The following is a 72,089-nucleotide window of genomic DNA, read 5'->3' as shown; positions in this document are numbered from 1 at the left end:
ATTATCCTTGCTGAAAATCCCAACCAGTGGTCGGCAAACTGCGGCTCGCGAGCCACATGCGGCTCTTTGGCCCCTCGAGTGTGGCTCTTCCTAAGCCTTAGGAGTACCCTAATTAAGTTAATGACAATGTACCTACCTATATAGTTTAAGTTTAAAAAATTTGGCTCTCAAAAGAAATTTCAATCGTTGTACTGTTGATATTTGGCTCTGTTGACTAATGATTTTGCCGACCACTGGCCTAGACGGACACCTATCACTTACCATCCTGATTTCCAGACTGGGTGTTCTGGTTCACTGGCCGGGCGGGGGAGACCTGTCTCAGAAATTCAGGCTCTTTTGTTTGAGACGCTGTCACTTGCTTTGCTGCTGCCAGATTTGGTGGCTACCGCCTTGCTGCCGGGAATGTCAGCCTGTCACCTAAGTCCAGACAGCCCTGACAAGTCTGCTCGCCAAGATGTCCTCACTGGCACCGATTGCCTGTGCACAGCTGAGTCCTCTGTTCCTGCATTTGGTTCAGTCTCCTGTCCTGATGAGGCTTTCTAGTTTCTTCATCCCAGCACTTTGGTTAGTTCCAGGATTCTGGTTTCTAAACCCTAAATCAGTGATGGCGAACCTATGACACGCGTGTCAGAGGTGACACACGAACTCATTTTTTTGGTTGATTTTTCTTTGTTAAATGGCATTTAAATATATAAAATAAATATCAACAATATAAGTCTTTGTTTTACTATGGTTGCAAATATAAAAAAAAATTTCTATATGTGACACGGCACCAGAGTTAAGTTAGGGTTTTTCAAAATGCTGACACGCCGAGCTCAAAAGGTTCGCCATCACTGCCCTAGATTGTATGGCGGGTGGAATTTGGCCACTGGGCCCTCGTTTAGACTTCATTCAATACCTTTCTTCTTCTTTTTTTTTTAAATATATTTTATTGATTTTTTACAGAGAGGAAGGGAGAGAGATAGAGGGTTAGAAACATCGATCAGCTGCCTCCTGCACATCTCCTACTGGGGATGTGCCCGCAACCCAGGTACATGCCCTTGACCGGAATCGAACCCGGGACCCTTCAGTCCGCAGGCCGACGCTCTATCCACTGAGCCAAACCGGTTTTGGCTCAATACCTTTCTTCTAAGTCTCCCCAAAACCCTTGTATTCAAATGAAACGTGGGTTTCTTGATATAAATCCTTTTAAAACCTTTGCCAATAAATGTAGCTTAGATCCAATTTACATTTTTAATTTTGGGAAGGGAGATAGAGAAGGAGTGGTGGCAATGTCGAATACTCTAATTAAAGCAAAATGTCACAACACAATGTAAGGAGATGCGTTATGGCCTCATGTACATCGGTTTACTTTCTAGATTACCTCCAATCTCCAGGTTCAGTGATTCTTTTCATTGGCATTTGGGTAAAAGGGACCTAATAAGGTCCAATAAGTTGCCTTTTTGTGACTAGATCTTGTCCACCAAAGGTCTTTGGTGCCAATTCAAATGCCAACAGGAATCCCCAGTGTGGGAGTGCAGCGAAGAAGGAACCTGTATTGGTGCTAACAGTGCCATGGTAGGAAGCATGGCTGTGAAAACTTCCCTGCAGCCAGGCTCTCCTTAGCAAGGCAGTTCTGCTCCACTCCATGGTTCACGCCCCTCTGCCCTGCACTGCACCCATCTGTCCCACTCTGCTTAGGCAAGAGACCATAGGTGTTTCAGTTCTGGCTGGGGAAATGCAGTCTTCAGGCTTCCCTGGTAAGTGCCCTCTGAGCTAGAGGGCAGCTGTCTTATACAGACAAAAGTCCCCACCCCCTGGTCCCTAGTTGGTCAGAATAGAGCCCCTCTATGGGTCAGAGCTGTGCAGCTCCCATTGGATTGGAAAACCTCAGTGTTATTGGTTGAAATAGGACTCCGGGAGCTTCTTTATAAAGGCTGGCTCAGAGGGCAGGAACACAAGGTAGACAGGCAGTTTAGTGCAGAGGCTTGTCCATGAAGTGTGTGCAGTTTGCCTGAGAGGCCCCTGTGCAGAAATGGCTGCTAGGTTCTGCTTTTTTTTTTGGAGGGGTGGGGATAGGTGGCCACCAGGAGTCCTCAGGGTTCACAGTTTGAAAAATCTCTACATACAAAGAAGCTACCTTTATTAACATTCTAACAAAACATTAATGTTGAGGCAGGTATGCTTGGTCCTGGGGGCCTGGATCAGCCTGTGCTTTAATTTAGTCCAAGCTATGGTAGCGTTAAAACAATGTTATATACATCAGCCCAATGGTGCTCCTTGGGTCCATTGAATCAATTGAAATATGCTTGTACCTGAAAGTTCAACAGAATGACTCATGTTCTGATACCCCGTTTATGTCTGTCCTCTTTTCAATAGTTCTTAAGCAATCTTCAATTCCAGACAGATTGTAAGCAATCGGTTTCCTGCCAATGATTTTAAAGGTTGTATGATCTGAGGACAGACTGATCACAAAGTCATTTATTTTCCTCCCTCTTTGTCCTTGAATACCTCTCCTTCTTAATCTATTGGTCATAAAGTCTTTTTTTTCCCGCCAACAAGTTCTAGATCTATCTCTCTCTCTCTTCCCAATAGAGGAATGAAAAAGTGACATTAAACAGAAGCGTATGGCATTGAGCCAAATCAGAGATGGAGTAAACTTTTTTTTTTCTGTAAAGGGTCAGATAGTATATTTTAGCCTTTGTAGGCATACGGTCTCTTATAACAGCTCAACTTTACTGTAGCATGAAAGCAGCCATGGATAATGTAAACAATGAGCATACCTGTTCCAGCATATTCATGGAACCAGGCAGCAGGCAGGATTTGACCCCCAGGCCATAATTTGCTAACCTCTGAACTAAAGGTTATGTTGTTTCTATTGAATTTATATATATATATATTTACTCTTCACCTGAGAATATGTTTTTGTTTGTTTGTTGAGGGAGGGAGAGAGAGAGAGAGGGAAACTTTAATTGGTTGTCTCATGTGTGTGCCCTGACTGGGGATCATCCCTGCCACCCTTGGTGCATGGAATGATGCTCCAACCAAATGAGCCACACCGGCCAGAGCACAGCTGTTGAATATTTTTATATTCTTTACTTTTAAAATGGAAATATGATATCCTTTGTCTTAAAACAAAACAACACATATCACATTAAGTTTTAATTATGTATGACTTGTAATGGGACAGAAACCTTTATAAATTATATATTCAATACTACATATACTATATATAACTATGGAGAGAGAGAAAGAGAGATTTTACTAAAACGAGGAAATGTCCCTTGAAGCACCCACACCTGCATCTCACATTGAGTTCACAGAGCCCGCGTGGGCAGCAGACATTTCTGTGCATGTTTGTTTGTAGAAGGGCTTGGAATAAACTCTCACTTTAACCATTTGCATGAGCAGAGACAGGATGGATCACGGTGTAACGTGACGGCTGTTTCATTTCCAATATTCACAGAAGATGTGTTTTGTTGTTTTCGTCTGGTACTGTAGCATTTAAGCCTTATCGTACGCTGGCTGACCTGGGCTGCATCGTCCCTTTTCCAGACTCTAGATTTAAGTTGATAAAGTCTGCAAATCACTGGCAGATTTACACACGCTGTTTGTCCACCTGGTGCTATTCAAAACTGCTTCTCTCAAAGTGGACACTTGACAGCAAATGTGTTTATTCATTTTATTCTAGACAGATCCCCAGATACTATCTTTCTAATGTCTGTAAATAATTCTTTGGTCTAAGAGCAGTGGGAAGCTAAGGCATTTTCGTGCAACCATTATCTCCTTTGCAGTCCAGAGAAGTCCTATGCTAGAGTCAATCATGGGGATTAAGCAAGTGCCTAGTTTGGAAACAGGTACAGATATTGGCTGAGTCTCCATTATATACCAGTTCCTATATTTAGGTTTTATATTTATTATAAATTATTTAGTCAACCTAAACAACCTTGTGAGATAGGTAATGTTAATCCTAGACTAAAACTGAGAAAATATAGTTACAGGGAATCTAATGAAGTTTCCCAAGCCTTCATGGGTAGGAAATGGGCAGCACTCTAACAGTATTGATGAGCTCAACCTCACATCAACGACAGAGCCATCAGAATTCCAGTGTTAGTTGTACTCTTACTAGTTGCTGTGACATCTGCAAGCGATTTTACCTCTCAAAGCCTAGTTCTCCATGAGAAACGTGTAGGGCTGTTGTTATTTAAACCAGATAATAAAATGTTGCATGTAAAGTGCTTAGCAAAGCATCTCTCTCTGGAGAATATGCTCAATAAATATTAGTGGCTATTGTTAAAGTAATAGATTCAATATGTAAATCCCCTTTCTTATGACTTCCTAACCTTTGATCTTTAAATATGCAAATGTTAGTATTGTTTTATTCTATTACTAGAGGTCTGGTGCATGAAATTCACTTGAGGGGGGGGTCCCCTCATCCCAGCCTACACCCTCTCCAATCTGGGATCCCTCTCACAATTTTGGACTGCTGGCTTCTAATCACTCACCTGCCTGCCTGCCTGGTTGCCCCTAACTGCACCCTCTGCTGGCCTTGTTGCCCTCAACTGCCACCGCTGCCGGCCTAGTCGCCCCTCAAGCTCCCCCCCCCACCCCGCTGGCCTGGTTGCCCCACACAGCCTGCTGTTCAGTTGTTTGTTCACACCTCACTAACCCCCCTGCAGGCCTGGTTGTAGGCAGCCATCTTGTGAGGGCGTGAGGGTTAATTTGCATATTACATCTTTATTATATACGATCTTTCTATGACTTTCATAACATCTGCTAATCAAACTGAAATAAACTAAGGTGTTCTTAAGTTCAGCATCCAACTGCAAATGCCTGTCCAGCCAGGTAGGTGACATAATAAACTCAAAGGAGGTAGGTGTAGGTACATTGCAGATATGTCGTGAGTGGTGAGCACTGGAGCACACGTGTACACTCTATCTAAAAAATGGGAGCAGCTACTTAGTTCCAATAAATTGTTGGCAAATAAGAATGTTGGTCCAAATTTGTAGAGGATTCCATTTTTCAAGACTAGGAAATCTACACTTTCACATGAACTATGCTAATTTTAAGATGTCTGTTCTCAAAAACTTAAGAACACTATGGGCAGATGGAGCGCATCTTGCAACCTGACTTGGTGCTTGGGGTATTGGTCTGAGGATTTTGCTAAACCAACCTCGATATTTGACCAATAAGAAAACTGAAATTAAGAGGGGTAGATGAGTTGGTATTTGCTCATTCCCCCTCTCCTTCATCACCTTTTCCTGCCATATCATGGGGGGGGGGATATGTAGAGTGCATACTTGATTTGGAGACCATAGAGTAGCACTAGCTCTATTCTCAGTGGCCTGTTGCTCTAGAATATTAGGGCCTATTTGGCAAAATCTCCTAACTGGAGAAAGCCATATGTACCTCTTTGTTCTCTGCATCATCATTCACAATAGCCAAGATGTGGAAGCAGCCCAAGTGCCCATCAATAGATGAGTGGATAAAATGCTGTGGTGCATATATACAGTGGAATATTACTTGGCCATAAAAAGAATGAACTTTTACCATTTGTGACAGCATAGATGGACATAGAGGGTATTATGTTCAGTGAAATAAGTCGGGCAGAGAAAGACAAATACTACATGATTTCACTTATATGTGGAATATACAGAGCAAAATAAATGAACAAACAAAATTGAAACAGTCTCAGACACACAGAGAGCGGATTGGTGGTTGCCAGAGAGGAGGGAATTGGGGCAGTGGGTGAAAGAGGTGAAGAGGCTAGGAAGCACAAATTGGTAGTTACAAAATTGCCACAGGGAATAAGTAAAGCATAAGAAATATAGTCACTAATATTATTATAACTATGTATTGTGCCAGTTGGGGTATTGGAATCAAGGGGAACACTATGTAAAATATATAATTGTCTAACCACTAAGCTGTACACCCCAAATAAATGCATAATAAATAAATTAAAATAATGATAATAAGATAAAAAACAAATAAAAATAGAAGCTCTCCTGTAAATAGATACACTTTAATTGGATCCTGAATTATAAAACATAGCAAAGCAAGCAAACCAATGAACCCAAAAAGCAATTTAAAAAGACATTTTGGAGACAAGTCAAAATATTTAATATGTATTGTATATTATATAATACCAAATTAGTTTTCTTATTGTGATAATGATATTTAGTTGTACAGGGGAATGTCTTATTTTGCGGCTATAAATGATAAATTACCCATGACTGAAGTGATACACACACACACACACTCACACAGAGCGGGGGGAGAGAGAGAACATGCAAATGAGATAAAACATTAATAATTAGTGAAAATAGTGACGTCAAATTAAAGTGTTCATTTTATAATTCTTTCAACCTCTCCATATATTAGAATATTGACAAACTAAAAATTTGTGAAGAAATGTTTTAAAACTTTTCTGCTATAAAATAAATAGTGAAATTTTTGCCTGAAGTTTACTTTTCAATTTTTATATTTATAGTATATGTTTGCTGACATAAAAATGCTTGGAAATGATTAAGAATATTTTCCTTTATTTAAAAACATTAAATTGTGTTCTTGATGTTGAAATGGCAAGGTGAAAAGCAACAACATTTGTAAAAAGCGGCCTGTGATCTCACTAACTTATCTCCATCTTAGCCCCTTTCTTTAAATTTTCTAGCTAGACTTGAATTGCTAAAAGTTCTATCATTTAGTTTAAAGGAGATGAGATTTCATCAAGCTTATGAAAAGCCTTTTCTTTTGAGTTATAACACATACATGATGAATGTCATCATCAAGGACAGTTATTTGCAAATGTTAAAATAAATCTTGTCTCCAAATTTGTCCACTTTCTGTACTCTCAAACAGTTAAATTCAATGAACTTGTAAACTGCGCTAGACAGATATTAAATAACTAAGAACAATAAATTGAAAATGCATCTCACCTTTCCTGTTTTTATGAGCATCTTTCAACAAAAAAGATAATACAATATTTGCGTCTAGGTCTTAATGTTCAAGTACATAGAAGTAATTTTAAAGATTGCTGGCTTTGTATGCAGGCAGCTAATTATTGATTAGTAAGCCTTGCTCATTATAAAAAAACTATTATCTATTATAGTGGTTTAAGGCAATATAATAAAGGAAGTGTTAATAATGTGTACTAATGCATTTCACACAAAAAAAGCTACAATCAGAACCGTGAAAAAGTGAATACTGTTATTTTACACCAGCCAGTCATTTTTAACAAAACAAAACAAAACAAAAAAACAACAACAATGCAGAGTCAAATAATAATTACAAAAAGCTGAAGTGGGGGCAAAATCCTCATTTCCAGATTTGACGCCTGATAATACCACCATAAGGTAACATATTTCAGGTTATGGGTTGTTATAGTGATCAATAATGGCGGAAAAATAAAGGAAGCTTTGGGGAAATGTTGCAATGAAGGAACTATAGCTTGTATAATGCATCATCAAGATGTACTCCTTCATTGCACCTGGCTCCTCTTCTTTTATATATATGTGCATATATATGTGCACTGGCTATGTAGTTCATACTTAGAGAAATCTAAGATCTCATTTAAAACTGCTTCTTACAGAATCCCAGGCACACAAAACACCTTAATAGTAAAATGAAGATCAGAAATGGTCCTGGGTACTCCTGTCTATCCCTTTGTTCTTCACAACTCTGCTGTATAATGAAGTGGATTATTACTAAGCTGATAACTCCCATATTAGCTAATAAGTTTAGGTAATTGTGACAATATTGATTCTGTAAGAATATGTAACATTGCTGGTCACAAAAAGAGGCCTGGTCATGTCTACAAGCATGACATATATTTATATTTATGGTCCTTTGGAGAATCTTGCCATTCTCCCCTTTTTATTTTACTCTATCCGTAGGATCATACTTTCAGAAGAAGAGCATAAACTAGACCCCATTGCCTGACACAAAACCATATTTTTATTGACTCTTTCAAGGGACTCTAAGCATCACTCTAAGAAAACTCTGAGTGTACGTTTCATGCATGCTGCCAAAATCACTCTGTCTCATACACATACACTGAATTCTTTTTGTTGCTCCTTTTATAAAATCCCGATTTTTCTAAATTCTTTATACCAAAAGAACCTAGTCAATGCAATTTCTGTGACTTTGCTAGATAAAGTCAACGGGGCATCCAACCCAAAAGAGTAAAAATCATATTTAACTAGATGGGCATAAGCAACATTTCCTAGCTTTAAGTTCTGGTTGTGATGCCACCAACATTAACTCCTCTGTGTCTAAATTTTCTCACCCATGCAACGGGGCTAATGGTAATGCTTACCTTTTGGGGTCACAATAAGAATTCAATAAGTTAGTTTATCAGTGATCAGGCAGTGCCTGGCATCTGGTATTTGCTCTGGGAGTGATGACTTTTATTGCTATTGGGTAGATATTAATCCACAGGACATTTAGATCTAGGAGGAAATGAAAATCTGCCGGGCTCTTGCCAGTGTCTTCTCACAAGGAGCTGGTCCTCTGTCTTTCTAATAACTCATTTGTTTGCTAGGCTATGAACCGGAGGAGAGCTGGAGGAGCCAACAGAACCACAGCGTTGCCATTGTTCTTATTTCAAGTGCCATTCCCCTGGAAGATAAAACTTATTCCTGCCCACAAAATTAAATGCCAGTCCTGGCTAAGGATGAACTTGTCTGCCCTCTAGACAGTTTGATTTGTGCGATTACATTTTCCCTTCAGGAGCAAGAATTATGGCCAATTTTTTGTTCTGACTCCTTTCTTCTTCCTTACTAGCCTACTCCAGGAAGAGTCTGGCACTCCTATTGGTTTAACTAGTCTAAAATGAAAGAGCCTCGCCCTGGCCAGCTTGATTCAGTGGATAGAGCAGTGGATAGAGCGTCGGCCCATAGATTGAAGGGACCCGGGTTTGGTTCCAGTCAAGGGCACCTACCTAGGTTGCAAGCTTGATCCCTAGCCCTGGTCCGGGTGCATGTGGGAGGCAAGCAATCAATGTCTCTCTCTCACATTGATGTTTCTCTCTCTGTCTCTCTCCCTCCTTTCCACTCTCTCTAAAAAGTCAATGGGAAAAAATAAAATAAAATAATAAATAAAATAAAATGAGAGAGCCTAAATGTTTACCTTAAAACCTTCTGAACATTAACATAGCTTTATGGCAATACCACAGAGTGCTGTACAGCCCCAAATCTGCCATTTGCCACACCAGAAGTCTAGTGAAATTTGTTTAGGCCCGTGGTCGGCAAACTGCGGCTCGCGAGCCACATGCGGCTCTTTGGCCCATTGAGTGTGGCTCTTCCTAAGCCTTAGGAGTACCCTAATTAAGTTAATAACAATGTATCTACCTATATGGTTTAAGTTTAAACAATTTGACCCTCAAAAGAAATTTCAATCGTTGTACTGTTGATATTTGGCTCTGTTGACTAATGAGTTTGCCGACCACTGGTTTAGGCCAAAAGGTAGGCTCTCACTACCCAGAGCACCAGCCTACCCCCAGCTTCTTCAAAGTGCAAGTGCGCAAAGTAATTTTAATGTTACCCTTTTTATATGTGCCAAGTTGGAACCGCAAAGACTGGACTAGGGAGAGAAAATGGCTGTAATGACACAGATCATGACAAGCTAATGTGGCATAAGTAGAAAGATTAATAATGTGCTAGATATGGATGTCTTAGCTATATTCACACAGCCAAGCTGGGGTTGTTTTGATCTGTCACTGCTAAGGCTCTGAATTGGGTTCTTTATAGCTTATGTTTTTACTCAACATTTCAAAACTTGCATTGGATCTGTTCATGGGCTCTGTCTCTTTCCTCTTAACATAAAAATAAAGATATCCAGGAAACCGAAACAAATTCAAAAGGATTACCTCCCCTCCCCCCGCCTAAATTGGGCAAAGGATAGTTATGTTTTTCTAAGGAATACTCAGACTTTATTATTTTTATTTTTCAATTACAGTTTACCTTGAAATTGTTCTGTATTAGTTTCGGGTGTACCGCATAGTGGTTAGATAATTACATACTTTACAAAATGTTCCCCCGTGTTATTTCCAGTACTCGCCTGGCACCATACGTAGTTACTACGATATTATGGACTATAGCCCCTGTGCTGTACTTTGCATCCCGTGACTATTCCATAACTGCCCATTTGTGCTTCTCAATCCCTTCACCTTTTCACCCAGCCCCCCAGCCCCTCCCCCTGGCAACCATCAGTCTAAGGAACCCTCAGACTTTCAAGAGACTCACTCCTCTGTGGTACTAAGTACACTGGCAGATTATACCTTTTCAGCTAATAAAACCAACTTACCCCATTTCTCGCTAGGAAACTCTAATCAATCTCCCTCTACCACCACTGTCATTAAAAAAAAAAGATTCATTATCAGGGCAGTACTGGTGTTCACTTTTGTCATTCCTCTTTTGAGTTATTTGCCCAAATAAAATTTGGATTTCAGAACATTGATTCCTAGGCTTCTCATAAAAGATCTGTGTTTTGTTTGAGGTGGGGAGGAGACAGCCACACTGACCTCCGCTCATGTCAGGGAAGTATGATGTTTCCTGAGTCAGCTGGGAAGAATTTCTCCCTCATTTAGCATTCACTTCTTCGTAAAAATCTGTGACTTGACAATTCTGGGAAAACAGGTTTGTAATTGTGGTTCTTGGAGCAAATTTATTATCAAAATACCATAGATATAGAGTAAACAGAAGCTCAGAGAAGCTTGAACCTAGTTCTGGTAAAATCCCTATGGGTATCGGGGCATTAACCTCAGTGCCTTCACAGTGAACACTCAGGAATGTACCTATTGTCAGACAGGCAAGGGGCCACGGTTACCAAGTACAGCCGGACAGGGCTAAAGGGCTAGAGCAGCTCATTGAGAGTGGCAAAGGGAGGAAGTCAACTCTGGCTTATGACACTGATGAAGGCCTTAGTCAGTGGTTCTCAACCTTCTGGCCCTTTAAATACAATTCCTCATGTTGTGACCCAACCATAAAATTATTTTCGTTGCTACTTCATAACTGTAATGTTGCTACTGTTATGAATCGTAATGTAAATATCTGATATGCAGGATGGTCTTAGGCAACCCCTGTGAAAGGGTTGTTCGACCGCCAAAGGGGTCGCGACCCACAGGTTGAGAACCGCTGCCTTAGGTGATCAGGAAACTAAAATGACTCCTGAGAGTTTGAGTCTTCTAAGATGACTATCTCAGTATAAAACAAAGGCAGAGAGGCCAATAATACCAATAGCGATGACAAAAACTCACATCTTTCGATGTAATGGTTACATTTTTCTAATAATTATAGCCATTTTCTGAGCCCAGACACACTTGTAATCATCCCATCAAGATGTACACACAGATTCTAGGGCTAATATGCATTTGAAAAATATTTCTAACTCTACATTCCAGACGTATCAAATGCAACCCAATTATTACAGAATATCTAACTGTCAGATTTCTAGATTTTAACATTGATATTCCCATTAACCTGGTTCCTTTTGGGTCAGGTCAGGGTTGGGCAATAGATGGTGGTGAGTGAGTAGAAATGAGGACTTGTTTCTTCTCAAGTTCTTGGCTGCAATATAACGTTATTGCTGAAATGCTTGACATTTCATAAGCTACCTATTAGAGTCCAATACCTTTCACACAAAGTATTTTTTCTTCCTTTGAAACTGTTACCTTTACTAAGGTTATGTCAATGCTTTCTGTACCGACTTATTGCAGAAATGCTTTTCCTTCTGCTCATTCGACTTCCCAGAGCCTGCAAAGCATCTGAGCTGTGATCTCTGAGCCGCTCCATGACCTAAAGAAAAGGGGCTTGGCTAAGTGGCCTTTGAATTCCCATCCAGTCCTGGAATTCTCTCACTCGCCTAGCATAATTGGAAACTCGTAAGCATTCCTCACATAAAAATTCCACAAAGCAGAGGTGGTTTTTCTTAGATTATTATAACATTTCTATCATCTTGGCTCATCTTTACCATATATAGCCCTTTTTGTCATTCAAAGTTTCTTTTACAGTAGACAAAAAAAAGAAAAAAAAGAAATATTAAATGACTTTTCAAAAGCTATCATGAGCCCAGCTGGCATGGCTCAGTGGTTGAGCATCAACCTATGAACCAGGAGATCACGGTTCGATTCCAGGTCAGGGCCTATGCCCAGGGTTGTGGGCTTGATCCCTAGTAGGGGCATGCAGGAGGCAGCCAATCAATGATTCTCATCATTGATGCTTCTCTCTCTCTCTCCCTCCCTCCCTTACTCTCTGAAATCAATAAAAAATATATTTTAAAAAAATGAAGCTACGACAATAAGCCCCAAACAGAGTTTGCATCTCACAGGAGTTTAGTTCTTTTTTCCTTGGTTGGCCTTGGACATAGTAGATGGGGTTTCACCCAAAAGCATGTGGTAAGTGCCTGGGCAGGGGGAGAGCATTCACAGGAGGTACTGGGGCTGGGTTTCATATAATGTATTAGAACTTGATAACATCTCTTTCACTAACTGTAACATATTTTCCATAAAAGATGCTTCTGAAAACATCTTAAGTATCCAGGCTCATGTGTACAAAGTTTTTATTTATGATGGAAAGCAATATCAACATAGCAGGTTGTAGCCACTGATGCTCCTAACCAAATTTTTACAATAGTCCAGAGTTTTTAATTAACCAGTAGTAGAGCAGTGTAGAATAATTTTGCTCCTAAATAAGTATTCTTAGAAATGAGGCAGAAGTAATTCATGTTATTAAAGTTACATTAAGTGACAAAGTGCAAGACATTCGCAGTTAGAACCTTTAGTTTATTGTATTAAAGTTAAATTGGTTGCACATGGAGTAAATTCTATTCAAAGTTGCTCAATTCTCCACTGGAATCTACTTTGACTATAAAAGGCCAAGGGAAAGGGTGCTCCATAATATTGACCCTTCCCCTCACAGACACACATATGGGATGTTTGTAAGCTGTATTTGATTATGTTCATATATTATATGCTCTACTGAATTTATGGTATATAAATAATTTATATGTGCATATTATGAAATGCAAATATCCGTGAAAAACAAACACCAATTAAAATATCTACAACACAGCAAAAAATTAAAATAAATTCATTATAGTCCATGTTATACTTCTAAAACCAAAACTAACCTTTGCTCCAGAAAATGTTACCTTGATAAAATTCTAAAAATGTTTATTAATAAAAATCCGCTTACCTTTCTATGTATTTCCAAAGAAATGTTTCAAGGCTTAGTGACACCTTTCCTCCAGTAGCCTCTGTAATCAAGTCATAATAGCTTACTTATTCCAGCAAATGAATGTCACAATACAGAATGTCACAATCACAAACAAACAAACAAACAAACTACTTGATGAATCATTTTATTTATTGCAGTTGTCTATATTGGTCTTAACTCTGATTCCCCAGTCACAGATGCTGAGGTGAAGATTCACAAACAAGTGCTTAATACAGAAACACTTCCACGAAAAACTAAAAGGTAAATGGAGAAAACGGGGCAAGAAGGGAAAGAAGCCAAATCAGTGCGACATTTCCAAGTCCCCATCTCAAACCATTCCCAAGGGGTGCTCTGGAGTGCAAACGGTACCTCAGAGAATGGTCCTACTAGAAGCCAGGGGGCTGGGTTTTTCTTCTTTTGCACCTGCTTGCAAGGACGCAGTTAACTACCAGGTGCTTTGTGGAAAAAGTAGCCCCAGTGGCCAAAGGGCAGTATTGTAAAAAAAGGATTTACATGAAAGCTAGAGGTGGGACCCAAAGAAATAGCAAAAGGGATGTAAGAGCCACTAGATGGAGGACCAGCAGTAACTGCTACACATTTTATACAGGTGGTCCTATTTTGATCAAAGTTATACTCTTTTCAAAATGATAAATTCATCCATATTAAGATAACATGTAATCAATTGTTCCCAGCATTTCCAAGAAAATATAAAAAAGAAAACTAGACAATATTCCAATAAAACTAGTAGAACAATTAATTAAACAAGACCTCCTTAACAGAGTTGTCTACACCAAGGGCCACAGGAAAGAGAGAAAAACCCCTGGGGTTTTCAGCAAGGACAGAGGGAAAGGAACCATTTTGAAAAACGCCAGAACAGCTCTAAACAAGGTCTGACCTCTGAGGAAACTTGTTTAATTAGGCTATCACTGCCATTATATTCATCTGGTGGAACATTATCAGAGCCTCCTGGACACGAGGGAAGACAAATACTCTCCAGCTGGATCTGGTCCTTCCAGTGGGAGAAGAGAAATTTTCCACTCCAGCCCAGTCTAGCCACCCTGTCCCACCTAAGCAGGAGGGTGAGAAACATTCGTGAATGTCACAGTCTGGAGACAGACTCACTACACCGGCGACCTGTGCCCACACCAGTCCCTGGCCTGTGAGTGCCATTCTGTGCAGAGATAAAGAGCAGTGGAAGACAAGCACTTAGAAACAAGTACAGCAACTATTTGTAGAATAATTTTATATATTAGTAGAATCAAATCACAATAAAATAGGGCCTATATTTTGTGTTTTCAGACCTTTATTATATTTTTTGCTGTAACTTATTTTATTTTATTGGGCTGTAATAGATCAGAAAATAAAAAACTATCCTTCAGCACAGATAGTTTATAAGGCAATTTGAGACATACTCTATGTACCATCTACCTCTAATCTCTCTCCTCTTTTATTAAAGTATATATATATATATATATATACACACACACAATTGAAAAAGTCATAATAATAATCAATAAATCTGCATAAAAGAAATATACCTGGATACCAGCACCCGTATGAAAACAGAATATCATTGCCAATATCCCATAAGTTCCTGTTCAGGTCCCCTTCCAATCACTAGCCTCACCTTATGTCCCAAGAGAAAAACAATTGTGATTTCTAACATCATAGATACATCGATAAATACAAACAAAGATATGTGTGTATATATATATATATATATATATATATATATAATCATATAGAGACTATAGATAAATAAATTCATATGGTCTATACTTTTGGGGGGGTCTGGCTTTTTTGGCTCAATGTAGCCATGCTTCATGGAACTTAAGAAGACCTCTCAGTAAAACTAGTAGAGCAGTTAATTAAACAAGAAAAAACTCGCAAGGGAGGATGGAAATATTCTATATCCTGATTGCGGTCGTGGTGAAGTGAAAGCACCTATCTGTCAACATTCATTGACCTGTACACCTAAGGGCATGAATTTTACCACATGTAAACTATACCTCAACAAACCTAACTGGGAAACATTACACATTAGGACTGCTAGGTCTTAAGCTTTAGAAATCCAGTAACAAGATTGGTTTTTACATTTCTGTTCTATTATTAATGGGGATCACCCATTTTCCTTTGGTCAAACATCTTCTATGTCTTGAAGCTTATTACAGGTTAATGCTCACTGCTTCTCATTTTAGACTCCTATTGGTTCAGTTAATAAATATTTATTTTCTACTTATTTAGAGTATTTTGCTCCATGATAGTGTATAGATCAGCCGTGGGCAAACTACGGCCCGCGGGCCGGATCCGGCCCGTTTGAAATGAATAAAACTAAAAAAAAAAAAAAAAGACCGTACCCTTTTATGTAATGATGTTTACTTTGAATTTATATTAGTTCACACAAACACTCCATCCATGCTTTTGTTCCGGCCCTCCGGTCCAGTTTAAGAACCCATTGTGGCCCTCGAGTCAAAAAGTTTGCCCACCCCTGGTATAGATAGGTAACCTTAGTCCAACCAGCTTCGCCTTAATGGGGTTACAAGCACACAGCAGGATGGTCCAACTCTGCTTCCTCATGAGGACTGTGAGCAAAACTGTTTTACCTAGAAACAGTATGGTCATGGTAGGCCCTGAAATTAACATGTTCAACACACTAACGATTTTCAAATTGCATGATTTCCTTTAATAAAACATAAATTAAGCTGAAGACTTCATTAACCCTTTGCCATTTTGTAAAACCATCAGGCTTTTAAAAATATATATATTGATTTCAGAAAGGAAGGAAGAGAGAGAGAGAGAAACATCAATGATGAGAGACAATCATTGATTGGCTGCCTCCTGCACGTCCCCCACTGGGGATCGAATCTGCAACCTGGGCATGTGCCCTTGACTGGAATCGATCCCAGGACCCTTTAGTCTGCAGGCCCATGCTCTATCCACTGAGCTAAAATGGCTAGGGCTCATCAGGCTTTTTGCGTTGTCATTCTTTCTCACAACTTGCAGTTTCTTACCATTGATTTTTGATGACAGAAGTTTGATTGACAAAGCTTTTGGGTTTCTTAAAAAAAAAAAATAGAATATGAGTCATCAGTTAAGATGCTGAAAATTTGAGCCTGGGTGGCAGAAGTATTACAGAGAAATAAAAACCATCTCAGTTATAGACATGATCTATTAATAGATAAATATAATTCAAGTTCATTAAAAAAGCGCTACACTTATAATCAAAATTGTAATTTTGATTAATGGATCATTAAGACAGAGTGATTTTCAGAAACAGTATGGTCATGGTAGGTCATTGTCATTGATTTTTAGAGAGAGTGGAAGAGATAGGGAAAGACAGAGAAAAATATCAATGTGAGAGAAACACATGGATTGGTTGCCTCCTGCATGAGCCCCGCCCAGGGTCCAGGCCCTGGAGGAGTCTGCAACTGAAGTACATGCCCTTGACTTGAATCGAACCCGGGACCCTTTGGTTCGCAGGTCGGCGCTCTATCCACTGAGCCAAACCAGCTAGGGTAAGTGTATTTTTGAGACCTTTGTTCTTCACTTTAATTTGTGCTGGGAACATACAGGCACATTTTTCCTGATCTCTAAGCCTGTATAGCAATGGGTTAAAAAGTGAAGAAAAAAAACAACAACCCTATAATTGCCAACTGCTGTCTTATCTGCAAGGCAAGAAAAATAAGTTTAAATTACATTTTGCATTCATTTAACAAGCATGATTTAAAGCTGTGCTCTGCCCAAGATGCTGTGCTGGCAGCAGTGGGCACAGCTCTGCCCTCCCACGGGAGGCATCTAGTGGGAGTGACTGATATGTAAGTCACTTACAAATTACAAGTCAACCCCTACGCAGGCGGTTTGATTCAGTGGATAGGGCTTCGGCCTGCAGGCTGAAGGGTACAGGGCTTGATTCCTGTCAAGGACACGTACCTAGGTTGCAGGCTCCTCCCTGTCCTGGGCTCCTGCCAGAGGCAACCAAAAGATGTGTCTCTCTCCCCTGGATATTTCTCTGTCTTTCCCTCTCTCTTCTACTCTCTCTAAAAATCAATGGAAAAGTATCCTCTGGTGAGGATTAAAAAAAATTTGCAAGTCAATATGTTGTGGGAGTGCAGAAGATGGAGCAATCAATTCAGACCTGGGGGATAAAGGGAGGTTCTTTTCTCTCTTTCTCCTTCTGGTATTCCCGTGACCTGGTATTCAGGTTTATTTCCCTGTCTGTTTTTCAGTTAACTTTGTTTTTAACGAGCTTTACTGAGTGATGTTTGACACACAGCCAGCCATACATATTTTTTAACATACAATTTGAGCAGTGTGTGTGTGTGTGTGTGTGTGTGTGTGTGTGTGTAGCGGGGGGGAGTGGGGACGGTGAGTGTTCTATAGGCCTATGATTAAGTCTCACTCTTTTAGTGAGTCTGACTCCGGACTGTGACATTCACGAATGTTTCTCACCCTCCTGCTTAGGTGGGACAGGGTGGCTAGACTGGGCTGGAGTGGTGAATTTCTCTTCTTCCACTGGAAAGACCAGATCCAGCTGGAGAGTATTTGTCTTCCCCCGTGTCCCCGAGGCTTGGATAATACTCCACCAGGTGAATATAATGGCAGTGATAGCCCAATCTATTAAACAAGTTTCCTCGGAGGTCAGACCTTGTTTAGAGCTGTTCTGGCGTTTTTCAAAATGGTTCCTTTCCCTCTGTCCTTGCTGAAAACCCCAGGGGTTTTTCTCTCTTTCCTGTGGCCCTTGGTCAAGGTTTCAGAGGTAAAGTTCACCATCTTGTGGGGACCCCTGCCATGACCAGGTTCCCCACGGAATAATCCATGCCGAGCCTCCAGCCACGTGTCAGTCACAGTGACTGTTTTCCTGGCCCTGCTCTGCGGTCCTGAGGCAGTTTTGCTCACAGTCCTCGGCTTCGGTAAGTTGTAACCCCATTTCTACTCTCAGTCTAACTAAAAGTTTGTCAATTTTGTTCACATCATTTATTTTTAGATTTATACCTAAGTGTTCCATTTTTGTTACTATTCTAAATGGTATATTGTAACGTCAAATTTCATAGTTTATTTCTGGGTTATAAGATAGCAATTGACTTGTATATTGAACTCGTATCCTTTGAGTTTGTTATATGTGCACATTCTAGGAGTGTTTTTTTTAATTACAAATTTGTTAGTTTTCTGTATAAACAACTCATCTGCAAATAACAAAAGTTTTGCTTCTTAAAAAAAAGCTATCTACTTTTATTTCTTTTTCCTGGCCTATAATAATTAGGATTTCCAGTATGAAGTTGAATAGCAATGAGGAATCATATCCTTTCATTACTCTCACTCTTAGAAGGAAAGTGTCCAGTTTTTCATCATTAAGTATAATGTTAGCTGTTGTGTTTTTGTGTATGTTCTTGAATAAATTGAGAAGTTCCCCCTACTCCTACTTTGCTAAGAATCATTATCAGGAATAGGCCTGGCTTTTGTCAAATGCGTATCCTACATCAACTGAATGGTCATATGACTTCTAAAAAATAAATAATAACCTGTATGGATCCTGTAATAGTGAATTACTTGTTTCCTATGTCAAACAAGTCTTGCATATGACAGTAAATCTCACTTGTTCAAGGTAAGTAATTCTCTTCATCAATTATTGGATTGGCTTTGTGAATAGTTTGCTGAGGATTCATCTGTAGATTCATGAAGATGTTGCTCTGTAGTTTTCCTTCCTTGTTCTGCATCTGTGGTCGGTGACCATCTGTGAGGCCGCACAATCAAGCGAAGTGGAAAAAAACGATGCCTGCCTGTAGAGCAGCAGTTTTCAACCTGTGGGCCGTGACCCCTTTGGCGGTCAAAGGACCCTTTCACAGGGGTCGCCTAAGACCATCCTGCATATCAGATATTTACATTACGATTCATAACAGTAGCAACATTACAGTTATGAAGTAGCAACGAAAATAATTTTATGGTTGGGTCACAACATGAGGAACTGTATTTAAAGGGCCAGAAGGTTGAGAACCACTGCCTGTAGAGTTTTCCACCAGCTCCCCATTTACTTCCCTAGTCCCGGCATCCCCTAGCAAACACTTTGAAGCTTTGATCTGTTTACTATGTGGTTTGTTTGTTTTCTATGAGACGGAAAATCTGGAGGAGCCTGAAGGGAGGAGAATTCCCTCCTCTTAGCTGGGATAAGGTTCTGGCAAAGTCTTTCTTCCCCCTGGAGAGTAGCCCTTACTTGTGGGAAAGGCTCTGGGTGTATTTCAAAAAGATTGCTCATCCCTCTTTCTGCCAGAGCAATTAGGGAATCTGAGAACCTGGTGTGGTTGGAGCTGAAACTGCAGCTTCCAGGCAGTTTGATCCTGCTAATCCATGCATTTCATTAAATCACCACTGAAGCCTTCCTACCAGTTATGACTCCGGGTCTTCGGTTCCGGTTAACAGTATTCAGCTGTGTCTGTGGCTATACCTGTCTCCATATTTGGGTGTGGCTATTTGCTCTGCATCCTCAGGTCTCTGATAGATCCAATAAAAGCCAGTGATTTTCACTGCGCCTGGCTTTTTTCTTGCTATAAAGAAAGAAATGACACCTGCCCAACTCTGTGTCAGAGCTGACACTGGAATTCTCTCTCCAGTGTATTTTTCATGCCAAATGCAGTTTTTATCTTTCAGAGTTCAATTTCAGTGTCTTCTATATATGTCTCTAGCTTTTTTAAAATAGACTTCAATGTTGAACATACTGAACATGTAGAATACAGCTATAACATTTAATGCCATTGTCTACCTACTTAAGAGCTGTGACATTTCTGGGTTGGTCTTGATGGATTGGATTTTCTTTTCATTATAAGCCACAATTTCCTGCCTCGTTATTCTGTTTGATTATTTTTGATCGGATGGGAGATATTATGAATTTGACTTTGTTACATAATGGGCATTTTTGTATTCTATACATATTCTTGAGCATTTTTTCTAGATGCATTTAAGTTACTTGGAAACAGTAGAATACATTTGGGTCTTGTTTTTAAGGTTTGCCAGGTGAGAGCAGAGCAGTGCATAGTATGGAGATAATTATTTCAATCTTGTATGAGTACAGGGCACTGTTACAGCTAAAACAAACTCGGGTAGTTTCTGCATGCATGTCTTGACCAATGCCCAGCTGTATAGACAGCAGGACCCTGTGCAGATCTCTGGAGTTCTCTCTCTGTGCAGCACTCTCTTCTCTAACACTTGACCTGATTCCTTAATATCAGATGGAGATTATTTTTAAGAGAATAGCTGTTTTTCATTTAAAGGTAAATACAAAGCAAATTTTGACCAAAATACTGTGAGACATTTGGGTAAGAAACTCGGCATTGTATCCTTTCTCAAATATTAGTCACTTAGCTCCATTTGACTCATAAGAGAGGAGTTGCAAATGGATGGAAATCTTACGTTGGCCACAGAAAGGATGACTAAAAACTAGGCTAGTGGGTGTCCTGGGAGCCAAAGGAAGGCAATATTTCAAGGGAGGAAGAGCGATGAACTGTGTCAGGTGCCTTGACAGGTCCATAGCAGTCAGGTGGGAAGAGAGTACTAGTAAAGGCAGCTTAAGGCCATTAGATCCTGGAAGCTTGTGGACAAGACAGAAGGGACAATGACAAAGGAAATTGGAAACTTCATCTATTGCACAATGTTCCCTAGGATTGCTTAGGGAAGCCTAGAATTTATCATTGATTTCTAGCTTCATTTTCATTCCCAAATGATTTCCATGTCCTGTTAATTCCCCTTGAACATCAGATTTTAACTCTTCCCTTCGCCCCATTTACTTTAATTAATCTTTTGTCCCCATTCTGGACCATTCCTTTCTCCTCTAACTACACAGTCCCCTGTGGTTTGTCTTGTGGACCAGACAGGGCTAATTCTTCTGTTAAGCAGGTAAGCACAGTCTTTAGGGTTCATGATAGTTTTGGGGTCCTATTCACATGTTAAAATTTATTTTCAAATCAGAAGGGAAAAAAATGAGCTATTAGGTCTAAGGAAATGTTTTTATATGTAAATGAAGGGACTTCAGGAAGAAAAAAGTGCCTGGGGCCCTTGAAAGTATTGATGTCCCCTGGAGCCATACATATTTTGCCCTGCAGCAAGGCGATGCAGGATTCAAAGCATTTCCCTCCTTCAAATCCTTCCATGGAAATAAGCCTCAGACTGAGTCAACTTAAATGCTTTAGCCTCCAAATGACCTTCCTGAAACTGTCAACACACTGACATTCAGAATTTGCTAACATTACAGTCTACTCGTTCTTTCACGGCCTCTGTGCCTTAATTACACCAGTGGGTTTTCTCAGTGCCTGCCCTGCACATTCCTCCTCTCTGTTTCTAGCCCCCAGCCTGAAATGGTCTTCTCACCGCCCCCTGTACATCAATGTACAATAATGTGATGATAGTTAACAATAACATCATGTAAGTTTGAAATGTACTAAGGTGGATCTTAAGGCCTTTCGACACAAAAATGTTTTTGTAAAAAGGAAAATGGTAACTATTCAAGGTCATACATATGTTACTTAGCTTGATTGTAGTGAATATTTCACATTGTATACATATATCAAATCATCAAGTGGACAACCTTAAATATCTATAATTTTTAATAGTCAGACCTCAGTTAAGCTGGAAAAAAATTGATATTTGACATTTTTAAAACCAATGTATATTAAGTATCCTTTCAACCCCCCCCCCTTTTTTTAGTGAAGGCATGTGAAATGTACTTCCTATGAATAAATCATATATTTCTTTGTGTTCAATATAAGAATTTACTATCTACTAAAAAAAAGATAGTAGTAACCTTTCCCACCACTATATATATATATATATATATATATATATATATATATATATATATAGTGGTTTCTGCATAAACAGGAAAATGACTACACTGTTCTTCCCACTTAATATAACCTGGAGGCATGTGGTCAAGCAAGTGTTCCAAGCACACCTGCCTCTGGGCGTCTGGGTGCTGGTCTGATAAGAAACCATCTTTCATTACAACATTGTGAAGAAAAGATCATTGTGCAAACGACTTACTTACCATTTGTGTTTTCTGTGCACTTGCTGATTTATTCTTAAATCAATTAAATTACTCCCCCATCCCTTCCATTTATACAATGAGCGGTGAAATGGTGAGATTTATCAGAGGTTAACAAACAAAAAAGAGACCATGAATTTTAGGAAATGGTCCCACTTGATACATTCTACTAAAATATTTGAAGGCTGGTTTAAATAAATAGTCACTGGAGTTGAATATCACTTCAGCTCACTGCATTATTCCTATCTCAATAATCTTTATAGTTCCCACACCAGGACTGCATAGATTTCATATGCAAAATAATTCATTAATGAGTAAGTGTTGGTAGTGTTGTGTGTTTTTTTTTCTCCCCATTTATGAAAAGAGACTGTGTCAAACTACTTCCTCAGAAGGAGGTTTTAAAAACCACCTTGGCAGCATTCAATGTCATTGCATCTATTACTGGAATTCTAACAAAATAAATATGAACTTATGGCTTCAACTTGCTACGTTTAAATTGAGAAGAGATAACATCCAAAGTAGGAGAAACACACAATAAAACGGAAGAACATAGCAATAATAAACTATAATAATTTACAATTCTGCTTGCTTAAAACTGGAAATATGTATAGTGCGGGATGGCACTTGCTTTTAGAAAACCAAGTGGATTATAGACAAACAGAATTAAACGACAGCTACATAGCTGGATTTACTTATTCTCCTTGCCCCTTCAGTTTGATGGATGGTGAAGAATGTCAAGATTATTGTCTTATCTGTCAGGACCTTTGAATAACAAAATTTCCCTTTTCTTTTTGCAATAGTTTGTTTTCAAGCTAGTTAAGCAAAATAACTTATTTTAAAAATACATGATTATCTCTTGAAATCCAAAGAAGTTTGTATATGTGTGTGTGGTGGGGTGGTGGTTAGCCACTCGAAAGTCTTTAGGATCCCCAACTTTGTTTTCCTACAAGAACCTGTTTGTCGCTATCATGACCAGCTGTACTTCTTTGAAGACTGTCTCTCTTGCTATTTGAGCTATAGCGTTAAATATGGCTGCCTCACAGAAATTGAGTTTATCATTCTTGTCACGTGAAGACATTTGAGAGCTTTAAAATTCATGTCCAAATGCATGGGAGAGAGAATCTTGTTGGCCTAGCTTGGGTCTGCATCTGTTTCCCTGTGTTCAGTGGGAACTGGATGACATAGGACTTTTGCTAACAGGGGTCTAACCTTGTGGATTGGGGATTCATTAAAAGGATTTAACAAAACTCGTCAAACTCTTCCCTCCTTCCCCTCAAGAACAGCATCTTTAGAAGAAACCTGGTCTATTCAGTAACTATCTAACACCCACACCCCAGGCACAGAGAATAACACACTGCTCCTTCTCCAACAAAGAGAATTTATTTTCCCATCCTAAAAGCTATATGCTTTTCTAGCAAAGTTCTTTCAAGCCTATGTGTTCAAGGTCAGAAACATCACATAGTTGAAAACCTACTAGTTGAAGAATGCCTGCTGTAAATTTAATGCGAGTTGAGAAAAGAGGGGAGATGGGGCAAGCATGAGAGCCCACAGGGTTCTGCCAGGAGATGTTCTGTACTGAGCTTCAGCCAATCATTGCCTCCCGGGAATGCAGACTGTTACCAGATCTTGGATTTTTCTGGAGGGGGTCTTTGAAATCCACATCATTAAATGACATTTTTTCTATTTGAAGATTTTGGATACTCCTTTCGTTAAAAATGAATAGGTGCATAATAATGTAATAGCGTAGATGCTTTGTTTTCAAGTGATGGAGATTAAGCTAGGTAAGCAAAATAACTAAATGCAAGTCATTGGCCACGAGTTTGTGAACTCCATCAGACATGTTTATTGAATGAATGAGTGGATACATAGATGAATGCCATTACTTTGGTCACCCTGATTGCTGAAATGTTGACCAAGTCCTCCTGAAATATTCGTGCCTTAAAGAAGGCAAACTTTCAAGATGTGATTCAAGTCTCAGCAGTTTGTAAAGAAAGTAAGTTTATTTGCCAGGGTAAGCTTATCTCTTGCGTCTACATATTTTTCTAAGACTTACCTGGCCATTTTTAACCATTCACCATAGGTTAACCTATTAGGACAACCCATGCAAATCCATTGATCATCCTCATGCTTAGAGAGACAGTGCTGTGGTAGAAGAAAACAAGACTTGCTAAGGAATATAAATGGAACAGAATTGGTGCAAAATGCTTAGCAAATTGCCACTTAGGCCATCGGAGCATGAATAGCTTTTGTGACTGTTCCAATAGGTGTCAGCCAAGTGCCACCTGAGCCATTCTGACAACACTAAAATAGCATGTCACAGCTTCCTGTGTCACATACAAACCAGAGCAGTGCTATTTCAGACCGAGAAAGCCTCCACCTATTACATAACAGCTAGGCAACATATCTGCTTGGAGGAGTGAAGGACAGTTGATATTTTAAAGGGTGGCGAATTTAGGATCCGGCCGAATAAAATAGCGTAGGTGACTTCCTTGGAAGAGTTCTGCACTTGCATAATAACCAAGAGGTTGACATATTGTACAGAGCTTCCATTTTAAATGATCGGACAGATCTCTGAGCACGTGAGCATTTAAACCATGAACAGCATACCTCTTGAAAAACGTTTCCTGTGGGATGACATCTTGCAATTCCCAGATGACATCTTCCCTATTCTCTATCGTAAGGGGGATGACATTTCTAATGAGCGTACTTGTATCATACCTTGTAGGGTCTGACGCCCAACTCTCTGACACCTCACACAGGCCTCAGAACAAGAATTCACATGTGTTAGGTGGCTCTGGGGAGATGTGCTATTTGGGGAATCATTAATTTTTTGGAGTGTCATTTTTCTGGCTTTGAGATTAAGAAATATCCATAACAGAGAAATCATACTGAGACCAGTAGATGCCAACAAGGTCTCTGTCTCCTTAGGATGAGTTACCTCAACTCCATTTTGACCTGGCTGTCAAATTTTCTGTACTCTTGCCCATCCTTATCTTCTGACTCAGTTTCTCAGTCCTCCCACCTCAACGTCTCTGGGCGATTGTTCCTCACATGTTTATGCTTGCAGTATCTTCTTTCCTCAGCCCAATTCACTTTCAATGTGACAAATATTTGAATGCACATTCAGTAAAATTTGAATATGTCTTATCCTCTGTGAATCAATTGCATGTCTTTCACTCAGAGTCCCACTCAAGTGTCATTTCTTTTATGAGATTTCCTTACTTGGAGTTTAGCTATTTCAAAAGTATTGCCTCTGTAATTTTCTCCCCAGTGATTCAGACACCAATTGACCTTTCTTCCTTTTTTAAATCTTATTCTTTTTAGGCTATCTGGCCTGAACTAATGTCTCTTTCCTCTATTTAACATTCTCTGTTTCTGCTTGCACTTGGTTTCTTTTCTCAGATCTCCTTTTAAGACTTGTATGAAGAATTAAGATACCTATTAACTCATCAACTAGATCTGCATCTTGGTATTTCCTTGAGAATAGGTATATCTCATAGCCCTTGAGTCTATAAGAGACAAGAAAAGGAAGACACACAAGACATACCAACTGATCTTCTGAAGAAGAGTAAAAGGAAAGAGAGAGAGAGAAGAAAAAGAGTAAAGAGGCCCAATGTGTGGAGACCGCAAAAATAAAAACAATCATATCAGATACAAACCTTCAATTCTCAATATTTGTTCTGTCACTTTAAACTTATATATAAGAGGAAATGAAGGTAGTGTCACAAGATGAGTGGTTAAAGCCTAAGTTAGGTGTGCATTAAGAACATGTTCAGAGTCACTACGATCTTAAATTTCCAAATCAATTTGACATATTGCATGTTACCAATATGCATGTCATTCCGCGGATGAATTCTTGCTCTCCAGTGCAGGTGGGCTGGTTCTCAGGCATCACTTACAATACTTGGATGGGATATGAAATAGGATTTATGATCCCGTTTTCTGGGTTGAGAGCATTAATATTTTTATTTAATTTTGCTCCTGTCACCAAGGAGCTCTCAGAAAATGAAACACTTTGTAAAATTTAAGTTTATTGCACCTACATTCATCTCATTTCACGGTAAGGTTACAGGTCAACAAATTACATTTTAGTTGCACTCTCCTTGTGTCATTATGCTATCTATACAATAAAAGCCTGGTCGCTATGATGTGCACTGACCACCAGGGTGCAGATGCTCAATGCAGGAACTGACTGGTGGTCAGTGCAATGCAGGAACTGACTGGTGGTCAGTGCGCTCCCACGGGGGGTGCCGCTCAGCCAGAAGCTGGGCTCACGGCTGCCTCTGTAGTAGCGCTAAGGAAGGAGCAGTGAGCCAAGTGGTAAGGAGCAGCAAGCAGGCGGGCGGTAAGGAGTGAGGGATTCCAGACTGCAAGAGGGAAGTCTGACTGCAAGAGGATGCAGGCTGGGCTGAGGGACACCTCCCCCCCACCACCCCCAGTTTACGAATTTCATGCACTGGGCCTCTAGTAGTCAGTAATCAACCATTATATGTACAAATGGATGTGTGACTATTTTTTTTATTGAGGAGGTAAAGAAATATTTCAAATGTATAGGATAAAAACTTAATTAGTTAAACTGACATTTATTAAGTTCTCAGCCTGTTCAAACATAGTAGTTGTCAGTTTTATAAAAAAAGAAATGAAAATAGAGTATGTTTGAGATTGCTCAGAGTGGCATTATTAATAATCTTTTCTCTTTGTTTGCTTTTAAACATTATTTTGCTCAAAAAGCTGGAAACGGCAAATGTTCTGATGATAGCTTTTGGAGGGTTGATAATGTAATTTTCTCTAATATCGAATTGTATTATTCTATATTGTAATATAGAATTTTCTGTAATATAGGCTTATGTCATTATATATTAAGAGGTAATATTTGAGCTATTATCTAAAGAATACTTTGAAGTTAATTGGGAGCTGGAAGTAGGTTATCTCAAAGAGTAAAAATAACATGTATAAAGAACCTGATGTCAGGAGGATGCTGTATTCAATGGCCTAAAAGTTCTATGGCTTGTGGCTAGAAGGAAGGAGGGGTGAATGAAGTAATAGGGGCAGGGATGTTCTGGTACTGAATTTGGTAAGCAATATTTTAATCTGGATACCATTCTTGAGAATTTTAATGCAAGTGAAATTTCGTTATATAACACTATCATCTATAATACTGCTTATAAATTATAATATACTAGATTCAGTAGAATGGGTAGCATTATAAGCTAAAAATAATTAAGAACATAGGTCATAAAAGTGTCTTTATTGTTGTTGAAACAATATTATTTTTAATTAAAAATAATATCTACAATTGAAATAAATTCAAATAAGGCAAAGGAGTATATAATGAAAGCAAAGAATATTTTCTACCCCAGGGTCTTCTCTCCAAAAACACTGATTACTTTCTCTTGTGGCTCTTCAAGAAATTTGCTATGCATCTAAAATATAGGTGATATATAGATAGTTTTTTTTTCTTTACCAAAAATGGAAGCATACTGTAGGCTCCCTTTCACAATTTTATTTTTTATTTTAAATATACTTGCTGATGATAGTTTTATATCAGCAAGTGTATATTTAAATGATATTTATATGTTTTACATTTTACTATCCTATATAATAAAAGGCTAATATGCAAATCGACTGAACAGCAGAATGACCGGTCGCTATGACATGCACTGACCACCAGGGGGCAGACACTCAACACAGGAGCTGCCCACTGTTGGTCAATGTGCTCCCATAAGGGCAGTGCCACTCAACCAGAAGCTGGGCTCACGGCTGGTGAGCGAAACAGACTGCAAGAGGGCTCCCAGACTGCAAGAAGGTGCAAGCCAGGCTGAGCTCCCCACCACCCCAGTGCATAAATTTCGTGCACTGGGGCTCTAGTAAAATTATATAATACTTCCCTAATGACAGTCATATGGAATTTAACTATTTTTTTACTGTTTTCCTCATTTCTTTCCTATTATAAAACAATGCTATATTTAACGTCATTGCACACATTTCTTTGCATACTTTTAAGTTGTTTAATTGATTTTAAAGAGAGAAAGGAAAAGAGAGAGAGGGAAACATTGATTTGTTGTTCCATTTATTTATGCAGTCATTGGTTGATTCTTATATGTATGTGCTCTGACTAGGGATCAAACCAGAAACCTTGGCATATTGGGAGGATTCTTTAATCAACTGAGCTACTGAGCCAGGGCTTCTTTGCATACTTTTAATAACAATAAGCATGCATGCAACACATACTCCATACTGGGCACTCTTCTGAGATATATATTATACAAATAAATTATTGTTAAATTCCATGAAGGACATACTCTTTATTTCCTTTGCATATGGGGAAAATGAAGAAGAGAAAACTTCAATAGTTTTGCGAAGTTTACATATCTGGTATTTGGCAGAGCTGGAATTGGCAGCAATTAGATGCAGAAGTGTTTTTCTAACACCTACACTACTCCTCTCACATATTCATTTAATCAATTTGTTATTCCATTGATACTATATTTCCTACATCTATGTGTATACTCCCAACTATTTTTATAGTTGTCTGTGTGATAAAAAATGTTTTTGGTTATTTGTATTTTTTTCTAATTATGATACCTGTGAGTCCATAAATTTATAAGCCAATCTCTTTGTATTGGAATCTTTTTAACCCTTTATCTAGCTTCATGGAAGTCCTTGTTTATTTTTGTGCCATTCCCAACAATTGTAGTCTATAATTTGTCAATTAGTTAAGATTTTTTTTCTCATTGCAATGCATGCTTGTTTTTTGTTTGTTTGTTTTGTTTGTTTTTTGTGTGTGTTTTTTACAGTAACTTGATTTTCAGGTCTTGTATCGTCTGGGTAATTTGTACCTGTTTTATTCTTTATTAATGAAACATATTGGTATCAATGGCAGTTGTTTCCTCCCAGAGTGAAACCATAGCGCCAGCCTGGGATTTGGGGAGAGAGAGAAAACCCCTGTTTCCTTGGCTGTACTTGCCCAGAGTGAAACATGCAGATTAGAGCTCTCAGAACACACACCTGTGGCTCAGGGAGAGTGAATGAGTCATGGTTCAAATGCCACAGATTCTCACTCTTATTACTGAGACTCAATAGATTTTCTTGAGTGAATGTTTCTCCATTTGTTGTATGATCTTAGGAGAATGTCCAGAGATTGTAAATGAACATGTTTTGAAGTTAGAAAGTTTTTTTTAATTTTTTTTTCTGAGAAAAGGTTCCAACCTTTTGCATGTAGATTTCTGATTTAATTTTCTCACCAACTTTTGCCCTCTTCACACTCATGAATTTTCATGCCTTATCCCAGCTTCATTACTTGACACCTGTTTTTTTTCTGCTTTAATGGTTTTGATTTTTTAAAAATTATGCTTTAAAGTTTTCATAGTATTAAATTATGTATTGATTACATACATATTTTATTTAGGGTCCTTCAGCAAAGAACAAAGTTATGTTCAGATTAGCTCAGGTGTGGGGATATTGTTGCTTTGGATCAGAATTTCCATTATTGTTAGTAGAAATTTTATGCATGACATCATTATTAAATATGGTTTTACCAAGAAAGAAAGATATCCATATTCATTTTCATTCTATCAATTGATACGCAAAACTTGGAAAGCACAAGCAATGCAATAATGTAAGACTGCTTGCTCTCTGCCAAAGCTCTAGGGATTGAGTTTCATTTTTCATTTGAAGAGGAAAATTCTTAGCTACCTTTCAGAAATTGTTTACATCAAATAAATTGTATACTTGTCTGGTTATGGCAATTTGAATAATGGATGTCCTCTCTGTTGTTCAGATTTCAAATTGGTTTCTCATACAGTCCTTAGATTTTACAGCTGTTGGCTCATTATGTTTTCTGAAAAGAGGAGCAGTTTGATATCATTTTTCACACTATTTTCCAACACAGAGAGCAGTGTTTCACTATTGTAGGAAGTTGAGCTTCCAAATTTGGTAAACTGCATTCCGTTCCCACTTCTCAAAACAAGCAAGCAAATGAACACACAAAACAAAACACTCAAGGCATTATTCTCTAATGACAAAAATGTGTCATTTATTCATAAGGCTGCTTAGTGCATGATCTTTATGGCAACGTGTCCATGTAAAAATGGAATAGCTAATACCTAGAAACATAAGTGTCCATAAGTTTAGCTAGTTTACAGAAAATTATTTTAATTCCACCGGTGGCTGCAAAGTTACATCATAACAAAATCTTGTGGAAGTGATTGAGCTTAGGTTTATATGAACCTGTAAACCAGGGTAAGGCAGCCATATTTCTGTGTATATGTGACTACAAGGCTGCCCTAATATAGTGGCTTCCAATTTATAAGATAACATAATATCACATAAAAATAATCCAGGGAACTGAATTAATACTGTTGCCTATATTTAAGACAAATTAAATAATCACCAAGAGAGATGGAACAAAAATTTAACATTACTTGTAATGATTCAGTGTTTTAATTTTATTAAAAAATGTCTTTATCCTTGAAGTAATGCTAGAAACATTGATTTCAGGAGCTGCCTATGATGCAAAGCAGTTTTTTGTTTGTTTGTTTTACCAAAAGTCTACAAACGTGCCATGATATTGCATAAACACATCTTTAAATGGTTTGATAACTAGAGAGAGAATTCTGCTACCTGGGGAGCTTTTACTTCAAGGACATGGTCTCTATAGATGGGGTTATATTGAAGATTCCAAGATACAGATTCCTAAGGGATGTCAACATCAACATCTGCCCACTTCTCTTTATCTGCCTGTTTGCTGACACAGTGTCAGGATATTTGGGTCAGATTGTTGTGTGTTTTATTTTTTTTGGGGGGTGGGGTGGAGTGGGATATGTGTTGACAGTTATTGATTTATCAGTCAATATGATTACGGCTTTTCAGAACATTACGATTTTATGCAAGGCACTATGCCAGGGTTGCAGTTTAAAAAATACCTTAGAGCCCAGCCAATGTGGCTCAGTGGTTGAGTGTCAAACCATGAACCAAGCGATCACCAGTTTGATCCCAAATCAGGACACATGCCCAGGTTGCAGGCTTGATCCTCAATAGGGGGAGTGCAGGAGGCAGCCCATAGATGTTCATCCCTTACATGTATGAGCCTCCCATGCTAATAACATTAGTGCCTTAAATATTTCCTCTATATACACTTAGATCCAGTTCTTTCACTGCTTTCTTCAAGCTCAAACAATTCACGAGGAGAAGGAAAGTTTGCTGTACTGACCCATATTTTTGTTTGCTTTTTTTTTTCTTTCTTCCCGATGTTTTCAATGTTGATGTTGAGCATATTCACCTAGCTGAATATACAAGGACATTAAAAAAGAGGCAGGCATTCTTATATGAACAAGTAACTATTCCAGGAAGAACCTAAATAAAAGCATAATTCTAATTTACCAATTGGTTTTATATATAGAAATAGTAGTTAGGATTCTGAATTGAGGTTCAACAATTAAACACTCAATGAAGTTTATATTAGGAATTAAGTTCACGGGTTTATTTAATTTACATCATTCTATCATTGATGTAGCGGTCTCTCAATAAATTAAAATTCCAGTGTAACTCATGTTTCAAGGGGGGGAAGAAGTCTTTTAAAGTTATGTTTAGTGAAGTGGATTAATTCAAAGTTACAGCATTTCCTTTTCCATGCATAATACTCCCGAGAGAACTTGTTAAACTTACTTCCAGAATGTAAAGTATGCATTTTAAAATATGCCATTTTAATATATAGTGAGGGATCCCATATTCCTATCTCTGTAAAATCTTAAATTGTTGACTTACTTAGGAATTTAGAGACATTTTTCTTTTTAATTCAGGATGCTTACTTAATTGGATGTCAATCTCTCAAATTTGTTGAATCTTTAGTTTCTTAATCAAGACAGATACAATATAATTTGGTAAAAATATGTGAAAACCACCCTACTTATTAACAACAGTGTGAATATCAAGGAAATTAATTTATAGTAATTTATGCATGATGATTACAATATTTATATTCTCAGTAAATGTCTACTATAAAGCCGGTTTTTAAATTATTGGGATATGAACATCCAATAATGTCATTTATTAACATGCTATTTATTGGTAGAAAATTTTGCTCTTTAAACCATAAATATAAATGATCTGTAATTAGAAGCATATATATTTTACCTATAATTTTGTATTGTATTATTTCAAACTTATGGAAAAATATTAGAAACAGTACAAGGAATCCTCATATATAGTCTTTACCTAGCTTCACTAGTAGTTTGCACTTTTTCTCATTTGCCTTATCATCCTATTTTTATATATAAAGAGGTAATATGCTAATTGGTCCTAACGGTGTCACAGTCTCGACTGCTAAGGAGGAGGCTGCTTGTGCATGTGCGGGGCGGGGGGTGGGGGGGGGCTTTGCTCCTGGAGACAGGTTGGAAGCAGGGAGGCACCTGGAGGAGGTCCGTGCCCAGGAGGGCGGGGGTGAGAGCCCGTAGTGCCCCCTCACGAGTCCTTCACCACCCACCACTCACACTCAGAGCGTCCCGCTGCTCACCTGCCTGGGGAAGGAGCACAGCGCAGCAGGCGGGAGGTTTCCATGCTCTCCTCAGGTGCCATGACGGGGTGGAGCCCCCGTGTTGCTCTGGAGATGGCACGGAAGCGGGGAGGCGCCTGGAGAAGGCGGGACCAGCCTGAGGCGACTCAAGGGACTGAGGGTGGGGCTTGAAGCAGCCAGAGAGGTTGGGGGCTGGGCCAGTGCGCTGTAGCTCTGTGTGGAGAGGTTCAGGTGTCAAGGCAGGGTGGCGGGTAGGCGGGCTGCATGATTTCGCGTGCTGGGCTCCTAGTATATAATAAAAGCTTAATATGCAAATAGACCAAACAGGGGAATGACCCATCGCTATGATGTGCATTGACTACCAGGAGGCAGATGCGCAACGCAGGAGCTGCCCCCTGGTGGTCAGTGCGCTCCCCACTCAGCCAGAAGCTGGGCTCATGGTTGGTACTAGGAGCAGTGAGACAAGCGGTAAAGAGCAGTGAGCAGATGGCAATAAGGAATGAGGGCTCCCAGATTGTGAGAGGGCACAGGCTGGGCTGAGGGACCCCCCTCCTCCAGTGCATGGATTTCGTGCACCGGTCTAGTTTTTTTATAAATATGTATATGCAATATTTTATGAGCCATTTGAGAGTAGGTTGGAGATATAGTGCCCCTTTACTCCAAAGAGCTTCAGTGAATATTTCCTGTACAATTAATAAAATGTGGAAATTTTAACTGGCTATAATAATATTTAAGCTATATCCCGTATTCAAAGTTTTTTAGTTGTACCAATAATATTTTTATCGCTATTTTCCCCATGTGAGCCAGAATCTAATATCGCTTCATGCATTTTGTCTTTTTGGTCTTCTTTAAATTTAAACACTTCCTTAGCTTCTGTCCCTTTTTCACTTAGACATGTTCAGTGGGTATGAACCAAGTATTTCATAGAATGTCTCTAATTTGAATTTGTGTAAAGTTTCCTCATGATTACATTTAGGTAATTCATTATTATCAAGGATACTAACTAACATAAGTGATGGTATATATTTTGAAATGCTTCATATAGGGAGACAATTGATACTGGTTTATCAAAATTGGTGATGTCAGGCCCAGTTGGCGTGGCTCAGTGGTCTATGAACAAGGAGGTCACATTCGATTCTCTAGTTTCTTCATAAACTTTGTTCAGTTTTATAGTTTTAAGTAGGAGGCCAGCAGTAGTACCAGTGATTCTGCTTCGATCAACATTTGAGGTCAGCAGCATCTATTTTCATATAGAAATCATTACAAGTATATTACTTTATAAAACTCTTTTTCTTCACAGTATAATTGAGATATAATTAACATGTCAGTTAAAAGTATATAGCATACTGGTTTGACTTACTTTTGCAAAATAGTTACTACAATAAGTTTAGCTATCATTATTTCATATGGATACAAAAAAAGGGGGGGTGGGTTTAAGAAAAAGAGTTACTGCCTGGCCAGCATGATTCAGTGTTTGAGCAACAACCTCCAGAACCAGGAGGTCACGGTTCTATTTCTGGTCAGGGCACATGCCTGCCTTGTGAGTTGGATCGCTAGTGGAAGGGGAGCGGGTGTGTGCAAGAGGCAGCCAATCAATGATTCTTTCTCATCATGGATGTTTCTATATCTTTCTCCCTCTTCCTTCCTCTCTGAAATCAATAAAAATAAATTTAAAGAAAAGAAAAAGAGTTACTTTTTTTTAGTAGATTCAAGCAACCTTGGGCTGTATGAGTGAATTTTTGCCTTGTGTGTGTGCATGTATTATTTAGATTGCCTAGATATCATGTCTAATAATCTCAACTCCATCTTCTCGTGTAGTCTTTTATTTTCCATTTTGTATAAATGGTATAATTACCAGCAACTTTCTAAAGCTGTTGAAGAAATAAAGGAGATAATCTTCATGAAAGTTCTTTGTAAGCGATAAAGTGCTGGAAAATGAAAGGTATTATTATGGGGCAGAAGTAAAGTACTTTTCAGGCTTTGATCACAAATTCCAACAGAGAGAAGTGGAAATTAATAGTTCTTAATGGTATTTATCCCCTTAAAGTTTTTATGATAGCATAAAACTGTGGAAATTGAAATTCTATTTTATTTTTACTGAGTAAGTAAAGATGATCTAACTATTCTATATTTTAAAGATTAGATAATTGACCAGAATTTTCCTGAAGTGTATCCTAATTTCATAAATAGATATAACTATAAAATTTGTAAGTAGTCCCTTAGACTAAAGTTGAATAATTTATTTTAGAAAATAATACAGATCACTTATTTTATTCAATATTATTAGAATACCTTCAAATATAGGCCTTTGCCTTGATGGTGACTTCCTCAGTTACTTGCTGTGTGAACAAATTTATCTCAGAGAAGCTAATGATGACGGTCACCAGGAGACTTTTGATAATGGAACTAATATTTTCCCATTAGGTAAGCCCCTTCCTAATTTAAATTAAATGCTTCCTTTTTTGTCATTCATAGGTTATTTTTTTTTCAATGAGAATTCAAGAAATAAATTATTTTATTCACCAGAATAATTTCCCAAGGTTCTCCCTTGTGAGAAAATTAGTTTCTTGAGAATACAAGCCAAATATGTTAGTCATAATTTTATGGTTTTATAAGAAGTAACAGCAACATAGGAATGTTTGGCATGAAATACAAAATTCTATTAGCAGCAAACATCTGTGACAGTCTAAGAGTGGCACGCACCAGGGGAATCTATTACAGGGCTGATGATTCTCCAGAGTTATTTCTGGGGATCTAGAGGAGAAATTCTGTTGTCTCAGTTAGGGACATCTACTTCTTCCTAATTTAGCAAAATTAATTTAAATTGGCTGGCAGCTTATCATACCATCTGCAGGGGGTATTCCAAAGGAGAAAGAAGACACAGACAAAAAGCATCCAGGCACCATTTACCAAAGGTAGCAGGGGATTAAAGGCTGATGTAGAAGAAAGGGGAAGGCAAGGTAGTCACTAAGAAATGGAAGATTATTCTTTTACTAGTGGCTCAGTGCTCGGATGCGTGCACATTGAAATGAATTAATTAGAAGAAATATTTTAATATCGCTATTTGCCCTTTCTCTATAATAGAAGTGTCAGAGATGAAAGAAAATTAGTAAAATGTATATGAAAATAATATATAAATTGATTAATAAATAAATAATAACAACATGATATAACAAAGACATGATATAAAAACAACAAGAACATCATATAAAAACAACAAATACATGATATAAAAACATATAAAAACAACATTGATAAAAACAACAACTGATAAATTGATTAAACTTATTCTGATATCTCCCTGTATACCACATTAAGAGTAAAAACACTTTCAGAGTGCATGACTAATTTCCCTTGTGATGAAGTATTTACAACTTTAACGTCACACGCTCTTCAAACTCAAGAGAAAGCATAACCGAGCATGTCCAAAAAGGGGTTCAGGTAGGAATATTCCTACTCTGTCTAGAGTTTGTCCTTGTGATTTATTAATAGTCATCACAAATTCTGACATCACGGGAAACTGTCTTTGAATTAATTTAAATGGCAGGTCAGTGTGAGATGGGGATGCCAGCTTCTTTCGGCTTCAGAGATATGTTGTGCCAATAGTTGGTCTTCAGACATATTCTGTCCACAACGCCGCTTTCTTTAGCTTCAGAATGTCAACACAAACAACCAAATTCATGATCAGCAATGACAAATTGAAACACACGCATGAAATTGGTGCCCGTGAGAGCTTTATACATATCGCACATGTGTGAGTCAATGTTTATTTTTGAATTGCTAGTGCGTGTCTTATGTACTGGCCGGTCCGTCCGTTGAACAGTTGGATGGATGGACAGAGAGACGAATGGTCAATCACTTAGCGTTTTATACATATAGATTCCCAGAGGCTAAAGGGATCCCATTGCTCTCCATTTAACCCCTATTTATCCCCATTAAGTAAAGTGATCTGATATTTGATTTGCTAATGATCAATTTAGGAGAGATGTCTTGCAAATCCTGTGGCCAAGATTGAAGAATTAGAAGGACCAGGAGGATATAACTTTCTCCTCTGGAGTTCACTGATACATTTAGTACTGCCTGAGCTTGGGGAAGGTTCTGTAATCTGTCAAGGAACACCAAATAAAGACAGTTGGGAGAGGTGCACTAATTCATTGGATTCATTGTGAATCATTTCTGAGGGAGAAGGGGGAGGGGTGGGGAAGGGTAGAGGAAGAGAGAGGAAAAGTGAAAGGACTATAAGTGCTGTCTTGTTAAGTAAGGAGAGTCAAAGAATGATGTGAAAATAGGGGCACAAGAAAGAAATGGAAAGAATAGAATAGAAAGAGTAAAAAAAATATCAAATATCTCTTGATTTGAAATTCTTATCTGGGGGCTACTTGGCAAACCCAGAAATGTATGTGTAGAGAAAACAGACGTAGTATTTTTCAATGAGTGATTTTTATGATGAAAACAGTACCCCAGCATAATCAACTCCAGGTTAATTGATCACAGTTGACCAACAACCTAAGTAATAATCAGGAAACCCAGTGCACCTATTTAATACATTAAGCAAAAGCTGTTGTATGGAAGAGAAGGCATAAGAAACTGTTTGGAACATGTTTCTCTGGATACTTTTTCTCTAGCAAGAGTTAGGAAGAGGAATCCTAAACCCTTTTATCCTATCAATACCTGCATTGACTGAAATCATGACAGAGTAGCCAATGCAGACTCATTCTGAAGCCAAGAGGGGTCAGTGTGTACATACATGGATGGGAAGTTTTGAGTACCATCCCCCGCTTTTTTGATACTTTAAGATATTTACTCTTTTTTTTAAGTCTTCCTACAGATTATTGGCACTGAAATAGAATATAGGTTGAGCATAAAATCCTCCAAAAACAAATTTTAAAAACAAAACATTCACACACATACACCACACACAAAACCCTGATTACAACTTCTAGCCTATCTCTTCAACCTCCCTGGGGATGGGTTACTGCCTCAAGGCAACTAGATTGCCACACAACTCCAGATTTAAATTGAGCCAATATCACCTATCACCAAGAGTGTGTCAATATAATTTCAGAGCCAAGCTAGATCTATAAAGTGTCACTTATTGTGCAATGTCTGCTAGAGAACATTTCTCAAGATAGAAGGCAATATACAGGTGGTCAGAGGAATATATATTGCTAAATTTTTTTCTCAGCAATACCATATGTGCCATCTTGGGTATATTTTGGATTTAATTCTATTCAGTGGAATGATATGAGAATATAAACATTTTCACTTCTTCCTTTTCTCCCTCTCTCCCTCACCTCCTCCTCTCTTCCTTTTCCCTCTTCCCCCTCCCTCCTCTCTCCTCCCTTCCTCTCTTTCTTCCTCCCTTCTTTCCTTCCTTCCATCTGTCATCCTAACACTACACAATTCCTTCGCAAAATAACTTTTGGAATGGAGCCTATTTACAATTACTACTTATTTCCCTAGCATTTCTCTTCATGTTGACCCTGCATTCTACCTCTGCCCAGATTTATCACGGGGCATTTCGTAGTTAAAAATAAGTAAAGATATCTTTTAAAATTTACATATTTATTACAAATTTAACTATATTTTGTGCTTTCCCTTAAAGAACCATTTCTACTCTTTTTATATTTTGGTTCAAAATGCTGTTTTTTTTTAAAAAAATGCTTATTTCTCAAAGACCTCTATAAACCTCCGTAAACATGCACATTTATCTTACATTCACCAACTATTTGTAGACCAGTTATTAGATATACTAGAGACCTGGGGCACGAATTTGTGCACGGGTGGGGTCCATCGGCCTGGCCAGCAATTGGGACCATCTCGCCCAGTCCCTATCAGGGCTGATCGGGGTGGAGGGACTGCGCGAGGTTGGCTGTGGGAGCACATTGACCACCAGGGAGCAGCTCCTGAGTTAAACGTCTGTCCCCTGGTGGTCAGTGCACGTCATAGCTACCAGCTGGTCATCCGGTCATAACAGTCACTTAGGCTTTTATATATATAGATAGCTTTTGATTATCATTTGGGGTTAAACATGTGCACGACAGTCTCTGAAGTGATACACAAATATTTGCAGTAAAATATGTCAGTAGGATAGTAGATGGCCACACCAAGTACTTGGGGAACAGAATACTTTTATAAATGTTTACTGCAAAAGGTAGAGAAAATTGCACAGAAATGGTTCACATTTAAACATGGAATTTCAAGGTGAGCTGGAGCCTCTTGGGAAATAAAAGGGGATAGATAAGAGCATGTCAGGAACAATCAACATTAGGGGGCCAGGAGGAGAGGAGGAAGAAGGACTTATTCATTTAGGAAGTAATTACTGATACCAGACACTGTATTGTATTCTGGGTACTGTACCTACTCACTGGAATTGAAATAGTGAACAAAACTGAAAAATATTCGCCCTCATGGAACTTACATTCTGGTAGGCTTACATTGACTTTTGTCTCTGAAGGGACTTGAATGCTATTCTAAGGGGTTTGATGGTCAGCTAATGGGAAATTAGAAGCTGTTGGGATTATATTAAGATTATATTGTGAATGGCATGACTAAATCCACATAAAGAACAAATATATCAATTTAATAGTTGACATAATATTAAAGCAATATGGAAAAATAAAGCAGAATTATTGAGAAGGTAAAATGTATATGACTTGGGAACTATTGGAAAAAGACTACATAAGAGTAGATAAATATGAACTTGACATTTCTAACTTAAGTGAGTCTTTCCAATTGGAAGAGGTGTGCTGTCTGCAAAGTTAGCTCCTGTGCACTCAATTCCTGGGACAGAGAATAGAGAAATGCATATTTGGTGTGAGAGTGGCGGATAGAGAACAAATGAACTATAATGCTGAAATACTGATGTTTGTAAAACTGAGAATTCAGGAGAAAAGCTTAAACTGGATCCATCTGGAGCCATTTAAGGTATGTAGTAGTTGAAATGTTGGGGATAGAAAGAGGTCCTGTGTAAGAAGAGGCAAAGGTATTAGAGATTGTAAAAAGCAGTCTACTTAGATGAAGTTGTCAATGATTGCTTTTTCTTTTTAATATGAAGCACCTTGGAACTGTCAACACAATAGTGTTGAACCTGTGATTGGTCTGGTTATTAGATTTGCGGTTAGAAAGGATTGCATCTCTAAGCATAAATGACGTTAGAATTGATTCCAAATTATTTGCTATATACATCAAATATGAGAAGAATCTCTCAAATGTGTTTTTTGCTTCATAGACTTTTGCCTAAATGGCCATTTTCTGAATTAACTAATTAATATATCTTTTTAAGTCTATCGATAATCAATATTATGATTGTTTATTTGGTGCCCAATACCCGGCTAGATACTAGAGTCCTCCTCCACCCCACCTACCTATCACATGTGTGTATTTTTCAGAAACCAACCTTGGAATCAATGGCTTGATGGTTGGATATATTTGTTTCTGTGTTAAATGAGCCTTCAAGATTGTTTACAATTTCATCTTCAGGTTGTACTCCGTATGGCGCTCAGAATTTAGCTTTTGCCTTTTTGAAAGAATAAGTTATACGCCAGCTAGCAGTCGAGTAGAGGACACTATTATGGTTAGGATTTTCAGTAGTTTCCCTGAAAACAGGATTGATGTTCCCATTATGACACAATGCCATAAATTCAGCTCTTTCCTGCTGCCTGCTATGTTCTCTTTCCCCTGTTCTTTGTCTATCTTAGCAAATGTGTGAGGGCTAGACGATCAGTGGCTATCGGAGGGCTCATGCTTTTGAGAATGATGCTGGGGCTCCCTCTCAGGATGCAAACATGTCATTCACTTGCCTGTCAATAGCCCAGCCCCGAGTAATTGCAAGGAGAGCAATGTGTTTCCCTTTTCCTGGGAGTGAAAATACCCGGCATGCTTAGAAACCTACCTTGGGGAATGCCTTTACTAAGGCAGTTGCAGAATGAGGGAACTGTAATGCCTAGTTTCAGGGGAAAAAATAATAAGAGAGCAGTAGCGTACACGACCTTGTTTTCTATTGTGAGATATTCTGGAGTCACATCTATGGGGGGTGGGGGTGGGGAAACAAACAGACAAACAAACAAACAAGGATGACTATCCTGTGAAAGTGATGAGTTTTTAACGTTCTCCATGAATGTTATTTTGGCCATTCTTTGTACTTTTTCACAGGGTTCAAATACTTAAGAGAAATAGGTTTATGTGTTTGCCCTGATGGGAAACAATTAAGGTAGCCTCAAGGAAGGGGGGGGAGAAGAAGCACCAAGGAATAGACTGCTGAGGACAGAATCGATCAAAACCTTACTCACGTAAAGCGTAGTTAAAACAGAGGTCTGTAGGCCCTCCCAGCACCCGCACCTAACTAATAGGACAATGATAATAACCCATAAGGGCCTTAGAGCTGCTACATTTAGGGACCTGGGCAGTGGCCCCCCTCCCCCACTGTTTATAAAGGTCTTCATTGACTTTTCTTTATGTAATCTGTGTTTCCATCACAGGGCCAATCTGGAATATATTGCGTCCTTGCCTTCATTTCCCCCTTTTATATATTGCTGCTTTCAGAGTTTTAATCTCTTTATACCTGGAATACAGTTTCTATTTTATATGTCGTGATCATGTATCACTTTTATAACTAGAATAAAACTTTTATCCTGTCTTTTAGCTTTTTATCTATTTTTTCTTTAACATAAATAAAGTAATGATGGCATTTTTTTTCATTAGGGCCAGTGACCCCAAAATCAATAAGGTATGCACAGGGTTGCAGGTCATAAGATGCTGGGAGTAAATATGTAGGAATAAACTGATTGTATCTAAATAGTGGTATGTCCTTTTCTTTGTTGTTGTTGTTTGTGTTTTTAATCCTCACTGGAGGATATTTTTCCCATTGATTTTCAGACAGAGTGGAAGGGAGGGAGGAAGGGAAAGAGAGAGAGAGAAACATCAATGTGAGAGAGACAGATCGATTGGTTGCCTCTGGCTTGTGCCCAGAGTGGGGCTGGAAATCAAACCCAGAACCAAGGTACACATGCCCTTGATGGGGAATCGAACTTGCAACCCTTCAGTCTGCAGGACCATGCTCTAGCCACTGAGAAAACTGGCCAGGGCAGCAGTGTGTTTTTATGATTAGAATGTTGTCCAATTTTCTCTTTAAAAAAACAAAAACAAAAACACACGAAGATTGCTTTTCCTTCTCTCCCCCTTCCTCATCTTCTCATTCCTCTGTATAGAATCAGAATGCCCGGGGAGAACCATGTTAATAATCATGGGAAACTAAGAAGGAATATTATTGATGAACTTATTCAATAAGTATTTATTGGGCCCTCAAGACATGCCAGGCACTACACTACACTGTGTCTCAGAAAGACCTCGCTTTTGGTAATGAGACTCCATGTAGCTGGCTTAGGGTAAGCACTGACCATGAGGGTAGCATTTCAAATGCACTGATTCTAAAATAGAGGAAAGGATTAGGTGAAGGAGGGATTAAGTAGGATTCTTATATGCATGATTCTACTGGAATAATATAATATTGAAAATATACATTGAATAGGATAATATAAATTTATATCTGGCAGTACTCCAATCCTTTTTAAATGCAAATTTTAGAGTGTAAAACACTGCACAATTTTCGCCGGGGTGATACGAATGCAAAAGATTAAGGAACTTTGCATTAATAGTCTACTTTGTATGTGTTCCCCACACCCTTCTCGGTGTTTAAAAATCTGAATACTCCTTAAAGAGAATAAAAGCAAAACCAACTTGAAATTCAAATCCGGGAACGTGGTCAGGAAAGCTCCCAGCCAAAATGTGCCATGTCAACCTCAGTTGACGTTTTTGGATTCTGTTTTTCTCCCCCGCCTTCTCACCGTAGCCTTTGCTGTTTTATTCTGGCCAAGACCCCTGGTCCTCCACTCGCCCTGATTGGTGGAGGCATTGCTGCTACTTTCCATCACGGATGCTTTGGCTGGAGATTCCCATTAAGATTCAGAGGCCCTTTACAAAGCAGATGAGTGCCAAGCACCCCCACAGCATTTTTACATGTAGCATCTGTTCTGTCGCCAGGAGACATTAATATCATCATCATATGTTCAAGCGGCTTGCAGCTCTAGAGGCAAGGTAAAGTGACCTGTACTAGGTCACCCATCAGTCAACATTTGTTGTAATTAACGTGGGTGTTTTGTTGTTGTTGTTTTTTTTCGTTCCAAAAGACAAATATATACAAGCTGAAGTCCAAACAAGGGTCCTTATGAGAATACAAGGAGTGTTAGAGATTATTTTGCATCCTCCTAATAAGATTGTCATTAGTAGCTTCTCTCCCCTTCTTTTCTGTCTCCTGCTCCTCCTCTTACCCTCTGCCTTTCTCTCAGTAGTTGTCTCCCAGTTGCTTCTCTCTGCTTACTTGCTCTATTCACCCCTCTATACACCGGCTTTGTCTGCAACACCTTCCCTTCCTGTATCTTTCACCTGCCACCTTCCCTCAGCTCTGCCTCATGATAGCATGGATTCATGCCCTAAATCGAGCACCCTAAAGCCTACCACTCTAAATTTACATTAGCCCAGCCTCCTCTCTGAGCAGAGAACCTGTGATCAGCGTGTGGGTGGGTGCCACAGAGGAGAAGCCTGTCCAGGAGGCCCATCATGTCATGCTGGACTGCTGGCAGGGTCCTGCCGAAGAAGGGGAAGTGGAGGGGAGGCTGCCAACCTACCGTGGCAGGATCAGGCCAACCCTTGTGATTTCAGTCCAGTGCTCTTCCCACTATATCAGCCTGAGGGGCTGACTCTGTTGTAGTCATCTTTGGATTCCCACATACTTTATAAAACACCTAGAAATGACAGATGCTGATTCATTTTTGGTTGGGGTGATGCCCGTGAAGGGATTAAACTAACATTGGCCGGTCATGGACAGACCCTAATCTTTACATGCAAAGGCCAGCTTTCAGTTGAGTGTCATCTAAGTTCTGTTTGAGCCAAGTCCCTAGACAGGGACAGAAGGAAACAGAGAGGGAGGGAGGGAGGGAGGGAGAAATTTTTTTAAAATTAATTTTTTAAAAATTCTTTATTGTTTAAAGTATTACATATAGTATTACATATGTCTCCTTTTTCACCCATTGACCTCTCCCCGGCCACCCCCAGCCCCCCAGCACATGCCCTCACCCCCCTAGTGCCTGTGTCCATTGGTTATGCTTATATACATGCATACAAGTTTTTTGGTTGATCTCTGCCTTTGCTCTGAAGTTTGATGGTCTGTTCGATGCTTCTCTGTCTCTGGATCGATTTTTCTTCATCAGTTTATGTTGTTCATTATATTCCACAAATGAGTGAGATCATGTGATATTTATCTTTCTCTGACTGACTTATTTCGCTTAGCATAATGCTCTCCATGTCCATCCATGCTGTTGCGAATGGTAAGAGTTCTTTCTTTTTCAGAGCAGAGTAGTATTCCATTGTGTAGGTGTAGAGAGGGGGAAGACTTTTAATATATTTGATTAAGTTACATGAAAATCATGGTGACCTTGAAATAAAGGAAGAGAACAGAAATGCAAACCCATTTTTCCATATTGTTGTTTGTAATTCTTGTGTGATTGCCAAAGAAATCAGTGAAAATAAAATTAAATAAAAAAAAATAAGGTCTAGGGCTGTACCAGGAGAGGAGAGAGTTCAAATTCAGAGGCAACTCCCTCTGTCCTTTTTCTCAGCCTAAATGGAGCAAGGCACGGCCCAGTGTTTTGGAGACTGTTTCCACTCTCAGAGACCTGGGGCTGCTGAATTAGAGATTAGATGTGCATCTTGGAAACCATCAGCTTTAGATATTCAGGCACCGTGTCATCTATTTTTCATCTGCATCGCTAGAATATATTCCTCTCTTAAATCCTCTTTTGCAATGTTTGCTTATTATAATTCAGGGACCAGAAAAGCAAGCTTACAGAGGTTTTATTTTTCTATTTTTTTCTCTTGCAGTTCAGGTGTTCTTCCTTCCCCCTCCTTCACACCCTGGGGAATCCCCAAAGAAATTCAGCGAGGTGGCCAGGCTGATCTGCACTGTAATTTGTGCTGGCAAACACTGAGGAGTTGTGAGCACCATCTAATTTTTTTTCTCTCCTCTGCGGCATTCCTTCTTCTATTTACTCATCACCTCGAATGTTTACAATCCAGCAAGAGGTCATATACATTTATGAAACCTCTCTGTTTTTCCCCCCCTTTTAAAAAGATGTTATTTTTAAGTCATCCTTTCAATTTCCTCTGATTTTCTGAATGGCTCCTCGGGGCTCTCATTATTTGGATCTCCTAGTGACTTAATCTTCTCTACAGCAGAGTGCTTAGAATTTCTTTGGCTTAAACTGTCACATTAATCACTTGCCTAAGCCTTCAAGGCTTTAGGGGAGAGCCTCTTTCCATGCAGCCGCTGCCCGAGTTGCTGCCACAGCAGCAAAGAAACCACATCTGGTCACCTCTGTTGAAAGCAATCTGCCCCCTACCAGCAGTTGAGCTTTGTGGTCACAGCCGAGCAAGCCCAGTGGGAACTGATGGGTATTAGCAGCAAGAGGACCAGCAGCCGTGCGGATGCCATCCAAGGTGGAGCCATGTTTTTGATAGCTTCTCACTCCAGGCCATGCCCAGGAATAGACATGTCAGAGCCCACACGATGCTCCTTCACACACACACACACACACACACACACACACACACAAACACACATACCTCCCTTTGTTTAACTCTAATCATGAGTCTCTTGTGAATCAACTGAACGCCTGCAGATTAATTTCTTTCTATATGCCTTTCTTGGATTTTTTTTCATGGCATTATTAATTTCTACCCCACTGTTTTCTGACCTCCAAGCCATTCTTTTCTTTCCTCTCTCTTGTGCATAGATGTGAACTTGGAGCCCTCATTCATACTAACTGGATATTTCCCTATAATAATAGAACAGAGGCTCTGCTATTCTTTAAGGTGAGCTTATTTTAGGTAAAAATCTTCCCAGAGTGTGAAAAATGTTTCTTCTGGATGTATCCAACTACTTGAAGTGTGTCTCTTTTGTTAGCTTTGCTAATTTCAACTTTGGAGACAAGGTTTCTGTTAGGTTCATGATGAATTTCCCATAGTTCACAGAACAATGTCTTACAGATAGTATGCATTTGATTAGTAATTATCAGATACATGAATATAGACCCATACATGTCAGAACCCATGATGTTTATTCATAAGCATATGGATGTATGATCTTTTCGGTAATATAGAGCTCCACTGTGCAGTATCTTACTCAACAAACTAGGTACTATATTCATGTTGAATCCCAGGTGACTTCATCATTGAAATATTTGACCTGAACAGCTCTTCTGTAATCATTATTCCACCATGATTAGAACCCTTCTAGTTCATTCTCTTCTTTCATTTCTTGCTTTTCCCCTTATTCTTGCTCCTCAATATGATTTCTTCCGTGTTGACCTAGATTCCCCTGGCTAATGCTCTTGTATTAGCCATGATATATGGCTTCCTCAATAGAAGGAGATGCAACATGCTTTTCTTTCAATGTCTTCGTGTTGGTATTCTGGGTCTTCTGCAAGGCTGGCCACACTTTTGAGAGAAACCCCTAGACATTACTAGTGATAGTTAATATTGTCAGATCTATAGAAGCAGATGATACAGACTGATGAGGGATGAGTATTGAGCCAGGACCCTGCAAAAGGGGAAAGCTGCTCACACCAAAGACCTATGCATCAGGTTATGAAATTCCAGTGCGTTTGATGGCTATTTCTATTTAAATGTTTTCCTAGTTGCACGTCAATTTTTTCAGACCTATAAGAATTTTGGTGGAGAGTTGCTGGGGTCCAGCCCCAGCGGGTCCAGGGGTTCCCAAAGGTGTGGACGGAGTTGGCGAAGAATGTTTTACCTCAAGTTGTTGTTTCTTAAAATATATATATTTTTATTGATTTCAGAGGGGAAGGGAGAAGGAGAGAGAGATAGAAAGAGAGATCCCAAGGCAAGCTGAGCCTTTATTTTATAGTGAGAGGTAAACAAGGTAGTGGTTTCTAGAGTTACACAGTTCTTGTGAGTTTCACTTGTTTTGACCATAGTTACACTTCCTGCACTTCCCTCAGCCCATTAGCTTCCCAGATAAGATCTAGAGAGCCTCATAAGGTCAAGCCTAATTATGCTAAGACAATTCCCTCTAAGCTGGGAATTGTTTGTGACTTTGCCCATAGGTCAGTCCGAGGCTTAACCCTATATCAGCTCCCCACAGAGAGTGAGGTACTAAAATATTTATTAAACAAAAATTCCCCTAAAGCTAACTGGAACTTCTTTTGGCAAAACTTCTTACTCTCAAGTTGTTGTTTCTTAAAATATATATATTTTTATTGATTTCAGAGGGGAAAGGAGAAGGAGAGAGAGATAGAAACATCAGTGATGAGAGAGAATCACTGATGGGCTGCCTCCTGTATATCCCACAGTGGGGATCAAACCTACAATCTGAGCATGTGCCCTAACCAGGAATAGAACCATGACTTCCTGGTTCATAGGTTAATGCTCAACCACTGAGCCACACTGGCCCAGACCTACTCTCAAGTTTTAATGGCAATTCTTATACCAATAAACCTCAATCTGCACCTTCAGCTCTCATCCTTTTTTTCCTGCACTGCAAGATCCTCTCCATCAGGGTTTACCATGTTAAATTGATTTCCAGCACCAGTGTAATGGTTATACAGCCAATAAAGATTAAATGAATTAACTCTTTTGCTACTACTTATGACCCCCTGAATGCTGTGCTGTCATATAAAATACATTTTCATTATTAAAAAATTATTCACTGAGCAAATAGAAAGCAATAGATATTTTTTCTAGGTACAATGATGAATAACACAGACATAATCCTCATCCTCACTGAGTTTAAATTTTAATAAAAATTGTCAATAAATTTATTATTCCTTTAAAATCAAATTATTTAGACAATGTCGTGGCTCCTCTATATTAAATCTTCTAATCCTTTAGCACAATGCTATCTACATGATATATACTTAATACAGTTTTGTTTGGTCACATAGATGAGGTATACATGAAGGTAGAAAGTATTTTTTTCCTCCCAAAGAGGCTTACTTTAAAGCAGTGGTTCTCAACCTGTGGGTCGTGACCCCTTTGGGGGTCGAACGACCCTTTCACAGTGGTCGCCTAAGACCATCAGAAAACACATATATAATTATATATTGTTTTTGTGATTAATCACTATGCTTTAATTATGTTCAATTTGTAGCAATGAAAATACATCCTGCATATCAGATATTTACATTACGATTCATAACAGTAGCAAAGTTACAGTTATGAAGTAGCAACAAAAATAATTTTATGGTTGGGGGGTCACCACAACATGAGGAACTGTATTAAAGGGTCGCAGCATTAGGAAGGTTGAGAACCACTGCTTTAAAGGGACGATACAGATAAATTCCTATTTTAGTCAAAAAGTAGTTTTCCCAGATGAAATGTCTAGCACACTGGTATTGAATGACAACCTGCATTCATTGTTACTATCCATCCTCTTAAGTTCCTTGGTATGCTCTTAAGCTAGTCTACACTTGCTGTTCCGGAGTCCTTTGTCATGTCTAAACTACATGTTTTGAGGGACTGGGTACCAAACTAGCTGAAGAGATATTATTACGGAAAAAGCGGAGGAGGAGGAGGAGGAGAAGGAGGAAGAAAAAAATGGGGATTAAGGATAGAGGGAGGGATGGAAAGAGGAGATGTTTAAAAAGGAAGGGAGGAAATAAGGATATAGCAGTAAAGGAGGGAGGGAGGGAAAGAAGGAAGAAAGATACAGGGGGAAAGTGGCAACTTTCCTGAGGCTGCTAATTTGGGGAAGTCATTCCTGAAAGAATAAAACAATTGGCCAAAGTGCCCTTATGAATACTCTGTTTTCTCACCCAATCCTTTTTCCGCATCTCCTTCTCACAGTGTCAGTCAAAAGTGCTTCTGGGACAGAGTTTGGAAAAATCAATACAGTTCAGTCAATCCTATTTCAAGTCGCTGAAGAGCACATGCTCTCTCTGTAATAAAGTGTGTTATCCTCTTCTGAATGAGATGAGTGAGGCTGAAGTCTAGGGAGGAGACAAGAGGCACTAATGCACTGCAGCGTTTAAACAAATCAATGGCCCACTCTACCTTGAGAGCCACCAAACAAACATTTGATACCCAGCAGGCCCAGCACTTAAAGCAGCTCCAGGCAGCCACCAGGCCAGCCATTTAGTTCCATTGCTTGATACCTTGGGAGCATCATCAGCAACAGGGAAGCATTAAGACAACAGGTGGGCCAGATTCACATCTGTCTAGGTAACGGTGAAAGCTAATCTGTTAGGAACACCGGGGAGATGCTTAGAATTTCACTGGTGCCTGTGGCATTACCCTGGCCACATTCACTATAAACACTCTTGCCAAAGGGGTTGCGTCAGCTTTGTCTGTCTCCAGGAGGAAACGTTTACTGTGTTATTTTTCCGTAAAGAGAGCTAGCAGGAGACTTTGCATTCCAAATTCAGTCCGTGGTTTTCCAAGTTATTTATTCTTCTCATAATAAATGATATGCCGCCCTGGCCGGTGTGGCTTAGTTGACAGGGCATTGCCAGTTCAACTGGGGTCGGGGGTTGCCAGTTCAACTCCTGGTCAGGGCACATGTCTAGGTTGTGGGCTCAATCCCTAGTAGGGGGTGAGCAGGAGGCAGCCAATTGATTGATGCGCATTGGTGTTTCTCTCTTGCTCCCTCTCCCTTCCTCTCTCTGTAGAGATCAATGAAAATGTCTTTTAAAAAATGGTATGCCACTAAAACAAACCTTATAAGACACACCACGGAGTGATAGACAAAATGGTGTCTGAATGCCTTGTCTACCGGCACTCAAATGTCCTTTTTTTTTCTTCCCCAAACTATAAATGCTTTGGGTAAATGATCAACCAAGGTCTCTATTTTCTCTCTTGGTTCCAGAGTGTGTTGTCAAGCTTGGTAAATTTTTTAGCAGCTGTCAGAGTAAATTTATTAACAGAGATGTCTACATTCTTATGTAATCCAGAAGGGAAAGTCGTGGTGATGGGCTTGGTTTCAATTTTTGACGACCAAATGTCTAGCATGATTAGGATGCAAACATAGAGTTGACAATATTAAATCTCCAACTGTCATCTATTATGCAGTAATGAATAAAAGCAGATTGTCCTAAATTGCACTGCTTTGCAACTTCCCTTCAGTCACATAGCCAAGAACCACAGACGGAGAGAAACTAGCTTGTCTGAAATTATATATACAGTATAGGTTTTCAAAGAATAAAATGCAGTGGATTTCTTTTAGGGAAAGCTAGTGTAATAGTTTGATTGTTGCTCAGTGCATATTTTCAAAAATATACACAGAAGCAAACAAAAAAAGCACAGTTCCTAAAGTTCAAAGAAAAATAGACATAAAAGAGAGAAAATACAAATATACATAAAACAAAGATAATACTAATATCTGCTCCTTTTGGAGTCTGGGGAGGACTCCCCCGTCATTACTGAGGGTAACAGTGTAGGACATACTCAAAATATGGGTAATGAATTACACAGTAAAATGTTTCATGACTCAAATGGCTTAGGACTAAAACAATTTTATGGCCCTAGCCGATTTGGCTCAGTGGATAGAGTGTCAGCCTGCAGACTGAAGAGTCCCAGGCTCGATTCCAGTCAAGGACACATGCCTGGGTTGCGGGCTCGATCCCCAGCTGGGGGCGTGCAGGAGGCAGCCGATCAATGATTCTCTCTCATCATTGATGTTTCCATCTCTCTCTCTCTCTCCCTTCCTCTCTGAAATCAATAAAAATATATTAAAACAATAACATTTTATGCATATAAAATTAAATATAACAAGTCACTAACTTGAAGAATGATAAAGGGAGACAATAAACTCATAATCTCTCCCATCTCATTTCCATTCTCCCCAACCACCCAGATCATTTCTGTGTCACGTCCACCATGGCACACTGCTGCTTACATTGCCCGTGGAAGTTTATGCATCATAGCAAGCCCTCCATATCTGTTTTTCTCTCTCTTATTTCAGCTTCATTTCTGTAACTGCCACCTTGCATTTTAGGTTTTAGTAACACTCACCTTCTCCTGCTTTCCCATACACACCGTGCTACTTCTGGGCTCATGCGATACCTTCCTGTATTGACACCTCCCCCTTTCTTTGGGAAGGTTGCCTAGCTAGTCTTCATATCGCAAGTCTGTTTTGATTTTCCCTAAAGAACCTCTCTACTCTCACCTGCTCATCCTTTATATTCTTATTTCATTATGTGCATATTTCAACCTTGTCATTACAGCATGTCCTGGTAATTATTGATTGTTATGAATGCCATCCTCGCTGCAACGAGGTCATCAAGAGTAAAACTCATGTTTTATTCACATTTAAATATCAAGCCAGATAGCAGGATGTCTGACACACAGTGAGTACTTATCAAATACTTGCTGAACAAGCAGACACGAAGGCCTTTTAGTGTTTGCAGTCAAATTTCTGAAATGAGCATGAGTTTACATGACATTCGCAAGAAGATGCTGAGTGTCCTGTTGAAAATACATCTACCACTGAATACTGCTCAGAAGAGAGAGAGAAAGATGATAATGAGTTGGGAATCACACTTTGGCCACAAGTTTCTGCTATACTGTTAGTAACCACGAAAGAAAGAAAGGTCTTGGGAGTTAATGCATATATTTATGCGCCATATAGGCTGTTGATGATAATGGTTTTCTAATTAACTTTCTCTCTCTCTCTCTCTCTCTCTCTCTCTCTCTCTCTTTTCTCTTTTCTCTTTTCTCTTTTCTCTTTTCTCTTTTCTCTTTTCTCTTTTTCTTATGGGAATACCTGGGCTACAACTCCTTAAACAAACTTGCTTTAGTTCATTTATTAAGAATGCTAGAAATGATATGCTCTGTAAAACTGTAAATCTTGGAGCAAGTGATGCCCTCATTAACCAGGGTAATTCAAGCTATTTTCCTGTGCTGTAGCTCAAGCCTGCTGCAAGTTTGACATGCTTGCTCCCACACCAGCCAACAAAGAATATTTTATTAACATTTTCACGGGACTTACTTTTCTGTTCATATATATATATATATATATATATATATATATATATATATATCTCCAAAAATAAGCTTTTCTGAAGGTGGCCATGGAGAAATATAGAAAGGGGGAAATCAATTTTAGTAATTGCTTACCTGTGCCAGGCACTCTGATGGACACATTTATATGTCTTATTGCATTTAATCTTGCAACAACTCTTTGATAAAAATATTACCATGTGTGTTGTAAAGATGGGGAGGCTAAGACTAATAAAGTAAAAGTAATTTGATCTAGTGTATTGTTGCATAACATACCTTCACAAAAGTTAGTGGCTTGAAACAACCACCATTTTCCCCCTCATGATTATGTGGGTCATGTCCTTGGTCTTGGATTTTTACCTGGCCTCTCCTTGGTCAATTATATAGTTGTAGTCTTCTGATAACTCACTGGGGTGTGAGATGGGTGGGTGGTGTGAGATGATGCTACTCAGATGTCTAGCAGTTGGAGATGATGGTAGGCTGAACTGTGCATTTTCCATAGGCTAGGCTAGTTTTGTCATGTGACTGCTGAGTTATTAAAGCATCAAGAGAGGAAGTAAGCCCTGACCGGTTTGGCTCAGTGGATAGAGCGTCGGCCTGCGGACTGAAGGGTCCCAGGTTCTATTCCAGTCAGGGGCATGTGCCTTGGTTGCAGGCACATCCCCAGTGGGGTGTGTGCAGGAGGCGGCTGGTCAATGTTACTCTCTCATCGATGTTTCTGGTTCTCTATCCCTCTCCCTTCCTCTCTGTAAAAAAATCAATAAAATATATATATATTTTTTTTTAAAAAAAGAGAGGAAGTAAGACCCAGTGCACAAACACTTTCAAGAGTCTCCTTGTGTCAAGTTTGCTAATGTCCAATTGGTCAAAGCAAGTCACCTGGTCAAGCCCAGAGTTACTGTGGGAGGTAACTATGCAAATGCAAGGTTACAAAGAGGCATGATTCATTGGGAAAATCATTACTGTAAAACCTCACACACTTCATAAGTGGCAGAACTTAGCTGCAAACCCATTTGGTCTGACTCTGAAATGTTTCCTCTGTATTGTGTTGTCTGGTGTGAATATGCTGTGAACCTTCGATCATTTAAAGTATTGATACATTAAAATAATAGAAATGCTTATATGAGTACCTATGACACAGAAAATCTTTAATAAACACAACCTCTTTTTAGCTATTACTATTATCTATTATTTAGGGTGGTTTGTAACTAATAGGTATTTGATAAATATTAACTAAATTAGTTTGAATTTTTAAAAAATGTAATGAAGATGTCCCCTTTCTTTTCCTTTGAGCAACTTGGTTAAGCTCTTATTTTATCAAAGGATGTCTTATGCTGATCAAAATTTATTCTAAAGACAGCAGGGGTTATATGAAGGTATATCAGGACAGTCCAGACTATGGTTGGTTTCATACAAGCTTGTTTCTGATGACACAAAATAAGGTGTGGCTATCCTCCTCCATCTTGCATCTTTAATACCTGTAGTTCATGGCATTAATTCAGAAGAAAGGGCTGGATGATCACACCATCTACTGGCTCAGAATTTGCAGTTTTATCAGCTTATCAGGTGATTTATATCCAGGTTAGAGACTGAGAAGCATGGTGGTCAACCAGTTGTCCCTCTGATCAGAATGTAAGAAAGTCATCTCCTTTAACTATTGTTTTGCAAGCTTCAGTGATTATGGAAAAATACAAACAAGACCTCAATCCTCCATCCTACGTGACAGGTGATTTGTCTTCTTTTCTATAGATTCAAGAAAGGCCAAACCCAGAAGTTACTGTGATTAGTGAATTTTCAATCCATTTCACCCTGAAGCAGCTGGCTTCCCTCACCCCACTCAGCCTAACTTTGAAGCTCTGCATTTACACTTGGATGAATTAGCCATGTCACTTACAGCTTTACACCCAGAGCCCTCCCCGGATACGACTTCAAATGCCTGTTCGTTTTACTTGGGTCTTGAATGCTAAGTTTTAATGTATATTCACCACAGCTCTCCTAGGTCAGCCTTTTCCATTTTCCCACCCACTGTTGTGATCTAGCATGCTGCTATTAAGCTTTTTATTAACTTCCCTTGTTTTGATCTCTGGCCTCATTACTTCACCTTAAACTGCTAAAGCAGGGACTTTGTGTCAAGCTCATTCCATATTGCATTATTCTCAATATATTGTTATTTGTTCTCTATCCTGGACACTCTCACCTCTGTTTTGCCCCCTCAGCAATTCTTGCTGCTCTGTGGCATGTTCCTTCTTCTAGGTCATTAACATCTAAAGTGGGGAAAAATTGGCTTTAATATTGACCCTTGTGGTTCTCTATTTCCCAGCCTTCTGACTCCTAAGTGGTTTCCACACTCAAATGCTCTTTTTATAACAAATAATCCAACTCTATCTGTACATAAGTATGCTAAAAGAAGGGGTTGAACTCTACTATTTTTAACTATAAAAGCATGATTTAGCCAGGCTTTTTGAGTTTAATGAAGTGTAACCCATAAAAGATTGTACTTGGCCATTGTACTGGGGAAGCAGTATGCCTAGCCGACACAGCTGGGGAGAGGGCCAGGAGAGGATAAAGAGCCATAAATTCACTTAGCTTCACTACTAGGTCTGAGAAGCTTTCATAAAGCATATGAAAACATTTTGCACTGACTAGGGTAAAGCACTACTGAAGAAGTCAGCAAGAGAGATTGGGTTCCTCTTTTCCAAAGAAGTGATTCCTGTGCTACTATTTCTAAACCAATTAGAAAACTCCAATTAGTCAATCAAAGATTCATTGGATATCTTTTGCTCTGTAGCAAATGGCACGTACACAATAGCGCCAGAGAGAAATGACATCTGTGATTATGTTAAGTATCTGTGGAAATTCCCAAACTAGGAGAAGACAAGAGCTAGAAATCAGGTGCCAACTTGAGGTCAATAATTGAGGCCAGAAGGACCTAAGTTTAAAACTTGATTCCATATCTTCTTGGCAATTGCCTCCTTTACTAATGAACTCTAACAATGAAATATCCCTACCAAATCATACCTCAAATTATTTACTTTTGTGTTTCTTCTTTCAAGGAATATATATATATATATATATATATATATATATATATATATATATATGTATATGTATATATATATATATACACACACACACACACACACATACATACTAATTAGACCGAGTTGATCAGACGTCTTCCGGACATCCCACTTCCTCCTGTACAAAGCCACGGTGGTGGGGGCTGAGGCAGAGGCAGTTAGGGGCCATCAGGACAGCAGAGGAGCAAGCAGTTAGGGGGTGACCAGGCCAGCATGGGGGAGCAGGCAGTTAGGGGCATGATCAGGCCATCACAGGGGAGCAAGCAGTTAGGAGCGCAATAAGGCCAGCTCGGGGAGCAAGCAGATAGGGGCATGATCAGGCGAGATAGGTCGGTTCAGGGGAGCAAGCAGTTAGGGGACAATCAGGCCTGCAGGGGAGGGCAGTTGGGGGCGATCAGGCCTGCAGGGGGGCAAGGTAGGGGAAATTAGGCTGGCAGGGGAGTGGTTAGGAGGTGATCAGGCAGGCAGGCAGAGGCGGTTAGGGGTGATCAGGCAGGCAGGCAGGCAAGCAGTTAGGAGCCAGCGGTCCTGGATTGCAAGAGGCGGTTGGACATCCCCTAAGGGGTCCCAGATTGGAGAGGGTGCAAGCCTGGCTGAGGGACACCCATCCCGTGCATGAATTTCATGCACTGGGTTTCTAGTCCTATCTAATAAAAGAGTAATATGCAAATTAACCATCACTCCAATACAAAGATGGTGGTGCCCATAGCCACAGATGGTGTGCGCAGTCCTCTCAGCCCCACTGGAGTCCTCCAGTCCCTGGGGGCGGCCGCTGAGAGCAGGGCCCACTTGGCCGTCGCCAGCGGCTACCCAGGAGCAGCCAAGCAGGGCCCGTGGACTGCAGAGACCCATGGGGAGCAGGCCTAAGCCATCAGTAGGACATCCCCTGAGGGCTCCGGATTGGATTGGAGAGGGTGCAGATTGGGCTGAGGGACCCCCCACACCCTGTGCACGAATTTTCTGCACTGGGCCTCTGGTCTACACAAATAAAAGAGAAATATGCAAATTGACCGTACCTCCATGGTGCCCAACAGCCAATCAGGAGTGGGTATGCAAATTAACTCAACAAAGATGGCAGGTTAATTTGCATGCACAGGCACCATGGTGATAACGCAGGCATTCCACACAGCCCCAGATACTCTGGGCCTCTGGGCAGCGTGGGGAGGCGGAAAGGCGGCTCCGGGCTGGAATGAAGGCAGAAAGTCAGCTCCGGCTTGGAGCAAAGGCAAAAAGGTGGATCTGGCCAGAGCAAAGGCAGTGCCAACGGCCAGGTTTAGGAAGGCCAATTCTTGCATGAATCTTTGTGCATTGGGCTACTAGTATATGTATAAATCATAGCCTATATTTTTACACAATATGTGCATTTTCTGGATTTATTTATGCTCTTATGAACTAAGATATATGAGGGGAAAGAGGAAACCTGATTAAGTTAGGAGTACTTTTGTTTTCAACTTAGAACAATCTTAAAAAGAAATAGGAGTGCCTTAGCCAATTTTGCTCAGTGGTTAGAATGTTGGTCCAGGGATCCCAAGGGTACTGGGTTCCATTCCAGTCAAGGACACATACCTCAGTTATAGGCTAGATACCTGGTCCTGTTCGGGGCACTTGCAAGAAGTAACAAATAGATATGTCTCTCTCACGTCAATGCCTCTTTCTTTCTGTCTCTCCCCATCCTTTCCATTATCTCTAAACATCAATGGGAAAATATCTTCTGGTGAGGATTAACAGGATAGAGAAAGAGAGGGGGAGAGAGAGAGAGAGAGAGAGAGAGATAGGAGTAAGAGGAGAAGGAAATGCAAAATTTGGGGTCTTCAGAATGGATTAACTTCAATTGAACTTACAATTTCATAGTATTTATTCAGTTAGAATAAAAATATGTTTATTTCAAGGAAGAAAAAATTTAATAACTGATTTACTCATATAGGAGCTCTGATACTAACTGTTTATGGAGATAATAAAAATATGATATATGATTTTATATACTGATTTATTAGATAAATACATATGTTGTTGGGTTTGTTTTGTTTTTAATTTCAGCTCAGAAAGTCCTCTGGTCTTGGGAAAGTAACATGTGTTTTGAGCCTCAGTTTCCTCCTCTAAAAAAAGGGGGCAATAATCACATTTAAAGAAATGTGTCATTTGAAGGTTAAACCTGAATAGATGTGAAAAAACAGCTAGCACATGTCTGACTACAATAGAAATGAGTAAATGGCAATAGTTTTTGTTTTCACTTTTAGTACATTATAATTTTTATTACACAAAAGAATATTTGAAGAGCAAGGACCTTAAAAAATCATGAAGTACATCTCCCTGATTTTATAGAGGTGAATATGAGTTGGGTATTAAATTCTTTAACTGACATGGTGCTGGTTCCTAACACTACTTCCATCACATCATATGAAAGGCCTGTTGTCATGGCTCCAGGATTCTGAACATGAGAAACCAGGAAACCAGTATCCATGATATCAGTCTATCTGGGTTCAAATCTCAGCTCCATCTCTTACTAGTTGTCCTGAGAGCAAGTTATTTAAGCACTTGGTGCCTCATATCATATCTGTAAAGTGGGGATAATAAATTAATTCAATAGATTGTTGTAAAGATTGAATAATTCCATTTATAGCAAATATTTGGAGCAATATTTCACATGTAATAAATACTCAAAATTGTTAACCATTATTTCTCTTACAATCCAGGGCTTTGCAAGAAATTTTATTTATCCATTTTTTTCCTGATTTCTCCATACAATGTATTAAGTCTCAACTCTTTGTACATTGCTATGTTTGATAAGAAAATTCACACAAAAGAACTAAAAAGAGCCTTAATTTTCTCCTAAAGATTTTATAATAGAGTTGGGGAAGCAACTTGAAAAAAGTGACTTAAGATCATTATAAAAGAACTAGAGGCCCGGTGCATGACATTCGTGTACTGGGGGGTGTGGGAGTCCCTCAGCCTGACCTGCACCCTTTCCAATCTGGGAGCCCTCTCCAATCCGGGAGTTTCTGTCTGTCTTTGCAATCATATGAGCAAATTGTCTGAGACCCCAAGTCAGTTTGGTTTGTTGCTCACAGAATACCAGAGGCATTTTTTTTTATTTACTTCATTGGTGGAGATTTCCTGGAAGTTTTAGGATATCTTCCCTTTAATTTTTCCTAGACACTCTGATTTTACTTATGTCTCTCACCTTTGCTTTCCCTCCATTCCCCACCCACAACATTAACTTGCTCCAGGCTCACTTTGCTCTAGTGTCTAAGAGATCCGTCTGCCACCAGAAGTACGATCCCCAGCATTCCTGGTGCTCCCCGCGCTCTGGGCTTCCACTTCTGGTCCTAGGGCTGCCACCAGAACTACTATTCCCAGAATTCCTGGTGCTGCACTCCTGGTTTTCCCTTCCTGCTCTGTCTCTGTCCCATGGCCTCCCACTCTGCCAAGTCCTCCAAGCCACCAGCTCTCCCTCTCTGATCTCCATCTGGAGGCTTGGGGAGCCAAGTTCCCCAAACCGCTCCACTCTCCTCCGGCTCTCCCACTCTTCTCTCTGCCCCGCGGCTTAGGGGGCATGGCTCCCTCGGTCACTGGGAGCGACCGAGGGAGCCACAGTCCCCCAAGCCTCCGGCTCTCCCGCTCTGCTCTCCACCCAGTGGCTTGGGAGAAGCGACTGAGGGAGCCACATCCCCCCAAGCCACTGGCTCTCCTGCTCTGCTCTCTGCCTGGCGCCTGTGTATGCAAATTAACCCGCCATCTTTGTTGGGTTAATTTGCATACTCACGCCTGATTGGCTGGTGAGCATAGTGGAGGGACAACCAATTTACATATTCTCTTTTATTATATAGGATGTGCACTTACTTACAGGATTGATATTTTGCAAATTGACATACTTCCAACTAGAGTAAAGCTAATGCTTCATAAACAGATTGAAGAATATGCCTTTTTTCTAAAGAGAAGAGTGAGTTTCAGTGAAGCATTTGAAAGAGGTACCAGGCATGGATAAATAGACACCATTTCAGATGAGGCTGACAGCTGCAGAAGCATATGAAGAGGAAGGCAGCAGTTGTGAGGTTTCTGATATTTTGGCTGAGTTTTGCTACTATATACTTTATTGATAACTGCTCCAATGTAGCCCAGGCAAATCAATTATGAAATAACTGGCCATATGCCAACACCATACCAGGTGTGAAACTACACAGAGATTTAGACATATTCACTCTCTTCCTCATGTGAAGAATATTTCAATGTCCCTAAATAGATGTTCAGTGGCATGAAACTGACTTTCTACTTTGTTGTTGTTGCTGTTTTTTCTCATCTGAGGATATTTTTCCATTGATTTTTATATTTTTTTAGAGAGAGAAGAAGGGAGAGGGAAAGACAGAGAGAAACATCGACGTGAGAGAGACACATCGATTGGATGCCTTCTGCAGACACCCTGACCAGGACCGGGGAACCTGCAACCCTTGAGTTGTGCCCTTGATTGGAATCAAACCTGGGACTCTTCAGTTCCCAGGCTGATACTCTATCCCCTGAGCCAAACCGGCTAGGGCTGTCTTTATACTTTTTAAGTAGCTTAAGGCAACTAAAGTGTATGTTTTCAGGTACCAATTAGTCAGATTCCTTAGTGTTAGACTTTTACTGAAACAAACAAACAAAAAAGGCGGGGGGTGGGGGGGCTATATTCATTAGAACACGTAGTAAACATGACCTTAAAATTGGATGTCTAAATGAGAAGAAATTTTAAAAAGTATTAAAAGATTATGTGAATTAAAAACTGTAGATATTAATTTTGTTTTATTATTTTATTGAGGCAAGAATACTTAATATGAGATCTCTGCACTTAAGAAATTTTAAGCATACATTATGTTATTGTTGAGTATAGGCACAATGTATAACAGATCTCTCAAGCTCATTAATCTTCCTTACCTGACACTTTATGCCCTTGACTAGTAAATCCCACCCTGGTATTCCCACCCAACTACCATTTCACTCTTTGATTCTATGAATTTCACTATTTTAGATACTTCATCTAAGTGGAATGATGCAGTAATAGTCTTTCTGTGAATAGATCCTTTCACTTAGCATAATGTCCTTAACGTTTATCTATGTTAGCACATATTGCAGAATTTCTATTTATTTATTTATTTGTTTGTTTATTTATTTATTTATTTAAGAATTTCCTTCTTTTTAAAGGCTGCATAGTATTCCATTGTATGCATGTTCTCTGTCTATTATCAGTTGATGGGCATTTAGGGTGTTTCTACATCTTGGCTATTGTGAATTATATTGCAGTGGACAGTGGCAGTGCTAATGTCACTTTGACATTGAAATTTCAAATCTGTCGGATAAATGCCAGAAGTGAAACCCATGCATCATATGGCATTTCCATGGCAGCTGCTCCATTTTGCATTCACACCAGTGGTGTGCAAGGGTTCTAATCCCTCATACCCCTTCATACCAGTTAGCCGCCATCCTAACTGGTGTGCAGTTGTACCTTACAAGTGTTGATTTCAGGATTTTTCAAGTGCTTGCTCTGTGCTGAGCAGAGGCGAGGCTCTCTGGCATTCACCAGCCTCGGTTGCTGTCTCCAGTTTCCTCTGAAACACTAGACTCTGGCAGACCTGTCGGAACTTCAAAACTGGCAAGACAGAACCCCCTTCAGAAAATCTGGGCCATGACCCCAAAACCAATTCCTTTCCTCCCCTAGGTGAAGCTGAGAGGGAATGGGGTCCTGTGCTGGAGGCCGGGGCTCTGGCAAGAGAATGCCCCAAATCCCCTTGCCAGCTTCGGTGAATCTGGTTTTGCCTTCTCCTGGGGTACAGGTGCCTTTCAGTTGGTGTCTCAGTTTCTTGCAAAGGGCATTTTGTCCATGAATTGCTGCTGACGTGGTGTGTTTGTGGGAGGGAGGGCGGTTCAGGGCCTCCTACTCTGCTGTCTGGCTGATGCCACCCGCCTATAGATATTCTAGCAACCTATGAACATATGCATTTGGATTGAAATTTCCTAGTTATGACATTTCCTACGTGTAAGTAAGGATGCACCTGCTTGTGGGTATGCGCTTGTGTATGTGTTTTATGGGAAACTCTGCAATGCAATTTCTATGAGTTGCAATCTTGTCACTTTGCTCAGGAGTTACTTAAAGATATTCCCTTTGTGACCTGGTTTGTTTATTACTTCAGCACCATTTTGAAGAATATACCCTACCTCCTCCAAATCTACACTCCATTTAAATGACATTCACATCCACATTTTACACACAGTCGAATATTCAAGCAAAGATTCAGCCTGGGAATGCGGTGCCTCATGGTAAATTGGGAATAAATTAGCCATGTAGTTTGTGCACATCATGTTGCATTCACCAAGGTAGCAAATGTAAGGTGAAAAGGTAGCAACCATGTGTGCCTTAATGCTAAGTACATTTGATAGTGTAACGTGATGTGTGATTTTATTGGCCGGGAGACAGTGTATGCATTATAGGCGACTCTTCAATCAGAATTTTAATATTGCACATTCTACAGATGTCACTTCATGAAGTCAAGCCTTTATGTCTTGATTCTAGAAGGCCTGGTATTTAGCGTTATACCATCAAACAGAGGACCGGCGTTCCACATGTTTTCGACTCTCCATAATTTTGTAAGCAAAACACATGTATGAAATATGCATTGATGAAAGCACATGATACTTACATAAGGCTTATTGACTGCCAATTTGTAATGTGCTCCTCTGCAGCATTATGCTTTTGAAGGCCCATAAACCTCAGCTACTCCTGTGCCCGTATAAGCAAATCACTAGACTGAAACATCTCAGTAAATTAATTGTATTGACTTGTGTCCTATATTAGACAGTAGTTTAGTAACTGAAAAGCATTATTTTTTAATTAGAGAAGTAATATAGGCACCTTATACAATCTACAAGAGGTAAAGAAGGACGATGTAAAATGTAAGCTTTGCATCTCTCGTCTTTTAAATAAGAAATCCAGTCAGTGTGAAATTGTGATTCAAAGTTGTATGGTGTCAAAGATTACAAGTTTGGAGGATGTAATAGAATAGTGGTGACCCTCAGTAGCAGCAGTACAAGAGGTTGGGTGCCACAGCTACCATTGATACTTGTTGAAGCAAAGACTATCCCTACCCACCTCTGCTCCAGCTGAAGAGAGAGAGAACATGTTATTCTCTGCCATCGGGACAGTTGTCTGGACCAGGACATTGCCTGGGGGTAAACATTTCTGCCTATAACAAACATTGTGCTAATTCTAATTTCTTAATAATGTGTACTCCTGGGTTATCGTCTCAGGAAGTGTAGACTTTCTTATTGTTATTTACCATTTTTCCAGGACCTAATACTTTGGTTAAAGTAAATGTGCTGTTATGATGATGTCCTCAATAAACTTGTCCTCGAGCCAGTACTCATCTCCACGACTTTTATGCCCATTCAAAAGAAGCCACTGTAGCCCTAGCTGGTTTGGCTCAGTGGATAGAGTGTCAGCCTGCGGACTGAAAGGTCTGGAGGGTTCGATTCTGGTCAAGGGCACCTGCCCAGGTTTCAGGCTCGATCACCAGTAGAGGGCAGGTGGGAGGCAGCTGATCAATGATGCTCTTTCATTATTGATGTTTCCCTCTCTCTCTCCCTCTCCCTTCCTCTCTGAAAAGAAGTCACTGCAGTGTGAATGGGTGAGGGAAGAAACACACCAAACATTTTCTAGAGTGAAAAGTCAATAATAAATGATAAAATGAGTGTAAATTGTTTTAGTTACTAGAATATAGAAGGGGCCTGATAAATACCAGTCCCCCCTCCCTTCTATTTTCTTCTTTACATACTGGAAGATTTAGTCCTCAACAATGGATTCTGCTCATTTGGAGGAGAAGTTAACAGCTTATAAGGCAATAATGATGCCTGAAGGAATTCAACCTAATTGCCTGTGCAGTAGTTTTCAGCCATGTCTTCCACTCATGTGTACACTGATGACCTCAAGATAAAACGGTGGTCAGACTAGATGAAAGACTGCCTTTACCCCTTGCTCCTTTGCCAAGATTGTGACAGAATCCAGGGAAATGCATTTATTAGGTCATAAAGTGTCGTGCTATTGAATGGGGCATTCAGCAAGCGGAAGGTATAGTCAGTTATTAGGAAATGAGGGTTTTTCTCCCTTTGATTGTTGTTCTCTGAATTTTCCCATTACTGTTATGGAAAGGCGAGTCTGAGGCCATTTCCCATGTAAAGGAGCCCTGCCCTAGAAGGGGAAGCTCTGCTATAGGCATGCGGGGTAGGTTTCTTTTCTTCTTTCTGTTCAATTGTCCTGTTCTTGCTCATGGAGTGGAAAAACCTGGAGGGGGGGGGAGGGAGATTAGGGTGTGAGCTTAATGGGAAGAGGCTGAGGAACCAACTAATTTTAATTCATTTAAAAAATGCATTTAACTGTAGAAGTTAGCGTTGCCTCTAGGCTAGGCGAAGTGATTCCTTATATTGTTGTAATATCTAATGCAGTTCATCAGATTTTGCTCAGAAGGCCATGCCTTTGCATGGTAATGCTGTTTGTATAATTTCCCATTGTATTGTGCCAAGTTTGGTCTCAGGTAAGTCATGGGCTTGGAGATGTTGGTTGTTGCTTTTTTCTTCTAGGCTTTGGCAATAATAAATACAATAAGCACAAAAACCATTCTTTGGAACAAAGACTTTCCAAGCAGGCTGTTCCAGGCATCTGGCTTCTCAGCGTGTAGATCCCTAGGTGAGGGGAGTGCCGGTTGGAACATGTGCTGCCCCCATGGTTGTTGCTTCTGTGTCTGTAGTTAAGAGCTCCCTCTGGAGTGGATCCTCCTGCTTGTCCACAGTTTCCCCATGCCTTCACGGGTTCTACTCCCTGTTGAGCAGATTGAAAGAGTACATTCCTTTTAAATAATTAAAAAACACATTTATTTTGGATTTTTTTTACTCTGAGTTACACATATTTATTTTTAAAAAATCACAACACTCAGATAAGAACATTTTAGTCATTGTTCTTATTGCTTGTTTAATAAAAGAGGATTAGGCCTGTCTGTTTCTATTCATGCATTGGTGTCTATGAATATGCCAGAGAATTTATCAGTATTTGGACATGATCCATAATAAGTAACCAGTAGTCTGTATCAAGTCATATTAATAGAGAAGTATGTGACATGAAAACTTTAGCGATGACTTAACTATAGAATCTTATATAAATTCAATAATTATGTGTCTAAAATAATAAAGTTTAATTTTGGGAACCAAGTCTTAACAAAATATATCCTGATTTTAAAAAAGGCTTATAATGATATCATTTTCCTTTCCCATGGGCTTGCCAATATGACTAGAGAAGGCAGAAGCACACACAATCTTATAGACAGATACAAACACACATACAAGCATGAACATACACACACTTTAGACAAATGGGGCATAAAACATAAGCGAATTATTCAGTTTTTAGAGATAGTTTAACAACTGTAAGTACTACCTAAAAATTTACATATATACTTTGAAAACTTAAAATATAATCCTATATAATGAAAGGGTAATATGCAAATTGATTGAATGGTGGAACGACCAGTCACCATGACACGCACTGACCACCAGGGGGCAGACGCTCAACTCAGGAGCTGCCCCCTGGTGGTCAGTGTGCTCCCACAGGGGGAGTGCTGCTCAGCCACTAGCTGGGCTGATGGCTGGAGAGCTCAGCGGCAGTGGCAGGAGCATCTTCTGCGTCCTCAGCAGCGCTAAGGATGTCCCACTGCAGCTTAGGCTGAGGAGCAGGCCGAAGCTGTCAGTTGGACATCCCCTGAGGGCTCCTGGACTGCTAAAGGGTGCAGGCCAGGCTGAGGGACCACCCCTCCCCACCTACCCCCAAGTGCAGGAATGTCGTGCACCCGGCCTCTAGTGTATATATAATGAAAGACACAGTGTACTGTAAATGTTTTTACTTTTTGTATATTATGATATTTTGACGTCTTAACAAAAGTTCTGGCTCGGGAAGAACTGCCCTTCCCGGAGCTAGCCAATTCTTAGACTTAATAAAGGACCCAGCCAGATGCATATCTTTGATATGCCAGCTAACCAATCCTGAGTAATATTTTATTACATGCATGTTTGACACTTTGGATATCCATTTATCTGTCAGTGGGTATTCATCTTGTTTCCAAGCATGGGGCTTGTTATAAGTAGGGCTGCTATGAACATTCATGTGTAATCTTTTTGGTGTGGATATAATCTCCTTACTAGATTATATGGAAGATCCTTTTATCTCTAATAATAAAAGGGTAAAATGCTAATTAGACCGGATGTCCTTCCGGATGAAGCCAGGGCCAGAGGGAAGCTGGGTCTGGGTTCCTGCCAGTGGCTGGAGTGAAACCTGGGTCCCGAGTGCCTACAGGCAGCCGGAGGGAAGCAAGCCCAGATCCCAGGTGCCACAGGGAAGCCGGTGCCAACAGCTGGGGGAAGGAAGGCCTACTCTTGCACGAATTTTGTGCATCGGGCCTCTAGTATATTTATAATAGCTTTTAAAAATATCCAGCTGGTAATTGAAATATCTGGATCATTTCTGAATTTGGTTCTATTGACTCTTTCCTCTCTTGGTTATGGGGTTGCATTTTCTTTTTCTCATATGTCCTAACCTTTGATCCAAAGCCAGCTTATATGTATAAAAGAGAAGTGGAAGCTATGGTAAATAATATTTACATCCCTTAAAGATTATACCTCTTCTCTCAAGCAGTTAATGTGGGGAGTTGTTGCAATTTAGCCTATGACTGAACTTTGCATGGAATGCATTGATGCTTGTAGCAGATTCTCCATAGATTCCATATTCATTGAAGTGGGGGAGTGAATCATCTCTTTAAAAGGGCTTAGACTTTCATCAACAGAATACGTTATATTTGTTGGCCTGGCCTGTTCTCAGACATCAGCCTACCCCACTTACCAGTGCCTCCTGGTTTCTTGCGCAATCTTCAGCCACAGACAGCTGTTGCCTGGCTGGCACTCATTGTAAAACTCTAAGTGCTTGTAGAGTTTCTCTTATTCTCTCTTCCTGTCCACAGAGGTCAGCAGCCCTTGGTGTGTGTGCCTCCATCAGGTGTTCTGCCCATTTCCAAGTGGTGGATGGCCATTGTCCGGTCTTCAGTGTGAGTGCTTTGGAGTGCTTGCAGGGTTTCTCTCAGTTCCCCGCCTGTCTCTCAGACTTCCACTGACCCAACTGCCCTGTTCCCAAGAATAGCCAACAGTTATTATTTTTGAAAGAACAATTAGCAATTGATAACAGATTGATTAGAAACATTTAAATAAGTTACGGTCCATTGATTATATAGATATAGCTCTAAAACAGAACAAAGATGATCTTTACTAAAATGGAAAGTATTTTATCTAGTATTAAAGTCAGGTTGCTGAAAAATATGTGTATATGTATGCATAATATATATTTATATGCATTATATATGTGAAGTGCACACTTCATGTTCGCATGTCTATATATTTGATGCCTGTGTGTATCTGGATAATTTGTGAAATGTATGAAGAGAAAGGTCTAACTGAATGGGCAATAAACTATCAACCTTGGTTACCTTTGAGGAAAGGACTAGGGTTGGGGATGAGTCAAGTGAAAGTAGTTTTGGCTTACATTATATTTGTTCCAGTATTAAGAATTTTTTTAAAAATTATTAGAATATATTGATTAGTAGCATCACAAAAAAATAAATGGAATATTCTTTTTCTTTGCTTTATTCTCAACCTCAGCACTGGGTCTGGTCGATAATAGACATTCAATAACAGTGAATAAATATCATGACCAGACAGTTTTCAGATCAATAAGCTGAGGTTCAGGGGGTTCTATGAACTCAAACAAATGACATATGCAAAATAGGGTTCCTGGTCTTCATATTTGAGGCTTGGTTTTCTTTTCCTTCACTACATAAAAGTTACCTCATCTAGAAATCCATGGCTAGTCAAATCTGAGTAGCCATATCAAAAGTGGTATATTCCTAAATAAAACCACTTCAGAATATGTGCTTTATCTAGGCACTGTCCCATTAAGTTCAAGTTTATCCTTCTTCAGTGCCAGTAAGGAGGTGAAGGTAAGAAAAATAAATCACCTGCAACCCTGTACTGTGACAGTGACTATGGGAGTTCTGATCAAATACCTCCATGACCTCGATGGGCAATTAACTGAAATGGAGAATTTCTGCTCAATATAAGATAGGGACATGGAGCAGGCGATGAGACAGCTATATCTGCAGCGTGTTCTGACATATCTTGGTGGAGTTATTACAGCAACAGCCCTGGGTAATCAAAGGAAGGTCACAGCCCATCGGCCTGAATATTCTTCATGACACCTTATCATCAGTCATAAGTGAGTGATCTTCCACCCGACATCACTCCATCCGACTTCAATTAGGTTAATACTAGTGTGTATAGGACAGAGGGGAAGAAAGAATGAGCAATAGAGAGGTAGAAATGGGCCAAGAAGAGGCATGGCAGGAAAAATTGTCAGAGAACACTGGGATATGAAACAGGCAGTTCGGGAAGGTGTCGCTAGTAAAGAGGTGACAAGATCATAACTATTGAAAGTCTCCGAAAGATTAAAGTGGAATGGAGAAAACTTTCTTGCTGTGGGAACAAAAAAATATTAGACTCATCTATAAAGTGGGCTTGGAGGAAAGGACTAAAGGCTAAACCAGCCGTGGGCAAACTACGGCCCGCGGGCCGGATCAGGCCCGTTTGAAATGAATAAAACTAAAAAAAAAAAGACCGTACCCTTTTATGTAATGATGTTTACTTTGAATTTATATTAGTTCACACAAACACTCCATCCATGCTTTTGTTCCGGCCCTCCGGTCCAGTTTAAGAACCCATTGTGGCCCTCGAGTCAAAAAGTGTGCCCACCCCTGGGCTAAATCCACCTGTGATGCTCAGGAGAATGTAAAGGCCGATGTATGTTTATCAAGAACCAGTTGTATTTATTCCTAAATATGCATATGCCAGATTTACCTAATAATCAGTTAATTTAGAGAAAGTTTTAATGGCCTAAAATTGAGTTAAAACTTAACCCAGGACAAAGAAGAGGGTGTGTGTAGATGCATGTGTGGGGGCGGCAGGGTAAGGTAATCAGCTTGCTATATTAGCCCTTCCCTGCTAATTTTCCCTACCTTTCCTGTTCACGGCATTTATTGTTCTCTCATAAGGACCCAAGTGATGATCTTGATGTAGAAAATATACATATGGCTAAATGTGTGCAATTTGGACTTCAGTAATGATTTACTTCTTGACCATGAAAGAAAAGGAGGGAGGCCCATGCATGGGCAGTTGTGCTGTATAAACGTGTATTCAGTTGTTCTTGACATTGACTGCCAGGTATCACCCTGCCATCTCCAATGAAATCTCTTCATTAAACTAGAAACATTTCCCAGGTTAACATAAATACATATGTTTTTGTCATATTTAGAGCAAAAAAAAGTACATCAAAAAGAACTACTTTTGCTTCCTTTCTATGCATTAGGAATTCTGCTGGTCAATGTACATAGGTTCTCATTTAACCTTTACCCAACATCGAAGGTCATGTCATAGTAAACTAATTTTCAGGATGATAAAAACCAGAGAGATTCAGTGATTGTTACAAAGACAAGGTCACTCAGCTAAGTTTGTATGAGGCTGAGTGACAGTCATGTCTGTCTGATTTCAGAATTCTCATGATTATTCAATCACACAATGGCTTCCCGACAGAAAAGAAATAAACATTGCTGGCAAAAGTCAACTCATTCTTTTGGCAGCGAAAAATGACCTTATATAAAGACAGTCCTTATTATTTAGAGAAGTGTATAAGCATGGACCAATGTGCTTGATAAAATTTGCTGACTTACTGACAATTGGGAGGCATATATTAGCAATTGATATGAAGCTACTTTACAAACTAGAATAGAAACAATTATATTTTTACAAAATTCAAATGTGAAATTCTTTTAGATGCCTATAGCATCAGTACAAAATTTGCATAAAAATGCTACATAGCTACTGCTGAAAGGAGGTTCTTAATATCTGCCACTCTTGGGTTCTAAGGAGGAAAAGAATCTCTCTAAAATAGATCCACTGTGGGTTGCTAAGTGTAATTTCAACAAAACAGATGCAGATCATTCTAGCTAGACACAGAGTCAGAGAGCAGTAACATCTCCCAGTCACTCCCCAAAGGGATAAAACCAGAAAGGTATGTACGTGTGCCGTTTGAAGTATATATATGGCACATTTTACAGCAAACCCACAGTTAGGAGTAAAAAGGTGCTTCTGCACATGCAAAATCAATCTGTAGGTTTTAATCACTGTCCTGTTGTGGAAGCAACATCTCATATTAATACAGGAAAAGGCACCATCAAGCACGTGAAAGAGGAGCAGACCTTGGGAGAAGGAATGCCATGTGGTGCCATTAAAGTCTAGCATCATGGTCCCCTGGCTTAGAATGTCATCACAGTCCCCAGTGAGCAGGAGGCAAAAGTTGCTAACAGAGAGCAAAGTAAAGCCTATAATGTAATATGACATATAATTATATATGAGATAATTATAACTATTCAGGGCATTCTTAGGTTAATGTGTGTGTGTGTATAAAATTTCCCCTTAGTAATAATTCAATAAATCTTAATATAATGTTGCTTTTAAAGTCCAGTGTGATCCAATCCCTTAGATGTTTTTCCATATAATAATAATAATTGCTTTGTGTTAAGTTTATTTAAGCAGAATAGTCAAGATTAAAATGATCAGAATAGACAAAGCCAAAAGTTTCCTCAGATGTGCTTCTAAATCAGGACAAGAAGTTCATGATCAAAGTCAAATGCAGAACTTAAAGAAACAGACTCCCTGCTAAGGGTCAACAGGTATCTCAAGCTCTCTTACTCTCCCAGTGAAGGGGCCGCTATCCCTCATCCACCCATTTAAGGCCTAATCTGTGTGTGTTTTACTAGAATTAGAGTTTAATGGGGAAAACCAACAAACTGAGCAACATTGTCACTCTAGGACAGTGATGGCGAACCTTTTGAGTTCGGCGTGTCAGCATTTTGAAAACCCTAACTTAACTCTGGTGCCGTGTCACATATAGAAATTTTTTGATATTTGTAGCCATAGTAAAACAAAGACTTATATTTTTTATATTTATTTTATCTATTTAAATGCCATTTAACAAAGAAAAACCAACCAAAAAAATGAGTTCGCATGTCACCTCTGACACGCGTGTCATAGGTTTGCCATCACTGCTCTAGGAAGAGCAAGATAAAAATGAGCTGAAATGTTAGAAGGAAGAAGACTGGTCATTTATGAGAAATGACTGTTTTAAAACTGTTAGGAGTAATCACTTGCTTTAACCATCAATATAAAGAATTTAGACAAGCAAAATAATGTTTTAGGGAGCCAAAAAATAAAATTAGGCATATACATCCCACACTCGTAGCATAATGTAGATGGGTAATAGCAAATGACCTTCTTAACTTTTTCTAGAATAAAATCCTCCAATTCCTGTGATTACTTTGTTTACCATTTTTAAAAATCTTTTTGCAAGCTCAAATCTTAAGCACTGCCTATCCCAGCAACACCAAAAGTTTAAGATGACTAGAAAAATATATAGATCATTGTTACTCAATACTCAAAGACACACTTATATGAAAATCCTACTTATTGTGGCCCAGTGGTTAGCAGGTGCCTCCGCCACATCTCAGCATGAAAGCTCCTGTGGACCCATTGATGTGTTATTCCCTCTGCTCTAGCCCTAGAAGCAGCACTTGGCAAATATTAAGCACTTAATAAATATGTATTCGATGCATGGATGCATAAATGTAGGTTTCAGTTTCCTCATCTATAAGGTAAAGACATGTCTGAAATTAGATTTGAGGCAATACCAATAAGATAAGCGGGAAGTCGGATTATTCATCACCACAGATACCGAAGTGGTGATAATACAGTTCTCAATAGCAGGGAAGATCATAATATGTTATTGACTTTGGCCTCTGAAGCCAGTATTAAAGCAGAGTTTCTGTAATGTGTTCATTCAAATTGTTTTTGTTGTTCACTTGAAACCACAATGTGGAGGAAAAATAATGTTATGTTCTTTCCAAATGAAAATAATAAAGCCCTCGGATCCTGGGTATTCTTGGGAACATATGTCTTTTCATATGTGAACAAGTGTAAATGAAAGTCGGAAATACTCCAGTTCAATTAGGTGGATAGCCCCTGGGAGGCGACACGCTCCCACATCTGTCCAGATATATGTTCCCGAGGACACTGTGATGCATTTCTTTAATGGCAGCGACACACAATTGTGGTAACTAGATGAAATAGTAATCCCAGTTTCTCTAATTTACTTCAGTAGATATATTGAAATGTCCTAAAGCCAGATGTTCAAGCTGCCAAAATGAACCATGAAACTGCCTAATCTTTGACTTATAAGCCAAGAAAAACAAACCAGCTTTGCTCTTTATAAGTTTTCAAAAATATATGAGGGGCATATTTCCAGGTTCCCCAATGCTTCTGTATTCCAGGGTTTTATTAAGCCTGAGATAGTTTATGAAAACCATGCAGAAAAATATAAAGATAAAACGAAGATCATGGCTTTAAAAAACACAAACATTTTCTGTTAATGGTCATGTCTTAGCCAGGAGAAGCCCAGGGTCTAACTTAGGGAGAGCTGTACAGGAAGCATCGGGAAGTGGCTGTTGACAGGCATGCACAGAACATCCCCTGTAATGGACGACATAAATACTCACAGGTTTTATGCCATTGTTTTGGCTGCAATGATATGTAAGGGCTTTATTCTGTCATGCATTGAAAAACACGTAAATCTTAGCTGGCTGGAATAAAATGGTTTCAAATACATGTACATTTGTTGAATAGCCTACGACCATATATAATTATATTATTACCAAATTCAATATCACCCTCACCTTTTTTTTTCTCATATATTTCATCTTGATAGGACATTGATAGGAAAATAAATAACACTCTACACCATACACAGCCCAAAATAACTCTAGAATAAAGAGAGATTTTGGGGGGAAGGGAGGAAGCATTTAAAATAATGTTAAGAATGACTGTTATATTCATCACATTAAAAAATTATTCTTTTAAATTGCAGGTTCCTAGCACCTGCAGTTTGGTAGATTTATTTATTTTTTTCTCGGGAGTTTGGTGTATGAGGTTTTTTATTACAACCTGGATGCCTTTCGGTGTATTTCTATTAATTGATTGATGAATGGCCTAAC

The sequence above is a fragment of the Myotis lucifugus genome, unplaced genomic scaffold, assembly GCF_000147115.1.
Source record: "Myotis lucifugus unplaced genomic scaffold, Myoluc2.0 scaffold_429, whole genome shotgun sequence".
Lineage (NCBI taxonomy): Eukaryota > Metazoa > Chordata > Mammalia > Chiroptera > Vespertilionidae > Myotis > Myotis lucifugus.
Note: the sequence above shows the minus strand (reverse complement) of the source record.